At 36.3% G+C, this 57,196-nt stretch overlaps 2 protein-coding genes across 3 annotated transcripts; both read left to right on the top strand.

Annotated features, from left to right (window-relative positions):
• Nucleotides 1-35,993: 35,993 nt before the first annotated feature.
• Nucleotides 35,994-38,698, top strand: LOC115988735. Its single transcript, XM_031112353.1, has 3 exons — nt 35,994-36,360; nt 37,926-38,147; nt 38,291-38,698. The coding sequence occupies exons 1-3, from the start codon at nt 36,166-36,168 to the stop codon at nt 38,507-38,509; spliced, it is 636 nt and encodes a 211-aa protein (XP_030968213.1). The 5' UTR covers nt 35,994-36,165; the 3' UTR covers nt 38,510-38,698.
• Nucleotides 38,699-42,533: 3,835 nt separating this feature from the next.
• Nucleotides 42,534-46,062, top strand: LOC115992771 (rho GDP-dissociation inhibitor 1). Of its 2 annotated transcripts, none has more exons than XM_031116995.1 (5): nt 42,534-43,400; nt 43,522-43,588; nt 44,248-44,466; nt 44,589-44,713; nt 45,532-46,062. In XM_031116995.1, exons 1-5 carry the CDS (start codon nt 43,134-43,136, stop codon nt 45,607-45,609), a joined length of 756 nt encoding a protein of 251 aa, XP_030972855.1. In that variant the 5' UTR covers nt 42,534-43,133; the 3' UTR covers nt 45,610-46,062. The 2 variants fall into 2 exon arrangements, with proteins under 2 accessions (XP_030972855.1, XP_030972856.1); XM_031116996.1 differs by having other exon boundaries at nt 44,589-44,708.
• Nucleotides 46,063-57,196: the final 11,134 nt, after the last annotated feature.

A 57,196-nucleotide genomic window follows, 5' to 3' on the forward strand; every position in this document is an offset into this window, starting at 1 on the left:
GAGGTCAAGGACCCCCCCAAGCGAAACCTTTACCTACGAAAAGGAACCACGCCCTGTGCGGAAGTATGAGAGCACATCTAGTAAGGGTTCGGGAAACGACGCCATGAAGAAGGCGTTGGATCAGGTTTCAAGGTCCCCCTTCATGTATAGAATTGAAGGGGCTGAGCTGCCTCGACGGTTCAACCAACCAGCATTCGCCATCTATAGCGGTCGATCAGACTCGGTAGAGCATGTGAGTCAATTTAACCAAAAGATGGCGATATACTCGCAAAATGAGGCCCTTATATGTAAAATCTTCCCGTCTAGCTTGGGATCAATGGCGATGAGGTGGTTCAACGGCTTGAAGACAAATTCCATAAGCTCTTACAAGCAGCTCACTCGGGATTTCTGCTCTCGCTTTATCACCAACACCAGAGTCCCCAGGCCCCTCGGTTCGCTATTGTCCTTGTCCATGCACGAGGGAGAGACTCTGAAAGCATACTCCGATAGATACTGGGAAGTATATAATGACCTGGATGATAACCACGACGCTGTCGCTATCAGCACATTCAAAAGCGGCCTCCCCACCGACCATGGCTTAAGGAAATCCCTCACTGGTAAACCGGTTGCCAACGTTGATCAGTTGAGGGATAGGATAGACAAGTACAAAAGAGTGGAGGAAGATCAGCTGCAAGGGAGGGGGAAGGAGAAGGTTATCCACCCCAAAGCAAATGATTTCAGGTCGGAACGGCACAACCATGGTCAGCCGAGGAGAGATTTTTCGCGACAGGCTGGGCAGAGTAACCCGCAAACAGTGAATGCCGTATTCAGAGAGCCCGTACAACAGGTACTGGAGAAAGTAAGAGATGAGCCCTATTTCAGGTGGCCGGGAAAGATGGCTGGAGAACCTTCCAAACGTAACCAGAACCTGTACTGCCACTATCATCAAGACCATGGGCACACTACTGAGGACTGCAGGAATCTGTGGAATCATCTGGATCAGTTGGTCCGAGAAGGAAAGTTACGTCACCTGTTGCACCCGTCGAGTGGCCACACCAGCCAAGCAACACAAGAGCCTCGAAATGACGTGACCTTAAGACCACCCACCGGGACGATACATGTCCTCGCCGCACCAGGAAGAACGGGACCACCCATCCCCAGGGTGTTAGCTGTTGATCGGCTCCCCTCCGGGAGCAGGCAGAGGGAACACAAAAGGTCAAAAAAGGGAAGCTCTTTGATACTGGGGTTCTCGGATGAGGATAAAAGAGGAACTATTTAACCTCACGATGATGCCTTGGTGGTCACTCTGAGGATTGGGGGTTTTGACGTGAAAAGGGTGGTGGTGGATTCGGGAAGTTCAGTAAAGATAATGTACCCTGATCTATACAAGGGGCTGAACCTGAAGCCAGAAGATTTGGCAGTTTATGACTCCCCCCTACTTAGCTTCGAGGGAAGAATGGTTACGCCAAAAGGACAAATCCGACTACCCGTACAGACTGGGGCGGAGGTGGTGGAGGTGAATTTTATCGTTGTCGACGCTTACTCACCCTACACCGCGATAGTCGCCAGGCCATGGATCCACGCCCTGGAAGCCGTAACCTCCACACTTCATCAGAAGGTGAAATACCCATCCAAAGGACAAGTGGAAGAGATCCGAGGAGATCAGGCCGTATCCAGGCAGTGTATGGTGGTCGCCGTCTTACATCGGCCCCATGCCGAGTCCTCGGCCCCTGAAAGTTTATAGCAATCAGCCGCCTCGGCAGAGCAAGACGACGGACTGGCCGAGGAGATAGGGTGTGAAAGTTTAGATAAAATCGCTGTCAACGACGACCCGGAGAAGTTCTTTCTGGTCGGCTCGGAATTGCCCCCTCAAGAAAAGGAGGAACTGGTCAGATTTCTTAGAGGAAATGTCGACGTGTTCGCATGGGATGCCTACGACGCCCCGGGCGTCGATCCTAGCCTTATTTGTCACCACCTGAACGTCAACCCCTCTTCCACTCCGAAGAAGCAGCCACCCCGACGCCCTTCAAAGGAACATGCTAGTGCCGTAAAAGAGCGGGGGCTATCAAAGAGGTCTTCTACCCAGAGTGGCTGGCAAACACTGTGGTGGTAAAGAAGAAGACAGGAAAATGGAGGGTCTGCGTAGACTTCACGGACCTGAACAAGGCGTGCCCAAAGGACCCATTCCCCCTACCCCGAATTGATCGATTGGTGGATGCAACCGTGGGGCACCCTCGAATGAGCTTCCTGGACGTCTTCCAAGGCTATCATCAGATACCCCTTGCGCTAGAGGACCAAGAGAAAACGGCTTTCATGACGCCCATCGGAAACTATCATTACAAGGTGATGCCGTTTGGGCTAAAGAACGCAGGCTCAACCTACCAAAGAATGATGGCTCGGATGTTTGAACCACAACTGGGCAAGATCATTGAGGTTTATATAGACGATATGGTCGTCAAGAGTAGAAGGGCGTCCGAGCACGTGAAGGACCTCGGAACAATCTTCACCATATTAAGGGAGCACCGGTTGCGGCTGAATGCCTCCAAATGTTCCTTCGGGGTCGGGTCTGGGAAATTCCTAGGGTATATGGTCACCCACAGGGGAATAGAAGTAAGTCCCGATCAAATCAAAGCCATTAACAGCTTACAGGCTCCTCGGAATCCGAAGGAAGTACAGAAGCTCACTGGTATGATTGAGGCGTTGAACCAGTTCATATCGAGATCGGCGGATCGATGTCGGCCTTTCTACCTTCTGATAAACAAGTGAAAAGAGTTTGCATGGTCGGAGGATTGCGTTCAAGCTTTCCAGCAACTTAAAGACTACCTGTCCCGACCACCCATCATGTCCAGCCTTGAGGCAGATGAGGTGCTGTTTGCCTACATCGCCGTAGCTCCCCACGCTGTAAGCCTGGTACTGATACGGGATGATAATGGGGTGCAGCGACCGGTGTACTATGTGAGCAAATCACTACATGAGGCCGAGGTACGATACCTACCTTTAGAAAAGGCAATTCTGGCAATAGTGCATGCAACCCGAAAACTTCCTCATTACTTTCAGGCGCACATGGTCATCGTTCTGACTCAGCTTCCTCTCCGAGCAGTGCTTCGAAGCGCTGACTATACAGGAAGGATCGCCATGTGGAGTGCGCTCTTGGGAGCCTTTGATATAAAATATATGCCCAGATCCTCCATCAAAGGATAGGTCCTCGCAGACTTGGTAGCGGAGTTTGCTGAGCCCTCCATAGAAACAATAACCGAGAAGAGGGACATGGATGGAAAGTCGGTTGGTGCGATTTCAACAGGGAGGAACACGCATTGGAAGGTCTACGTAGATGGCGCAGCCAACCAGAGAGGGTCAGGAGTTGGAATAGTCTTAATATCCCCGGACGGTGCTGCCCTTGAAAAATCATTAAGGCTCGGATTCTCGGCTACGAACAATGAAGCCGAATACGAAGCCTTACTTCAAGGGATGACGATGGTTCAAAAGTTGGGCGGAAGAATAATAGAAGCGTTCTCGGACTCCAGACTGGTAGTCGGACAGGTGATGGGTGAGCTGGAAGCCCGAAATACTAGGATGCAAGAGTATCTGGGGCAAGTCAAGCGGCTGCAGACGAATTTTGAATCCTTTAATCTGACACACATTTCCAGGAGTGTCAACACCCATGCGGACTCGTTGGCCACTCTCGCCACGTCCTCGGCACATAATCTGCCACGAGTGATCCTGGTTAAAGATCTAGCCCAGGCAAGTCCCATCAGCAGAGGCCCTGCCAAAGTCCATCAGATCAGCAAGAGTCACAGCTGGATGGATCCCATAAAGAACTTCCTTCAAAACGACGTCTTGCCGGAAGAAAAATTGGAAGCCGAGAAGATACGAAGGAATGCTCCTCGGTTTTGGCTGTCAGAGGACCACAAACTATATCGGCGCTCCTATTCTGGACCGTACCTACTCTGCGTACACCCAGAAGAATCTGAATCTCTACTTGAGGAGTTACACGAGGGGATTTGTGGAAGTCATACCGGAGGGAGATCGTTGGCGCACAGGGCACTTACCCAAGGGTATTGGTGGCCGAACATGCAGAGAGAGGCCCAAGATTACGCTAAGAAGTGCGATCAGTGCCAAAGATTCGCCCCGAATATCCACCAACCCGGAAGAGTTCTCAACCCCCCTCTCGAGTCCATGGCCGTTCGCACAATGGGGCCTTGATCTAGTTGGACCCTTCCCCAAGGCCGCAGGGAACAAGCGATACATAATAGTCGGAACAGACTACTTCACTAAATGGGTGGAGGCTGAACCATTGGCCAACATTAGGGACGTGGACGCCTAAAAATTCATCTGGAAGAATATCATCACCCGCTTCGGGACTCCGCGTACACTCATTTCCGACAATGGTCTGCAGTTCGACAGTAAAAACTTTAGGGAGTATTGCCGCGAGTTTGGAATCATCAACCGATATTCCACCCCCGCCTACCCTCAAGGAAATGGACAGGTCGAGGCCGTGAACAAGGTCATAGTGAACGGACTGAAGAAGAGGTTGGACGAGGCGAAGGGGAGATGGGTAGAAGAACTCCCCCATGTCTTATGGACTTATCGGACGACGCCGCGACGATCGACCGGTGAAACCCCCTTCTCGATGACTTACGGGGCTGAGGCCGTGCTCCCGATAGAGAACAACTTTCCCACACTGAGGTCTAGATTGTTTACCCCAAGTGATAACGACGAGTTATTGGAACGGAGTCTGGACCTAGCCGAAGAAAGAAGGGAAAAAGCGATGATTCACGTGGCCTATTATTACCAGAAGCTGAGACAAGAGTATGATGCTAACGTCAAACCACAGCCTCTGGGGCCAGGTGATCTCGTAATGAGGAAGATTCTTGGCAGCGCAAAGAACCCCTCATGGGGCAAGTTGGGGCCCAATTGGGAGGGACCATACCATGTCACATCCGTGGCCGGAATAGGCGCCTACTACCTAGAAGATTTAGATGAAAAAGCTGTACCTCGACCATGGAATGTAAATAATCTCAGAAGATATTATTATTAATGAGAATGGCTTAGCATACGTTTTCTTTCATGATTATCCGCTGCTTGCTGGGCTACTGACAACTATTCATAGTTTTAAACAGAACCCAAGTCCTGCATGGCTCCTCGGACCACAGACTTGGGGGAAATTATTACTCATAAGTTTTAAACAGAACCTAGTCCTGCATGGCTCCACGGACCACAGACTAAGGGGAAATTAATACTTAAGGCAACTATTCATAGTTTTAAACAGAACCCAAGTCCTGCATGGCTTCTCGGACCACAGACTTGGGGGAAATTATTACTCATAAGTTTTAAACAGAACCTAGTCCTGCATGGCTCCACGGACCACAGACTAAGGGGAAATTAATACTTAAGGCAACTATTCATAGTTTTAAACAGAACCCAAGTCCTGCATGGCTCCTCGGACCACAGACTTGGGGGAAATTATTACTCATAAGTTTTAAACAGAACCTAGTCCTGCATGGCTCCACGGACCACAGACTAAGGGGAAATTAATACTTAAGGCAACTATTCATAGTTTTAAACAGAACCCGAGTCCTGCATGGCTCCTCGGACCACAGACTTGGGGGAAATTATTACTCATAAGTTTTAAACAGAACCTAGTCCTGCATGGCTCCACGGACCATAGACTAAGGGGAAATTAATACTTAAGGCAACTATTTATAGTTTTAAACAGAACACAAGTCCTGCATGGCTTCTCGGACCACAGACTTGGGGGAAATTATTACTCATAAGTTTTAAACAGAACCTAGTCCTGCATGGCTCCTCGGACCACAGACTTAGGGAAAATTATTACTTAAGACAACTATTCATAGCTTTAAACAGAACCCAAGTCCTGCATGGCTCCTCGGACCACAGACTTGGGGGAAATTATTACTCATATAAGTTTTAAACAGAACCTAACTCCTGCATGGCTCCTCGAACCACAGACTTAGGAGAAATTATTACTTAAGACAACTATTCATAGCTTTAAACAGAACCTAAGTCCTGCATGGCTCCTCGGACCACAGACTTGGGGGAAATTATTACTTATGATAGATTGGGAGATTATTACTTAAAGGAAATCATTTTAATACGTGCGCGCAGTCTGGCACCATCGCAACTCTCAGATGCGCAGCCCAAAAACCCATTTTATTTTGACCGTTTATCTGTATCTACATAGTTGCAAATGTTTAAAGAAGAGCGCTACTGACGTGCATCCATAGTGAGCAAAACGAACATTTTATATTAATATTCTGAGCACATTAGAAAGAGAGGTCCTTACAAAAGAACGGGAAAATAAGACGACTCTCGGTCAAAAAAAAAAAAAGGGGAAAGAGTACAAAGATCAAAAGCCTAGAAGGCTAAGCCTCAGCAGGAGGATCTTCTTTCTGCTCGGGCTGAGGAGGCGGAACCTCGATGGTAGAGTCTGCGACGGGATCCTTCGCCATATCGGGCACAAGGACAGTATCAGGCGTCGCCAGATCCTGCTCTGAAGCCATTTGGGCGTCATCAAGCTTCTCTCGGATCTCCTGAGGATAGAAGATGTTCTCGGGCAGTCTTAGCGCTGAATCCGCAGGAACTCCTGCAGCATCGAGAGCATGAGCCCATGAAATACTGCAGTAATCCCTGCACACCTCGGGGATCTCCTCGGATAGCCTAGCCTCCGTCTCTTCGGCCCCGAGCTGGCGAGCGGCACTCTTCTCAGCCTCTGTGGCCTCTCGGATCAGTTGGGCCTCCTCTTTGACCCGCAGCAACTCATCCTCGACCTTTTGCAGAGCAGTCTTGAGGTCCTGCACTGCCTGTTTCTCGGTGGCGAGGTTGATCTGGGTCGCAAACAGCTCCTTGTGCTGGTCCTCCGCCTGGACCTCAGCATTCTTCAAACCAGCATCTGCAGATTTGCGCCGGTTCTCCGACTCCTTGAACTTGTCCATGAGTTCAGCGTAATCGTGCTGGAGGGACCCCAAGGTTTTCTCCACCTCCGCCCGCGCCTGGGTCTCGACCTCAGCCCGACTACTGTTGCCGCGGCAAAATTCCTCAGCCACGAATACCTGCTGAGTAATCTACAAACGAAACAAGATTGCTTTAATCTAACAAGGTCAAATAGATCAATGAAACAGTAAAAGGATTACTTACCATTGCGAGATCCCTTTTAAGGGATAGGAAAATCTCAGGCTGAGAGAACCGCCTATAAGCCTCCATATCCCGAGGAAGGAGTAGGGGTTGCTCTAAGGCCTCGGCCACGTATCCTGCCCGGCCTCGGTTGTACTCTCGGATCGAAGCATTGTAGGGGATGGCCACCCCATCCAACTCCAACCTGGGGCCCCATACACGCGGGGTAGCACGTACCTCCGCAAGAATCTCCTCGTCCCGACTCTCCGAGGAGTTGCCCCTTCTGCTCCTTGGCGCGCGAGTGGTCTTTTGCTGCTTGGTCGGCTGGGCAACCACCTCGCCCTCCTCAGGAGAGTCGGCCAGCCTTTTCTTCTTTAGGTTGGGATTAACCTTAAGGCCAAGCTCCGAGGTGTCCGTAGGAGCCACAGGAGGGAAGGTCTTGCCCTGTGGTGGAGTTGGTGCCTTCGAGGACTGCCCTTTCGATGACTGTCCTTTCGACGACTGGCCTTTCCCTCGGGAGGCCATCAGTTCCTTCAGAGTTTTTCCTTTTCCTACCATAGGCTCTATCTCTTCACTCGAAGTATCGTCCGAACAGATAACGATGGAAGGAACACCAACTGCAGAATGTCGGTCCCGCTCTCCTTCGGGATCAGAAAGTTCCACCACGGGGGTCTGCTGAACTTCCTCCTCAAAATAAAACTCGTCTATCTCTGCCTCAAGGGAAAGACGAGATGATTCAGCTTCCTCTTCAACCTGAACGACAGCACTAGGCTTGTTTGGCGGAGGTAGCTGCTCTGCCAAGTAGGGATCTCTAACACCGGGCAGCACAACTGGTGGCAGATCGTGTTCAGCTAGGAACCCGTCCCTGGACACGTCAATCCTAGCCAACCTCGGACTACCAGCCCTTATGGCGTGACCAATAGCCTGGAAAGAGCTGCTCAGAGGTTGATAGCCCAGAACCAGATGGGCAGCACGCAACTGCCCGTCCTCGGAAATGTAGATCTCCGACTTAAGAAGGTAGTTCAACGCTGGCACGTTCACAAAGTTTAGCCGAGGGGCGACGTGAATTTTATCTGCAAACAATCAAGGAAAAGGGGATTAGTTCAAGAAATCTTCCAATTATAAGGAAAGCAAAAAATGTAACCCCTCAATGCTAAATTCTATCACAAAAGGGATCGATCTTAGAGACGCCGCACCTGGGTTTCCTGCCCGAGTTGGACAATGAATACCGTCGAACCACTCCCCAGAAGCAATAAGGAAATCATTCTTCACTGTCTTATTGGATATTGGGAGACAAGAGATCAACCTAACGTCCTCGTTCCGGGATTTAAGATAATACCCCTCATCCCCGAGGCGATGACATTCGTACAGATAAGCCACATCGTGCCAAGTAAGGCCCAGATTCATCCACTCGTTTAAGACATCTACACAGCCTAGAATCTTGAACATATTCGGGGCACACTGATATGGCGTCAACCTATGGTTGAACAAGTACTCCTTTGTAATCCTACGCATGGGAAGTGTCATCCCTCCCTCTATGAAAGCAATCATGGGGATAACGACTTCTCCCTCACGCCTATCTGTCAATACTCATTCAAGAGGACAGTACCGCAGCCCAACCCCCGGGGGAATGTGGTATTTTGCCCTAAAGGCTTCCATAGCGGCTGAAGTTTTTACTAATTTCTCAAATCTACCCATCAGAACTGAACTGGGGAAACGAAAGTAAAAACTAAGAAGAAAAGTAGAGTCCGAGGAGGGAATTGAAACGGCGAGATGAACAAAACGTACCGGTACTTCCGCAAAACGCTCAACGGGACGCCTAGAAATCTCTCGTGGACGAAACGCTTCTCAGAAAACGGCTACGGTGGCGTAACGGACGCAAGTGCTGGTATATCTCTGGGATTCGATGGGGTTCTCTGGAGTCCTCTGAGGTTTACGAAATGCAGATAAAAAGAAGAAACTGCACCCCTCTGACGTCTTATATAGCCAGGACGTGAGAGAAAAGATCGCTCCTGCCTAAAAACGCGAGAATAAACGATGGCCGTTCGATCTACGCCACACCGTTGGATGAGGGAACATAATGCCTCTAGAAGTTAATGGCCGCGCCTCGTAAATTATAGCGCGTCAAAAGTAACGGACTGCACGCGCACCACACGCTCTCCTTATTTCCGTCCTCTCCCAAACATCAAAACCCCGTTTTCTCCTCCTCAGAATGAGATAGAAACCGGAGTTTTGAGGGGCTATTGTGGGGCCCGGCCCAGAAATAATGGGCTACTCCAAAAGCAGGCCCGTCCGAGGAGCGTCCTGCCCGAAGAGAAACCACACATGAAGCACTATTCAATCCCAATAACGAGGAGGTAACCTTTCCGAGGAGCAACTCCTCCTCGGACGTCACAAAGTCCAGACGGGGAACTCTCCCCAGCCAACTCAGTTCACCCTCTCAACATATAAAATGAATAAAATCCAAAATATCCCAGGGAGAGCTACCACCACATTAATTGCGCCCCAACCACCCTCTTGGCCGCATTAATGAGGAAATGACCCCTGAACAGTACCGCCTTGGCCTCTGCAACTCACATGGGGAGAGATGAGGGCGTCTGATGGGACAGGCACTCAAGTAGATGCTTAGATGATCAACAGGTGTAAGGTTGAGATGAGAGGAAGGGAACTATATAATGTAGTGGAGTCCCTCAAAGAAGAGGACGAAAAATTCTGTATGAGGAACTGAAGAAATAAACTTATACGTGAGAGATCCATCCTGGTGTTTTTATTTTCTGCAACAATGCTATCCATATATCAGACCGAATAGACTCACTGAGACCAAGTTCTTTGACCCATCCTCTACAAATATTTATTGTGGGTTGCGCTTTGGGCCAGGGCCTGATCAATCGAATTTGGGCTGGGAAAATCGTGCAACCACACTAACTTTAACACACAAAAAAAAAAAAAAAAAAATCCTAGCCAGCCTAGTATTAAAAAAAAAACATTATTTTGTTTTTTTGTTTTTTTTTTTTGGTAAATGATTGCATCTTAATGTATTTAGAAATAACGATGTTGTGTATTTATTATTTTTTAATACTATATGGATGCCTATTTGAAGTTTTTTTAATTTTTTTTTATTTTCTTTTAATCCTGGGTCCGTTTTAATGGGGTTACCAAAGGTAAGTGAAGTCGCCACCAATCATTGAGTTTTGGGGCTTGAACGGAATTGGGGCTTTGAGGTTTGGTTTCGAAAAGGGTGTGGTCTTGATTGATGTTTCCCTAGTGTGTTTGAAATTGTTGCCAAATTTCCACAATGAAAATTTGGTAGCATTTTGCCTTATTTTCATGGTGGAAATCTGGCAATGCTTCACCTCAGGTGCATCATAGCACACAAAATACTATTCTCACCAAGCTTTCGCTGTGAGTATACAGCAACAGAGGTGCCCAATTTTCATAGCGAAAATCCAGCAGAGTTTCGCGTTTGATGTGCTATGGTGCATTGGCAAGATTTTATGCCTGTGTATACAGTGCGTGTCAACATGCTCGTGTTGGGATGAGCCAAAGGCCTTTAAAGTGCCAAGCATATTGATGTGTGTCGCATACACGAGGAAACCGACGTCACTTGGTGACATAGATTGAGACAATCACACCGCAATGATCGCGCACATAATATAGCGTGAATATGTGCCTACAACAATTGCCTTGGGCACTTACCCACACTACAAGGTCTAGAGCACTCATGATTATGAGACGACCGCTCTCGTAATCATGAGAGTCCATCATACAAAGTGCATGATCACCCACAAATAGGCATATATATATACACATACATCATGCACAATGCTAGCATACAGAGGGAGAAAGTAAATAGACATTGCCAACGTTCCAAGGGCATGGCCTAGCAAGGTACAGGAAATGTAAAACAGATATTGCCGTACCCAAGGAACGCAGCCCAAACAAAGTGCAGGAAAGATAAAGGGTACATGGAGAGAGAACCCTAATACATGATTCTAGGGAAAAGGCTAAGAGAGAAGGGAAGAGAGAAAACCGCTCTAAGAGGCTAGGCCACCTAATCTACTGAACATTGCCCTTTTGGGCCTACGCCTTCTTGCTTGTATCCTTGCCCTTTTTGCTTGCATCTTGGAAGTCGTGTCCTTGCTTCAAGCATTTACATGCAACAAACAAGGAAAGCAGCCAGCAAACATGCAAAAGAGAGAACCAAGAGGTAAAGAGAGCATGCAAAGAGACACACTATCAAATAGAGCCTTTTTTTTTTTTAACCTACCACTGAAATTACTTTCCTGCTCCACCAATAACAACCCGTAACAACCTGCCACATAAGATTTATTATGAAAATGTTGTGAACATAGCATTTCTCAAGAGAAAACTCGAACTAGAAGGAATTAACTTACTGCCTTCTTCCAATAAATGGTCAATCACCAAAGCAGAAACTTCACTTTTTGCTTGTCTTTACCAACCTTCATCCAATCAGAAGTCCACCAAGGAACAACAACACTATAACCTTCGCTACCACCAAGAAGTCATCCCCAATATGACTTCAAAATCAACCTAATGAAACCATAAAGAAATTCACTTTCCCAAACCAATTCCCAATTCCCAATTCCAAATTGTACTCCATCGTTGATTGATTTCTTTGTTAGACAAGTTGGACTTCCTAAGGTTTGTGAAGATCCTCTACCCTTTCCCCAAACAGGGAATCCTACTTCCCAGTTCCCACACCAAAATGCAGACTACTAGATATGTTTCGTGGGATTTCTTCATTGTATAATTTCTAAATGTATCCAAGGACACATTGCTTAACACTTTATTGAAGTATATTTTAAAAACTAGAACAGTTATTCAAAATTCATCCGGTATTTACAATTTATGATGGTAACAATAAATTCTTTGTTGTGCATTATTTGTTTTCCTTTATTATATTTCAATATGCCACAAGTATTTAGTTATTTCTGTAAATTGTGTTTGCATTCTTTAAAGCAAAAATACCATTTGAGTTATTGTCAATTTGATCCACACATTTTGATAATATTCAATTTGGTCCATGTTATCTTTTCTATTAGTAAATTAACGACAGAGACCAAATTAACTGTTATCAAAATGTAAGAATCAAATTGACAGTAATGCAAAATAATATTTTTGTCTATTCTTTATAAAAGATTGGATGTAATTTTTACAAAAAATTTTAGTAGAACTCATTATTATTTCTATTTAGAAATTTATAATTTTGACAAAAATTCAAAAATAAATAGTCAAGCAATAAGGAAATTATGGTTAACTTGTGTACACAATTTTTTTCTAAAGGTTAGTGAGGGAAGTCAAAAATTCAGTGTGAATAGAGAGGATTAAAGAAAGAAAAGAATGGAATCGATTGGTAAAGAAAAGAGGTTCAAGTGAAGCAGTCAATATTATATTGAGCTATGGTTCCACTATGTTGTTTGATTTAATTTCAATTCCCATCAATACAATTCGAGAAAATTTAGTAACAAAAATTATTGAATTGGAAATGTTGTTATTTTTTCTAGTTAGCATAGGATACGGTTATATTATTACTCTGCTTTCAATATTTTTTTTCCAAACATGGTGGAAGGTGTAAGGTATAAAATGATAATTTTCTTTTAAGAGTCATATATAGAACATTAGTTTTTTTTTTTTTTTTTCAAACTTTTACATATATTTTGCACTTTTGCTAATGACGTATCTTGTTCAATGTTATTTATTTATTTATTTTTTTAAATTTTTTTATCCATTCAAATTCAAAATGGTACTTTTGTTTTTTTGCATTTTTTGTTCAGTCTAAGCATTATAATAGTAGAAAATCTCTGTCTCAAGGTAGAAAAAAATACAAAAGAAGCTAACCAAGCCAACACTCATCACCCCAACTATCGAAAGAACAAACAGTAGACATCTTAAATTAAATTATGGTCTCTCAACCAAAACAAAGCTAAAATAATGATATGATAATCCATTTTGCTGAAAATTTGATAATCTAAGGGTCTAATTGGATACTGCTTATTACTGAAAACTGAAAACATTGAAACAAAATAATTTTTAAATGTGTGAATAATGCTATGGGACCCATATTTATATTGAAATCTGTGTTTGGATTGACTTTTGTGGGTCTATGAACAGTGTTGTAGGACCCACATTTTTTCAGCAAAACGCACAAACGCAAACGTGCTCTCTGTTTTAGCGCAATCCAAACACTCACTAAATGAGATTAATCCCAGTATTGAGAGAATTGCAAAGGAAATAATCATAATAAATATGACAAACTTCAAAGATTCTATGCAATTGGTGAGTAGTATAATTATAAAGAAAGAGAGATTTTTTTTTGAGAAGAAGAAAGAGAGGTTAAGTCTAGAAAATTATTGTATACTTTGAGACTTGGAGTATAAAGAAAGATAAGGAGTATACTCCCAATATACACAATAACATCCTGTTAAGTCTAGGACTATTGCCAGAACATAATCCCGACATCTTAGAGGTAAATCTATCAAATGAATGAAGTAAAATCTATACACATGAATATTCCCCTGATATTCTCAATAAATGAAAACAAATTATATTCTTAAACTTCCACTATAATGACAATGGGAATATCTATAATGACAATTCTGAAATTATGCAATCATTTAATTGATGGATCTGGGCCCTTAAACTTCCACTACAATAAATACATATATGTCTGTTTAAGGGCCCTTCCCCCTCTATTCCCTTAATCTATATATTATTTTCACTTTTTTTTTAATCTCTCTTTTTGTTTTTTTTTTTTTTTTTTTGAGAAACAACACTGTAATTTTTTTCAAAGAGAAGCCAAATCGGATTGAATTACAGAAAAAAGATGTGGAGGAATATCCTCCATCCACACCGAATACTCACTAACATGTCTTGCATGTCTAGCAATGTTATGGGCTGCACTATTCTTTTGTCTCAATACATGTCTGAATTCAATGTATGCAAAATCCTTAGCTAGCTCATTCGCTTCGTCAACCAAATGTCCATATTCTGCCAAAGACGAGTTCTCACCTGCTAGAGCATCCATAGTAATCTTGGAATCTCCTTCTAACACAACGGATGATAAACCAAGATCATTTGCGAGACAGAGAGCTTTAGAAGCCGCTATGACCTCCACTGCTGTCATCGAAAAAGGTAGTGGGAACGCTTCAGCCATAGAAGCAACCACTTGACCATTCCAATCTCGGATAATGACTCCCATGTCTGCGCAATTTTCGTCTCGAAAAACAAAGCCATCAAAGTTCACTTTAAGGTTTGGCCAAGGTGGTAGTGTCCATCTCAAAAAATCTCTTGATTGCATAATTTAAGAATTCAAATTTCATAAATTCAACATTGTATTTTTGTTATGAAGGAAACTAGAGATTAAACTAAAATGTAATACTAATATTTTGTCAATGTTTCCTAATGAAGTTGTGGGAACTTTAGCTGCATCCTTAGTCTAATATGAACTATGGTTTTTTTCATTCTTATCCAAGCACCATTGCCTATGTAGGTTACAAACACGAATGACTTTTTACAGATAAAATAATATTTCAAATCAATGGCGTTCATTCCATGATGATTGTTTTTTATTATCAGATCAAAACACGCACACACAAAAATGATTTTAAATTCAATGACATCCAAAAAACTTCCCTAGACTTGTAGGAATTATACTAAAAAAGTAATAATTCAAGAGCAACAAATATAATACATCTATCAATTAACAATTATATCATGTGCATACGTAATAAAAATCGACAATAAGATATGAGAAATTTATGTACTAAATTATATTATTCAAGGACCTCATAAGCAATTAGGATGCTCTCCCCAGCTGGTCAGGATTAATAAGAGCTTTCTTTTCTCTTCTCACACCCCTTGCAACTGTGGCCTTGACAATATTTATAATATTCAGAAAGGACATGACTAGCCATAAAATCCTTTCTATTGTAATAACAATTCATGTAAAAATATGTTACATTCATTAATAAACAACTTCATTAATTATATTCATTAATGAATAAGTTCATTAACATGTCATCACTTTTGTCACTCCATATTAATACATGGATTCATCTATCGTTCATATCCAGAATTACTATAATGACAACACCTCTTATAGGAGGCCAAGTTACTAGCAATGATGCGATAAGTTTATTAAGGCCAGCACTCAACGTGCATGAATCTCATTGTGGAAGGACTTCCGAGATTATTGTGCACTAACCATCGAAAGACTAGCCCTCATTGTCTTCCATAGTCTGAGCAATTTTAACTTACAGCTCCTTTCCACCATGGTCCAACAATGTACCTATCAGAATAGGCTACATCATAATGGATATGATCAAGTCAAGGACTATGACGAAATGATTCATAATCTTAGTCTACAATATCAAGTAGACATATTTCAATATTCCAATATTTTACATGATAAAAATATTGCAAAATTTCACAAGAAATTTTGAATAATTAATTATTGATAATAAAATATCATGTTGGGCCACATTATTCTAAAAGTCTCCCACTTGGCCTAACATGGCCTCATTCTCAATTCATGTGCTTTTAATAGCACAAAAGACAAGCCTTTGGAAAAAAGGGTCAGCTAAATTTTGTTTTGCTGAATATTTCCAAAAAAAAAAAAAAAGACTGAAAATTATGATAGGGAAACCTCCCACTTAAAAAGTCAACCATATAATATTTTTCGTGTTGATATATTTTTCTTGAGAAACTAAACTTTTTATTCATCTAGTCTCGTTTAATTTTAATGCCCAAAATATTTGATGCTTCATTGAGGTCCTTCATTTCCAAATTTGAATGGCCATTGTTTGACTACAACAAGCATCTCAATATCAATTACTATCGGAAGAATATATCCACATATGGTGTAGGAATATCAAGAATAGTAGAAACTTTCTTCACATAACACAAGATTCTTTCAACCCATATAATTTTTTGACGTGCATATCTAATTCTCATCTTGAGTATAACCCTTGGCCACTAATCTGGCTTTAAATCTTTCCACTTTTCCTAAAACATCTCTCTTTCTATTAAAATTCATATGCATCCAACAACTTTCATCCCTTTGTGTCTTTTTATGAGTGTCTAGGACACCTTTTTTTTTTTTTTTTTTTTTTTTTGAGATTAGTGTCTTCTAATAGTTTTCACTATTATAAAGATGATAATATTAGGCATATCAAATCCCACAGAAATTTGAGTACTTCCTTTCAAAGGCATTGGATATATAGCTTTTACCATTATCAACTCTATATCCCTTCGTTCTTCCTAAAATTCTTCCAAAAATTTCTCTTGAAAATCATTGATACCCTCAACTTCAAAATGATCCTCCAAGAATTTTACATTTCCAAAATAACTCGACTTTTGAGATCATATAAACCTATATCCTCTAGACCTTTGTGATTAACTTGCCATAACACTCCTTTTTATTTCATATAACAGTTTATCCTTATTAGAATAAAAAATGAAACATAAGCAATACATTCTTATGTGAAATAAGCCAGCTCTTACCAATAAGCAACTCATGAGGTGTTTTCCTTGAAGCTTTAGTGAGACTTCTATTTAGGATATGCATAACAACTGGAATATAGTCACCCCAAAATGAAATTGGCAAATATGTTGTTTCTATTATAGATCTAACCTTTTTAGGGAGTATTTGAGACAAATTTTATTAGCAAAATAACCTCAAAAGCACCTGAGACATACTCACCACCTCTATTTGAATTAATAGATTTATCAAAATTGTTTGTACATATTTCAACATCAAATATTTTAGTGATAAACTTCTCTATAGCCTCCCCATTTTTGTTTTATCAAATAAGCAATTTTCATATCTAGAGAAATGATCAATAAAATTAATAATGATATCCTCCTCTAACAATTATATTCATAGCTTTATAAACATCAGTATCAACCCTCTCCAAAACTTAAGAAGAGTGATCTCTTTTAGTCATTTTTCCTTCAATGCAACTTTCACATGTTGGATAATATTCTAATGTGTCATCGCTTAACAAAATCCAACTTAATTTTTCAACTTTTGTTTACTAATATATCCCAATTTTAAGTGCCAAAAATAAGATGTATTATCTTTCACAAAAACATAAACATTACACTCTATTGCCATATAAATGGACTTGAAATTATTTCGAAATTCATATAGTACTACTACATCATTTTTCTTCATAATAGCCATTCATTTCCTAAATAAAAATCATAACCAAGTTTTTCTAGTATATAAAACCTATAATAAATTTATCCTAAAACTCTAATCAACTAACTTAAAATTAGATTCACTATTTATATTTATTTCAAAAAAAACTTCAATACCTTCAATTTTGTTTCATCCTTTCCAATATAAATTTAACTTATACAATCTATTTTCGGTGGCTCCTTAAACCTCTGCAAGGTATATATTAGAAGTATGAGCAATAACTCTTGAATTGGCCCACCAAAATCCATGCTTAATAATAGTGGTATTAATTTCCTTGAAAATTAGATTGCGAAAAGCCTTTAGGTTGATTCTCACGGGATCTCAAAACTTAATTACATTTAGATCTTTTATGTTATGGTTTCTTGCAGTGATAGCAAAAGATTTGTTTTGTTTTGACCTTGACATTAGGCTTAACATAGGTACTCTTGTTACTTTTTCAATCCTTCTATGACTTTTGAATTTTCTTTTCTTCTTAAACCTTTTGCTTCCTTTAGGAACAAACTCCTTTTGTTCAACAATGTTAACTGAAAATTTGTTAACTCTCAATTTTGCATCCGCTTGAGTCATGACCTTAGATAAGAGGTGATCAAGTGTAGGAATTTTTGTTTTATCATCTATCGGTCTTTCTTGAAGGCCTAAGTCATTAGCTAAGGCAATCATATTAAACATATGTTGATGAGCATCTTCTCATTTTGATAATTTAGATGTAATGAAGTTTTCCTAAGCACTAGACTTCTTTCCAAACCTCACTTCCAGACTATCATCTATGGATTTAGCACTAGGGTAATACATATAGCTAACTATCAATGAATCGACCATATATCCCAACATCAAAATTTTCATTTTGTTATCTGCCTCAATCCATTTACTATGGGAGATTTTATCCGACTTAACAAATTCCTCATTGGGCTTAGGTGGACATTCTAATTTAAAAGAAGAACTATAATCATAAAATCACATGTACAAATCAAACCTATATTTCCACTCTGCATAACTAAGTCTCAAAAGTATATAGCTTTTCATGATATAATCCATATTCAAAGAACCAGTGGAGTTTACCATCTCTTTGTAAAACACAACACATATAATATGTGCATTAAAACCTGATTCTTTTGGCCATTAATTCTTTTAATAACATTCAAGAATTTATAAATGTAATTTATGACAAATCTTTCAATCAATTAAATTTATCTCGTATCCGTTGGGGCATAAGGAAGAATTTAATCAATTAGTATTTATCACTTTGATTTCTTTGTTTAAAAAAAAGGTGTCTATCCATGGGATGTGGACACGTAAAAAACATTTTCTTTCAAAGTCCCATCTCATCCATGTGATTAACCGAAGGGGTGTCATCATGTTTGAGCTTTGGAACATAATCCTTATTATTATTATTATTATTATTATTATTATTATTATTAACTTGCTTTCCAAATCCTAACTCATCCATGTGATTAACCGAAGGGGTGTCATAATGTTTGAGCTTCAAATTAATGAAAGCTATATTAACTTATAATTTTAGATATTGAGAAATCTAACACCCACTACAAAACTTAAAATAAAATCAAAAAGATAAATGATACTTATCTAATACTATTAGCAATGCTATGTTGCATTTGTTGCAATCATTTATCAATAACTATTATATTCTTAACATATAACACAACAATATTACATATGATAATGGCGAAATATTTAACCATATATATATAAAGATAAAGACAAGTCATCATAAATATAAGCAGAGTCTACATGCTTGAGACTGAAGGAATTATACTTAAAAAGTAATAATTCAAGAGCAACAAATATAATACATCTATCTATTAACAATTATATTATGTGCATACGTAATAAAAATCAACAATAAGATGTGAGAAATTTACGTACTAAATTATATTATTCAAGGACCTCACAAGCAATTAGGATGCTCTCCCCAACTGGTCAGGATTAATAAGAGCTCTCTTTCTCTTCTCACACCCCTTGCAAGTGTGGCCTTGACAATATATATAATATTTAGAAAGGACATGACTAGTCATAAAATCCTTTCTATTATAATAACAATTCATGTAACAGATATGTTACATTCATTAATAAACAACTTCATTAATTAGATTCATTAATGAATAAGTTCATTAACATGTCATTACTTTTGTAACTCCATACTAACACATAGATTCATCTATCGTTCATATCCAGAATCACTATAATGACAACACCTCTTATAGGAGGCCAAGTTACTGGCAATGACGTGATAAGTTTATTAAGGCCAACACTCAACGTGCATGAGTCTCATTGTGGAAGGACTTCCGAGATTATTATGCACTAACCATTGAAAGACTAGCCCTTATTGTCTTCCATAGTCTGAGCAATTTTAACTTGCACCTCCTTTCCACCATGGTCCAACAATGTACCTATCAGAATAGGCTATATCATGATGGATATGGTCAAGTCAAGGACTACGACGAAATGATTCATAATCTTAGTCTACAATATCAAGTAGACATATTTCAATATTCCAATATTTTACATGATAAAAATATTGCAAAATTTCACAAGAAATTTTGAATAATTAATTATTGATAATAAAATATCATGTTGGGCCACATTATTCTAACAGTCTCCCACTTGGCCTAACATGGCCTCATTCTCAATTCATGTGCTTTTAATAACACAAAAGACAAGCCTTTGGAAAAAAGGGGAAGCCAAATTTTGTTTTGCTGACTATTTCCAAAAAAAAAAAAAAAAAAGACTGAAAATTATGATAGGGAAACCTCCCACTTAAAAAGTCAACCATATAATATTTTTCATGTTGATATGTTTTTCTTGGGAGAAACTAAACTTTTTATTCATCTAGCCTCGTTTAATTTTAATGCCCAAAATATTTGATGCTTCATTGAGGTCCTTCGTTTCAAAATTTGAACGGCCATTGTTTGACTACAACAAGCATCTCGATATCAATTACCATTGGAAGAATATATCCACATATGGTGTAGGAATATCAAGAATAGTAGAAACTTTCTTCACATAACACAAGATTCTTTCAACCCATATAATTTTTTGTCGTGCATATCTAATTCTCATCTTGAGTATAACCCTTGGCCACTAATCTGGCTTTAAATCTTTCCACTTTTCTTGAAACATCTCTCTTTCTATTAAAATTCATTTGCATCCAACAACTTTCATCCCTTTGTGTCTTTTTATGAGTGTCTAGGACACCCCCCCACCCCCACCCCCCCCTTTTTTTTTTAAGGTTAGTGTCTTCTAATAGTTTTCACTATTATAAAGATGATAATATTAGGCATATCAAATCCCACAGAAATTTGAGTACTTCCTTTCAAAGGCGTTGGATCTATAGCTTTTACCATTATCAACTCTATATCCCTATGTTCTTCCAAAAATTCTTCCAAAAATTTCTCTTGAAAATCATTGGTACCCTCAATTTCAAAATGATCCTCCAAGAATTTTACATTTCCAAAATAACTCTACTTTTGAGATCATATAAACCTATATACTCTAGACCTTTGTGATTAACTTGCCATAACACTCCTTTTTATTTCATATAACAGTTTATCCTTATTAGAATAAAAAATGAAACATAAGCAATACATCCATATATGAAATAAGCTAGCTCTTACCAATAAGCAACTCATGAGGTGTTTTCCCTGAGGCTTTAGTGAGACTTCTATTTAGGATATGCATAGCAACTGGAATATAGTCACCCCAAAATGAAGTTGGCAAATATGTTGTTTCTATTATAGATCTAACCTTTTTAGCGAGTATTTGAGACAAATTTTATTAGCAAAATAACCTCAAAATCACCTGAGATATACTCACCACCCCTATTTGAATTAATAGATTATTAAAATTGTTTGTACATTTTTCAACATAAAATATTTTAGTTAATAACTTCTCTATAGCCTCCCCATTTTTGTTTTATCAAATAAGCAATTTTCATATCTAGAGAAATGATCAATAAAATTAATAATGATATCCTCCTCCAACAATTATATTCATAGCTTTATAAACATCAGTATCAACCCGCTCCAAAACTTAAGAAGAGTGATCTCTTTTAGTCATTTTTCCTTTAATGCAACTTTCACATGTTGGATAATATTCTAATGTGACATCACTTAACAAAATCCAACTAAATTTTTCAACTTTTGTTTACTAACATATCCCAATTTTAAGTGCCAAAAATAAGTTGTATTATCTTTCACAGAAACATAAACATTACACCCTATTGCCATATAAATGGACTTGAAATTATTTTGAAATTCATATAGTACTACTACATCATTTTTCTTCATAAGAGCCATTCATTTCCTAAATAAAAATCATAACCAAGTTTTTCTAATATATAAACCTATAATAAATTTATCCTAAAACTCTAATCAACTAACTTAAAATTAGATTCACTATTTATATTTATTTCAAAAAAAACTTCAATACCTTCAATCTTGTTTCATCCTTTCCAATATAAATTTAACTTATACAATCTATTTTCGGTGGCTCCTTGAACCTCTGCAAGGTATATATTAGAAGTATGAGCAATAACTCTTGAATTGGCCCACCAAAATCCAAGCTTAATAATAGTGGTATTAATTTCCTTGAAAATTAGATTGCGGAAAGCCTTTAGGTTGATTCTCATGGGATCTCGAAACAGAATTACATTTAGATCTTTTATGTTATGGTTTCTTGCAGTGATATCAAAAGATTTGTTTTGTTTTGACCTTGACATTAGGCTTAACATAGGTACTCTTGTTACTTTTTCAATCACTTCTATGACTTTTGAATTTTCTTTTCTTCTTAAACCTTTTGCTTCCTTTAGGAACAAACTCCTTTTGCAAAAAATAAGTCTTGCCTTATTAATAGTTTATTGTGAAATATAAGCTATGCTTAAGCACGCACTAGAAAACTACTAGTGAATTTTATACCGTAACAAGTCTTAGGCTCAAATAGTGTTTTGCGCTTGAGGTTTATAAATGATTAAAGTCACTAAACTCTTACTTGACAAGGATCTTATTCTATATAATGTAATATATGCTTAAAAAATAGATCAATATACACCCTCGATAATACCACATCAAATAAAACTATACAAGTCGACAACCAAGTATTTCTAACAGCATCAAACACAAGTGCAATCTCGACTAACTAAAGACTTTTGACAAGACTGGCAAGACTTTTGACAAATCCAATGAATGCAGAAAACACAAGGTGCTAAAGTTTTGAGCATCCAAAAGAACATGTGGAGTAAGCAGTGAAGTAATAACAAGCAGGTCATCCATAGAAGCAACATGATTGTTGACTTGAAAAATATAAAATTCCCTTACAATGTCCGTACACTATTATCCAATGATTTTTTTAAAAAAAATTTGGAAAGTTTGAGAGAAGGGGATTAAAACCTCGATTCACCTAATGGTGTATCATGTATGTCACATTTTTTAAGGCTAAATTATATTACACTCTGTAATTTTGATCAAAATTCATTCTACACCCCTAACTTCACTTTCATCCATTTGAGTCATTGAACTTTTAATTTTATTTAATTAAGGCCTTCATTTGTACTTTGTTAAAAAATAAATGCTCTATTAATAGCCCTTGCTTTGCATATTGGGTGATTTCCTTTTTCAGGTATGTTTTGTTGTCTATACTTGCCACTACTGGATTTAAGACTTCTCAATCCATCCCCACTATGAACATTATAAGAGCCTACTTCCACAAGAAAATAAGTTTTGTAGCATCCATTTTGCTAGTCCAAACAAATCAAGTGAGTTTTCTAAATTTATATTTGTGTTAATATTATAGAGCCTAGAGGTCGGATCTTGGTGCTGTAACAAGTGTCTTTTATATATATATATAATTCAGGTGACAGGTTACAAGTTCAAGTCAATACTCATAAATTTGAAACAACAATTTCACCTTATTGGCATTTCAAGAATTTTTTCAGCATTTGCAAGCAGCAAATTATCAAACACAATTTTTTTGTTTTTGTTTAATATTACTTCAAAATTGGATAATGAATGACAAAATTTATATATCTTTACCTTTTCATAAGCTAGAATTTCTCAAATATCAAGATTCACTAGGTTAAACTCAATTATATATCAATAATATTTTCATCATAACATTACATAACAATTCTCTTATACATATGTTTGTGTTTATCTTTCATACTTGAAAACAAAAGGCAGAGTTTGATTGGGAGACGGAATGCACAAAACAACAAAGAGTGATAGTATAACAATTTCTTTTTATCTAACTCTATATAACATTGAAGTATAGGCTGAAGAGAACAATTTCCTCAAACATAGCTAATATCTATCTCCCTCAATTCAAAATTTAAAAAAAAATAATAATTTTATATGTGAGGAATTGCTACAAGGTAGAATCACAAGTGCAAATAACCTCCAAATCTTAACAACCTCTAAAGAATTACATATGTTAAACTTTGAAACTTAACATAACTTTTCAAACAATGTTTTAATATATGAAGGTTCACAGTAACCCTTTTGACCTTAACAAAAAAAAAAAAAAAAATCAAAAAATAATAATCAAAATTTTCAACCACTAGCCAGGGCCCACTTTAAATATATATGAAGGTTCACAGTAACCCTTTTGACCTTAACCAAAAAAATAATCAAAAAATAATAATCAAAATTTTCAACCACTAGCCAGGGCCACACTAAATTGGTTAACTTAGGTTATGTTTGGATTGGGCTGAAAACTCACGTCTGCGTCTGCGTTTTTCCTTTTTTTTTTTTTTTTTACGCGTTTGTGAGACTTGCGGCTACTGTTCATACACTGTTCAATGAATAGTAGCCGCAAAATTTGACTTTTCTCACTTTTTCAGCCAATCAGTGCACATCGTGTACTGTTCACGGACCCACAAATTTCACTTTTCAACAACTTTTTCATTAAAAATGGGTCCCACGGTACTATTCACACATTTAAAAATTATTTTGCTACAGTGTTTTTCAGTTTTCAGTTTCAGTTTTCAGTTTTCAGCTGTATCCAAACGGACCCTTAGTGTTCAAGAAATATGTGTGTGGATTGTACACCCATGTATAGTTGTTACTCGTTAGAAACCATTTTATTTTTACTTTTTATTTATTTATCCATAAGTTACTAAATAATTTAACAAGATTTTACTCAAATATCATGATTACTTGTGGACTCATCTAAGTTCCTAGACTTTTTTTTTTTTTTTTTTCATTAAAAGCATAAGAGTAAATCAAAATAGACAAAACCAGTTGAATAAATTCAAAGATAACCAAAAATATGTTAACAACTATTTCACCTTATTGGCATTTTCAAGTACTTATTTCCGCATTTGAAAGCAGCAAATTATCAAACACAAATTTGCTTTGTTTAATATTACTTCAGAATTGCATAATCAATGATAAAATTTATATATCTCTACTTTCACCTTTCCCTAAATAAGCTAGCATTTCTCAAATATCAAAATTCACTAGGTAAACCCATATCATTTACTTGATTATATGTCAATAACTGAATATTTTCCATCATAACATTACATAAAAATTCTCTCATACATACGTGTATGTTTATTGTTATGAAGTTCCTCAAAGAATCCCCTTACTTGTGATTCCTTGTTCTTTATATAGGTTTTCTTTTCCTAATTTCTTATTTAGTTTTATTTACTTGTTAAGGTATTTAGACTAAAATCTACACCAACTTAATCACATCCCACAAGTAACTATTTAGTAATTTGGGTTCTATACTTCCTCTTGTTATGTCATAGTAAGTCTTAATAATTAAATTCATTGTAGGATCCACCATTCATATAAGAGAAGTGAACATTGCTCTCGTGGTATTGATTAATTTTCTTCATCTAATAACCTCACATCTAATTTATCCACACAAAAAACTACTAAGCAAGCTAAAATACTAGTGTTTTCATATTTATAAGGCATTGTGTTATAGTGATAAATGGACTAAAGTAGGCATTTTCAAATTAGAGTTTTTCATCAGAATTGATGTATTAATGTCTAGTAGTAACGTGTTTTCAATTCCGGTATCATTTATATTGGGTTTGAAAGAAGCCTATTAAACCACAATTCTTATGCTTAAAGTGTAAGGTCTTGAATATTTTGTTTGTCTGTCTTCGGAAATTATAAAGAAATGATAGGCTTCAAAGCAGTTGACAAATATTGGTACCATATTTTATCGTCCCTCATACTACTTGTAAATATCCCAATCTGATTTCAAAAATAATGTTTTTCACATTAATAATATTGGAATGACAAAAATAACTAAATTTGTTTCAATTGGATGTTGAAATAATTAACTGTATGAATTAATGTTCAAAATGACTAAAATGCATTGTGGACCAAATTTTAACATAGTTGGCCGATGGTTAAATGAATTCAAAATTTCACTAAACCACCAAATTTCATCTTTTTACATCAAAATCCATATTCCAAAACATTTTTCTCAAGTTTGACATTGGTCAAATTTGGGTTTGACCAAAAACTTGACCATTTTGATAAGGATAAATTCAAGCTTACATCTTGTTTAACTAAATTCCTTTTAAAATAATTGCTCACAAGCCTAGATCGAAGTCAAGACCAACAAGATATTGCAAAAAAAGTATATTAAAAAAGTCAAATATTTAGCATAGTTTGTAAACAAGTGTCATGTATTAGTAAAAATAATGAGTCATCGGAAACGTCTCAAAACACAAATTTTCTTTGATTCATCAAGGAACAACACAAACATAAACATAACATAAACATAAACAATAATATAAGAGAAATTTTGTAATGCTATGATGAAAATATACAATAATTGATATAGAATTGAGTAAATGCTATGGGTTAACCTAGTGAAGCATTATATTTGAGAAATTCTAGCTTTTTTTAAAAGAAACATACAAAGACATACACACAAGGGAGATGAAAAGTTGTTCTAATACAGAGGTACACCACAAAAGGTAAAAGCTATAGATATATAAATTTCATCATTCATTTAGCAATTATGAATAATATTAAACAAATCAAATTTATGTTTAATAATTTGTTACTTTTTGTTGATGCTCATTTTGGAAGCCCAGTAGTAGGAAGAAGCACAACAATATGGACAGAGAAGAGTTAGTGGATTGATAAAAGAACCATTAAACCCGAATGACAGGAATAATGGATTATAGGCCCATAAAGTAAATAAATGGGCCTTGAGGAAAGCAAATGGGCCTAAAGGAGCTTAGAGAGAGAAGTAATAAACCCATGAGCATTATGTGATGTAGAAAAGCAAGAATGGGCCACATCAAGCTGGAAGTAATGAAGTAATTAGGCCAGAAAAGCCCAAAAGAATTAGTAAAAGCCCATGGGAATGCAGAATTACAAAATGGGCCAAGGACGCCCAAGGAAAGCAAATGGGCCAAGGATGCCCAAAGAGGAAAGAAATGGGACAAAGAAGCTCACAAGCAATGCAACGGGTCAAGAAAGCCCAAAGTAGCATGAGTATGAATCCAATGACCATACTGGGTCATCATAGCCAGTTGAGAGAGGAATACGCAGCAGGCCTAGAAAAGGCCCAGCAAGCTGGGGTTAAGTAACACCACAACAAGAATAGCAGAGTAATATGGCAAGAATGGTAGCAAGACTACAGAAGGAGCAAAAGAGTAGGCTAAAGAAAGAAAAGCCCACAATCCAACAAGGCCCAGCCATTGAGAGAAGCAAGCTGTAAGGAATACAGTCCACACAGTAAGAGGTCAAGGATAAGCGGTAGAATGCACAAACGAGACTCTAGACCATGGCAAATGCATGAGCAATGGACAAGCTTTGGACATACGCAGAATTGGAGCACGTGTAAGGCCCAGACACCACCAGCTTGTACACAACCAATACAGGAGTGGTGAGTCATGGGTCAGAGGTAAGAGGGGGGTATAGTCTGGCGGTAAAGAGAAGGGAAAGCCTATTCTAGGGTTCCTACTCAGATTCTTTCGAGGGTAATGTCCTGTTGGGATGACCTACCACCCAAAAGAAGTAAGGATGAGTTAGAACCATTTGGTTCATGCCATGAGGGATAGAAAGAGAACACCCTTGCTATGGTGGATAAGAATGCCATGGTGAGCAAGCAAACAAAATAATCTTCTTTGTTTGGTGTAAGGTGGTGGGCTGTGCTAGTGGTGTTGGGCTGCGTCCTGCTGCACTAAGCCCAAGTTTTCTGGATAAGGGAGTTGGGACCGGTCCAGCTTCAACTTAAGTTGTTCCAGCTTGTGTGCAAATTAGGCCAGGTCTGTCAGGAACGTGTTCACGGCAGGCAAAACTGTTTCAGGCAAGTCGTGGCAGACAGACATAATAATAATAAAATAAACAAAAATATCTAGCCACTCAGTGGGAAATGACCAAATAGCCCTTGAACTCAATTACAATAGCAATATTAATCGTTTTCTTTGCGGAAGGGAAAGAACATAACAGAGTATATTAAATATTAATACGCATGGGTTAGTCAAAATATTAGGGAAATCAACCAAAATCCAATATGCGGGAGCAGAGCCACAAAGGAAAGAACGTTCCTTCTCAACGCAGTCAATCTCTCAGGAAAGGGTCCTGCCGTGGAGATTAACTGCCTTGAGGGAAACGGGCCTGAGTGGTTTTTTTGCACAGATGCTCTTGAGGTTTTCATAGAGAGCCGGATTTCATGAGAGAGAGAAGGGATCAATCTACTGGTGCATGCCAACTATTCTAATTCTCACTTTTTTCTTTCTTTCTTGTGGTTTTCTTTCTTTCTTTTCCCACTCGTTTCTTTGCTATTTCTTTTTAAGTTTTCTATCTCTTAGTCGAAGTTCTCGTCGTTCCCCCCCTTCTGTTCACGGCAAGACCCTCCTTTTATAGTGTCTACCATGACTAGATTTTATTGTTTTAGCCCTTAACTCCCTTTATCCTATTTGAGTGTACCAGTCGACCATCACTGTTCCGTCTGTGTGTCACCCTCCCATCACCAGACAAGGAAGAATATTTTGTTTGCTTGTCTGCCGTAGCACCCTTTCCTGCTATGGTCTGAGTTATTTCTCTCTCCCTATCTCTCATGGCATGCACCTAATGGTTCCAACTCAGCTTGCCTCTTTTGGGTAGTAAGCCATCCCAGCAGGACACCTCCCCGAAAGAGCCTGAGCCGGAACCTTCAAAATAGATTTTTCCCCTCTCCCCACCACCAAACCATGCCCTCTGAATCTCTGACCCCCCGACCTCACCATGCTATATATTGGCTAGGTACAGGCTAGTGGTGCCTGGGCCTTGCGTATGCCTTCATTCCATATGTGTCCAAAATTTGCCTGCTGCCCATTCGTCTGCCGTGGTCTGGAGACTTGCCCTCCGTGTTTTTTGACCTTTTATGTGGGTTGCTTTTTGTTTTCCCGCTCCTCTCAGGAGCTAGGCTTTATTTGATGATGGGCTTTACACTTCTTTGGCCCACTCCTTGGTTTCTCTTATTTCTTACCATATTGTTCTGTTATTCTTGCTGTAATGATTTAATCCTGTTAGGCCTCTTTAGGCCAGTTGTTTACTCTTTCTCCCAGTAGCTTGGTATGGTCACTGGTTTCCTCTTATTTATGGGCTCCTATGTCCCTTTTGTCTTTTCCTTGGGCATCCTTGGCTTGTTTGTTTTCTTTGGGCTTCCTCGGCCCTTTTGCTAATTCTGCATTCCCATGGGCTTTTACTAACTTCATTGGGCTTCCCTGGTCCAATAACCTTATTCTCATCCTTGGGGTTCATGGGCCTGCCATAAATCCCTTACTTTCTTCGTTTGCATTACTTTGGGCCTGCGGCGGCCCTTTCTCACTTTTCTACATCAAACACTGCCCATGGATGCTATTTCTCTCTTTCCAGGTTTCTTTAAACTCACTTGCCTCTTCAAGGCCCATTTGTTTATTTCTTGGGCCTGTGATCCATTATTCCTACCGCTTGGGCCTGATGGTTTTGATGGTTTTGCTGTCTGCTTTGCCAATTCTTTGCTGCCCTTGTTATTGGGCTTTCTTTCTTTCCACCTAGATTCTCACAAATGGCCCTCAACATTTGGTGATGGGGAATGGCGCAGCCAATACAGGTAAATGGTGGTGGTTGGACAGCTGACAAACCAGTGGTGGTCGGCAAGGACACCCAAACCAAACAAAAGTAGTTAAATGCTAAAATGGTAAAAGTCAGTCACGATAGGTAGTATATAAAGGATCCTTGTTGTGCACAGTAGGAGGGGGGATGGCAATAGTAACCACTAGGAGAGAATCACAACATCACTACATGGGCAAGCACTGAGAAAAGAAAGGAAGAGAGAAAGAATCAAAAAAATAACAAAAACAAAGGGGAAAGAGAGAACCAGGAAGAAACAATAGAAAATGTAGAATAGTAGGTATGCACCAATAGGCTAATCACTTCTCTCCTTCTAAAAGCCTACCCTCTGCTAAGGGTAAATGATTTATTTGGGTACAAGTCATTCAGGCCCGTTTCCTTAAAGTGGATAATTTCTATAGCAGACAAGGTTATTCATGTTAAGGGAGTGGTCCCGTCCTTGGCCTTAGTCCTATAACACAATTAAACATGGCAGACTAACATTTTCCTTTTGATTTTGCCATTTATCAAGATTGTTTCCTTTCTCACCTTTATAATCTCACTTATAACATGTCTCTTATATTGTCCTTTTTGCTACTTTGCTTAAGGATTCCTCATTTATTCTGTTTAACAGGAAGCATATTGCCTTTATTGTCATATTGTATGTGTCTACTGTAACCCTCTTGTAACAGCTTCACCTGCCATGGGTATGTGATCGAAGTTTCGGCAAATGGGTTATAGATTGTGAACAGGCTAGACCAAGGTGAATTGAAATTGGGCCTGTCCTAACTCTCTAATCCAAAACACTTGGGTCTCAGTACAGCAAGAGGCAGTCCAGCCCCAAAATCACAAAAAGGCCCACCACACTTTCAAATGTTGGAAAAGTACTTGAAACTACCAATAAGGTGAAGTAGTTGTTTGAAATGTATGATTTGACCTTGTAACCTGTCACTTTTTAGGTAAAATTTTTAGAATAAAATCTACACTAACTCAAACCCATCTCGCGAGTACTTATTTAGTATTCCGCTCTTCTTACGTAATAATAAGTCTTATTAATTAAATTTATATATGGTGGGATTCACTACTCTCTCACGTACGTGAAGAACTTGTTTAATAAAGGACATTTACTAGGGAGATATCTGATATTGCGAGGAGCAAATAATTTTTGGCTTTAAAAAAAAAAAAAAAAAAAATTAACGTTCAAATTGTTATCAAATTTGAATTGTTATTTCAGTTATAGCTTTTTGAGTCCATAGAATTAGAGAGTCTAATGGTTCACAAAGTTATCTGTTATGTTGTTATTTGTTATGCATAACCTTGTATAAAGTTAGTGATGCTCTTGGACTATAAGTAATGTGAAATATTATTCAAATTGAATTCTAAGGAAGCTCAAATTACCTCAAATTAATTAAGTATTAGTTTTTTCCCTAATTGATTTATCCAAAAGTATGAATCATAGGTAACGATAAGGAAGAATACAATCCACATTCACATGAGAGAAGTGAACATTACTCTTGTAGTATTGAATAATTTTCATCATCCCGCAACCTTGTATCCAATATATCCAAAAAATTTATCAAGCAAGCGCACCGTGTTTTCTATTTTCAGGGTACCGTATGAAAATGATAAAAGGCCCAAAGTAGGCATTTCCAAATTGCAATTCCTCATCATAGTTATTGTCTCATTGTTTGCTTACTTTGTGTTGCTCATTTTGGTCTCATTTGTGTATTGGATTTGGAAAGACTTAATCAAAGTACAACTTATTGGTTCATGTTCAAAGGGATTTGAAATTGAAAAAGATTTTGCTATCATTAATAAATAATGGCATGTCACGATGTATATATTGATATTATTTTGTCCATTATAGTTTTAAGTGTAAAAAAAAAAACCAAAAATTATGTTTTTCACGTTAGGGTTATAAAATGACAAAAATAAATTAATTTATTCCAATCAGATGTCGGAATAATCAATATTATAAATCAATGGTTAAAATGACTAGAATGCCCTTTGTGGACCAAACTTTAACTGAGTTGATCGATGGTTAAATGAACTCAAAATTTCACCAAAGTATCAAATTTCATCTTTTTAAATAAAAAAATCCATCTTTAAAAAAAAATTTCCCGAGTTTGATAGCAATCAACTCGGTTTGATGATAATTTGTCAAATCAAAGATAACTTAATCATCTTTAAAATTAGTCTCATCACATGTGCTTTGCACGTGCGATGAGGTTTATTTATTTATTTTTATTTTATTTTATTTTTTGTCTAGCGCCATAATTTTCCTTTTTAAAACAAAATTTGGATAAGTTTGTTTTGAAGACATGGATTAGTAGGAGAGTATCCTATTTTGTAGACATTTTAAGTGGAGTTGGAGATATATTTTTACCGGGTTGTCCTCAAGTTTTTTTCCTTATTAAATGTAAGGTTTAGAGGTATTTTTGAACCACATAAAAGTCTAGTTTAAAGAGGGGAATTTTCTTATATATAATATAGATAACTACTCATAGACTCACATTGGAGTCAAGACGAGCAAGATATTGTAGAAATGGTGGAAAAAAAAATTGTTAAACAATAAGCTAATTTCAAGAGCTAGTGTCCAAAAGCTTGATTATAGTTTTGTCTCAATTAACTTATGTACGTGCAAGTTAGACTAATAAGCTTGTAAAGGAAAATAAGCTATGAATCTAACAGTACAATTAAGTGCAAAAGCTCATGAACAATAAAAAAGAAAACTTTAACACTTCAATGTCTAGAGAAATCTAAAGCAAAGCAAGGAAAGTAAAGAGGGCACGGAAAGTAAAGAGTGCACAGAAAGTACATGGAAAACCCTTTGGAAGGGATGAAAAACAACAAGTGAGTGAAGGGGAGAATGTCCCTCACTCTTGATGTTCTCTATTACGTGAAAGTCAAAGTTTTTGTACAATGGTGATCTTCTTCCCAAAGAAAGCATTTTTTTACCTCACTTTTCTACCCAAACTTCTGCCTCTTTCTTTCTATCTTTTTTAGGTTCTTGCTCTAATTTCTCAGCAACATGTTCCTCTTATAGTATGAGGAATATTCCTAGATACATAAGGACAGGTGTCAAGCCATGATTCCCCATTTCAAACCCTAATACAGCTATTGCACTATACTACAGTTGGAGGAGAGAGAAGACACGCCAATGCCAGGGTAGTGGGATGGAGGGCGGTTCTGCTACAACGTGGGGAGCAAACCATAGACAAGGAAAGGGACATCAAGGAGGCTAAGATTGATACACATATCCTCAGTAGTGGCCTAGCAAAAGCTCAGCCAATAAGGGGTTATTTATAATATCTGAGCATAGGGGGTCGCTATCTCCCTTGTGTGCTAATGCTGGGTGTCAATGTCAAGTGCGTTTTCACCCTTTCCCAAGATAGTCACATTGTTGGCACGAGCCAAAGATGCGCTTCCTCAACCAACGTTCTCCTTCCTTTCCTCACAGCTAGCTCATGTGTAAGGTCCGGATCCAGGCACATTAGCACTCACACACAGAAGTACATTAGCTTTGGGAGAAAGAAATTAAAAAAATCAAAATCATCCTTTGTCTTATTTTGAAAGTGAAAAAGTGGAATTCGGATGTGAATATCTGAATTCGCTTTTGAAAAAGAAAATGATTTAAAAAAAGAGATTAAATTTTTTTTTAATTTTTTTATTTAAAAAAAAAAAAAAAAAAAAAACCTCACATATAAAATGTGTTCCCTTTTAACCATAAAAACTTGTTTTATTTTGTCATTAACAATAACTTATCGAATGCATCCCCGTACTTTCTATTTTCAGTAATGTCCATTTTATCTATTTCATAATATTGATTAAATTTTATAAATTGCAAGGTGCAGAGACTTCTACGTCATATATAAAATACAAAACACACTCCTAAAATTTTGGAGTGTTTGAATTTTACATTTTAAAGGTCTAAAATTTAAATTTTACGTCCTAATATTATATATTATTTGGATTGTTAGTCCCTCCATCTATTTTTTGCTGACTTCTCTATTAAGTGACACGTCAACATTCTGTTTGGCCCAATTAAATTATGACATGTATTTTATTATTACATGTAATTAAATAAACCTAAAAAATATTTAATAGCTTTATAATAAATTTTCTAAAATTAAAAAAATTCCATAAATTAAAAAAAATTTAAATTGATTGTTCTTCTAAAGAAAATTTTGGGAATTTACAATTTTCTCAAGAAAATCAAAGTTTTCTTTCGAAACAAACACTCCAAGAAAAAAAAATTCTTGAAATGAGAAGTTAGTCCCAAATCAAACCCATCACCAAATTGTTGAATAGATCTTAACCTAAATCACACAAAATTACCAGTTAAAACACACATATCCCTCTCCTTCTCCCATTTAGATTTAAATCTTGTAAGTTTTTATTTTTATTTTATTTTATTATTTTTTTTTTTTACAAGATAGAATTCTACTTTAGCCTAATCTAAGAGTATGTGTGTGAAGCTCTCTTCTGGAGACTTGAACCCCGGCCCTTACCCTCCACACCCTACAAGTACTTATACTTGTAGAGTGATAATCGCACCAAGGATGTGCGGTGGTGATTTAAATCTTGTAAGTTAAAACACGCTAATTGTTCTCCTTTCCCAAAAAAACATACAACCCTTCAAGAAGAGAAGTATTATGTTCACAATATTTTTACCACAAATCATAAGTAGTAAGTTGTTATTGGTTTTAATTTAAATTTACGACTCAAATCACTTTCTTACCTGCACTTAATAGCCAATAACAACCTGTCATTTAAGATTTATTGTGAAAATATTGTATACATTGCATTTCTCCTTCGAGAATCAAAGATAAAATCATTCAATAACGCAATGAACAACTCAAGCCAACCCACCTAATCTCAAAACCCATCAAAGAGAGAGAGAGAGAGAGAGAGAGAGAGAGAGAGAGAGACTCAAGAACTTTTGTTTGAGGTCGGTGATGGTGAATCAGAGCCTTAATTTGGTGAAAGCGGACTCGTAGCACCCGTTCTTTGATTTCTGAAGTTGAAGCACTAAGAACTTTTGTTTGGGTATTATGAATTTGCTCTGTAAAATGTATGGTTGTTGTTTGCAAGAGGGGTTCATTGTGTTTTACGATGATGGGTTCTACTATTGGGTTCTCATTTGGGTTTGTTCATAGTGAGAGTTTCAATGTAGTGATTGGTGAATATAAATGGAGGTAAGAGAAAGGCAGGATAGGAAAACTTTGGGTTTATGCTGAGAAGTTAAGGAACTTTGTTGAATTTTATTCGATTTTCTGAGATTTAAATTTTATGGGTTTGATATGATGCAGTTCAAATTTGCTGTGTTTGAATTTGTTGAGGAAATTTGGTTTGTGGCTGATTCAAATTTTATGTGTGATTTTTCTGCGTTTGAATTTGTTGGGATTGTTGATTATGTTCATGAGTTCATCCTAGACCATTTGGAATGAAAAATAAAAAATAAAATTAATTATTTTACTTTATTATATTTTTTGGATTTATTTTAAATATATTTTACGTATTTAAATACTTGGAATAATTTCAAATTGATTTGGCATGTTTTTATTTGACTAAGTGTCACATATGATAGTCATATCACATATGTGTCACCCAATGAACACATGGCGGGCTAACGTGTCACTTAACAGATACGTTAGCAAAAAAATAGATGGATTGGCTGACAATCCCAATAACATATAATGCTAGGAAGTGAAATTTAAATTCTGAAATTTTAGAATATAAAATCTAAACACCTCTTTAAGAGTGTATTTTAATTTGCATTTTACCAAATTTTAAATGATGTGATAATATGTTATCTTCTTCCAAAAAAGGAAAAAAAAAAAAAAAAAAAAAAAAAAAAAAAAAAAAAAAAAACTAGATAGAATTAATCAACATGATTGTTAGGTTCTAATAAATAAATTTAAAACGTTGAATGTTAGGTCGATTAAAATTGAGAAATGTTATGTTCATAACATTTTCACAATAATTTTACAACAAATTCTATATGATTAGGTTGTTATTGGCGGTTATTGGTAAGTAAAAAAATAATTTGAGTAGTGGGCTTACATCTATATATCTATATATATAATAATAGGTGAAACTAAGAGAAACTCAAATTAGAATTCTAAATTAGAGTTCTAATTTTGCGCCATGTGTCCTAAATTAATTATTCTTAAAGAGTTTGATTTCTTAATTTTAAAATCAAATATGGGATCACATCATAAATATTCATCCAAATGAGTTATTAAATACAAAAACTAAAGAGTGTAGAATAAATGAATCATAAAAAAAAAGTGATTCACAATAATTTAAAAAAAAAATGGACAATTTACATTTTGTACATAATAATATTCTTACAAAATTTTTTAAAGGTTTAACAAAATATAAAAATGACTATCAATAGTATATGAATTATATTATATATCTTATTGTATATCTTTAAGTGTATATATATATGCATTGGGTTATAAGTTAGTTATAATTAGTAACAATTTCCCATATATATCATATATGACTTCTTATAAAAATATGGTAGATGTAGCCAATCTTTTTAAAATTTCCATCCAAGTATTCAACACCCGATTCTCACCCCCAAAAAAAAAAAAAAGTATTCAACACCCATTGGCCAAAAAAGAGGAGAACCACCATCCAAGTTAGTCTAATTGGTACCTCCAATAAGAGCTTGATAATTTCTAACAATCAAATGAATAAATAAATAAAAAGAATAAAACAAAGTGAGAATTTCTTCAACATTCGGGGGTACCAACCATGGCGCAGGTTCTGAACCTAAGCGCACCAAATCCAACTCTTTGGAAATCGCCCTCTACTCGCCTCGAGTCATCTCGTTCCCAATACACCTCTTCGACTCTTCATGACAATGTAAACCAGACTTGGAGCTCTCTGCAGCAGAAACTCACCTGTAATGGACGATTTTATTGCCTTTTCTCTGACAACCGGAAAGAGGTACTAAAATTTTTGCTACTGAGATATTTTCTGGAACTTATTTATTGTTTTAGCGGAAGTTTGATAATGCAAAAGCTTGAAACTTTTTGATTTTTTTAATTTTTAATTTTTAATTTTTTTTTTTTTTTTTTTTAAGTTCAATGGGGTTACTTTATACTGTTTAGTAAAGTTGTCGATAACACTTGGAAATGAGAAACTTAGGTGAACCCTGATGAGATTTTACTTTATTTTTTTCCCAGCAAAGAAGTCAAAATTAAACTTTGGATGAGATTTTTAGACTTTATCTATGTAAACCCAATTGGGTATTTTTCTTTAAAAGTTTTTATTTGTTAAGCAAAGAAATCAAATTCAAACTTTGGATGAGTTTTTTTGGATTTTATCTGTAATATCTATACTGGGTCTTGTGTTGAACATGAAATGCTCTATGACGTATGTTATTTATTCATTCCAGCAATAATTCTGCTCAAATTTAGAAGGGTTTGATTAGCAATGAGTGTCAACCAAACAATAGATAATGTTCTTAACATGATCTATACATAGTGGCATCAACAAAAATAAGGATATCCATACAAACTGATATTGGAAGGAAACAATTCAATTTGCTTACTTAGACTCTCCTTTAATCTCTTTCTGTAAGTCCAAGGAATCATGAGTTTTAACATAAAAAACTGCTGTCTGTGAAGTGGTCAGTGGTCACTAACCCTCACCAACTGTAGAGCAATCTCCATTTGTAATCTTTTGATATCTCAAGATTTATCTTGGACCCTCGAACTATAATTTTTGTAACTTCCATGGTAATTGCCTAACTAGCCCCATTTATCCCTCCAACAATTTTAATGTGGCAGTCCTTAGTGCATAGTACATGAGGGAAAGTTATGAACCAATCTAGTTTGAAGGTAGCAGCAAGATTGGCCAAGAAAGGATATCACTCAGTTTCTTTTCAAGTGATGCACATGATTAGTATGATCTGCCCTTGCTATGTCTAGAGTGTTATGATTTGGATTGCCTTAGCATCTAGAAGAAGGTGGGTTGTGCTGAGTATAAAGCAGATTACCCAATGTTTAATCAAGTTAGTTCTATACCCTGAAATTTTTTTTACACTTGGGTTATTCATGGCAACAAGAAGTGATGTTGACACTCAGGCAGTGAGGGTTGTGCAACAGTGTTTGACATAATATATGGTTTAGATAGGATTGAATGGCCAACATGTAGCCCACTCAAAGTAGCTGGAAGAAGGTTTCTTTGGATTTCCAAAGGACCGTTACATGATGAGGAAGTGGTATTAGCCAAAAATTAAGAGACCTTGATTGAGAGCCTTTTATATTGTCATTTTGTAGATTTCATTGGAGCTTGTTCCTGTTGAATTTTGTATGCATTAAACTCGCAGGTGGCTCCTCTTTCCCCAATCTGATTTGTTTTTGATATAGTGACCTTGCCTGTCCCATCTGGTGGTTGAACAACAACAAAAATCTTGAGAAATTAAGATTAAGCAGTTGTACATTGTAAAGTTTAATTGTTTATATTGCAGGTTTATTATATTAGCTTTACTGTGTCTATGGTTGCAGGAACGAGCTAGGAAAGCTTTAGAAGGTGCGCTTGGTGGAAAGAAAAGTGAATTTGAGAAATGGAACAAGGAAATTAAGCATAGAGAGGAGGTAGGTGGAGGAGGTGATGCTGGTGGAGGTGGTTGGTTTGGATGGGGTGGAAGGTTTGGTTGGTCCAATGGCGATCATTTCTGGCCAGAAGCACAACAAGCAATTCTCACTGTATTAGGTATTATGATCATGGTAAGCAGTATCCTTCTACCACTAAAATTTCTTTTAAAATGCTGTCAGTGTCAAAAATAACACGATGACTATGAGTCGTAGTATGTACTATCTCTCTGTCTCTGTCTCTCTCTCTCTCTCATGTTTTATGTTGGCATATGCAGTATCTCATAGTTGCAAAAGGTGAATTGATGCTTGCTGTCATCTTCAACCCATTGCTATATGCTTTACGAGGAACAAGAGATGGACTAGCTTTCATAACATTAAGAATCTTGGGAAAAACATCTCCAGATGGTCATGCTGGTTTTGATATCTCGAAGAAGGATAACTATGGCCGTACCTCTGCTAAGGAGAGTGTTTTGAGAAAATGGGGAAGCAACTGATAATTTTGTTTCAGGTTTGACATCAGTTTGACTTCCATGCATTGTTAGTGTGGCAATTGTTATGTACACCATGCCTTTTGTTTGTCGAACACAATTTCTTACCCCTTTTATATATATTTTTGTAAGCCCCTTATTCAAAGTTGGTTAATGAGGATCCCGCAATGTGTTTTTGCGATCGGCTTCATTCAATTCTGATATGAAGCTCCTTTTTTATTTTTTATTTCGCATAATATTTGAATTAGATTAGTCCTCATTCCTCAACTCCTGCGACTTTCCCAATAAAAGGAAAGATAATCAAGATTAGGGAGGATGTTTTGACACAGTGTTGAAACCAAATCAATTCGTAGTTCTTTTCATGACATTTAGATGCACAAATTGGTTGTGCAAAATGGGCATACCATGATATCCTCTTAAAATCAACAGCAGCTGCAAATTGCAATAAAGCCTTAGTCCCAAATTTTTTTGGATCGGTTATGGATCTTTAACAATATTAATCAAGGTCGGCCACATAAGAACCTCAGAAAAAACAAATAATATTATTTGTTTAAATCTTAGATTGCAATTAAACAATTGTTAATCAATTCAATCTCTTTGGAAAATATGATAGAGTCACTATTTATGATCCAGATGCCCACTCAAATTAAGTTATACAGTAAGCTTAAGTCAATTCACTGGATATCGACACTCAACAGTCCAGTTATTTCAAATTGTTTTTATTCTCTTTTATCCTATTTCATGTGATCTGTATGGTGCATGACAAACATGTGTTTTATTTTATTTTATTTTTTTAGAAACTGAACATACATGTTTAATTGGAATTAGAGCTAAAAAATAAATTTATGGAAAAAAAAGATGTCTCTATAACTCTATATCCTTCCGCAAATTGTCACTAGCAATGACACAGCAGCGTCAGTTTACTATAGCAGTTCTTACCCGATCGCACATTGCCAATTATTTATTGGAATTTGGATTCATCTGCTGTTTCTTGATATGAACACTTAACAACACCTAGGTTTTGATGGTAAATGCTATATAGTATATACTCCCAAAAAGCATAGTATTTACACTATTTTGGTATTTATTTATCTAATGATAAAATTATTTTAAGGGTTTATCATTTATGCATATCTATGTTAGCATTATTTTGATATTTATTTAAATCATGGACAATTTATTTTCTAAACCAAAGAATTTCCTCCAATCTGTGTAGGAAGAATTTCCTCTAATTAATCCTTTTTCTTGATAGTTCAAATTATTGCCCACCGTATATTTTATTTAGATAATTTAATGAGTTATCTAAATAAGCCACATATATAATTAAGTTGTCACGCAATAAGTTGATAGAAATTTTTGTTTAAAGAAAAACTTTATCTTCAAAACCATTGATAATGTGACCATGAATCCAATTTTAATTCGTGGTAATCTAATGGGAGCAAAACTAGGAAATATGGAGTCGGAATTTTCCTATTTTTGGTCATAACCAAGTTATTGAGGAAGAAAAAAAAAGGGGAATCTCTCTCTCTTGTTTTACCTAATTCACATCTAGCCTTTGATACAATCTCATTATCCATAAGATCATGCTGAGCCTAATGACTTAGTCTCCTGTATAGAGGGAATGCAACAACAATAAAGGCACCATAGCTTGATGATTGATCTCTTTTTAGAAAGGAAAACAGTAAGTCAGTTACAATGATATTCATTACAGCGATAATCAAGGAGCACCATTGCTTGCTTTACAGCCCGTTTGGTAGAGTTGTTAAACAACTCATTTTCAGTTTTTAAACAACATTACACACATTTTCACACACTTTTCACTTACACGTATTTTAAAAAACTACAAACAATATTACTCAAACTCCTCTACAATAAAGACACACTTTTTCACTCACACTTTTTCACCATTGTGTTGTTTAAAAATTTTATCTCCTTTTGTGTCATTATCCAATGTGTGAATTTCATGTGATTGCTTTCAAAGCAATCCTTACCAGATATAATGATTTTTTTTTAAAATGAGGGCAAGTCAAATACAATGAATAGTTAATATGAAAAATAGTAAACTAAAAATTCTCATGACTCTTTTAGAATCTTCCAGTGCTTCCCCGCCTAAGAAAATTGGAGAAAATAATGTACAGTGGTCAATAATCACAACTTAGCTGTGGCACCATTATTAGTTCCTGAAATAGAATTTGTAAACCAATATTGGAGCAAATTCATCGGTATCAAACTTGATCATATTCTTCTCAAAAAAAAAAAAAAAAACTTGATCTATGGATCCCACTCTCAGGATATATACACACGATTATGAATGGACATGTCCATCATTTCAATCAGTAACTAATTCTTCACTAAAATGTCAATGCAATGTCCTCATTTATTCAACAACTACTCCTAATTGATGTAAAATAATTGAGTGTATCGATTATGCTCTTCTTTCAAAAGAGTGGATCTTACCTATTAATCTCATATACAAGAACCACCCATATTTGATACAAGGGTATAATATACTGAGTGCATATAATTAATTTTCGATCCGAATTATGACCCAACCCAAAATAATGTTGTTACAGTTTTTAATGAGAGATTTTTTGAGGCTTAATCCATGAAGTGAAGACTTGGAGATTAGGGTTTTGATGTCGTTTTCAAGAGAGGAAAGCTGTACTACTGCACTCTGTATTTTTCCCTGAGAATAGTGAAATCCCTGCAACTCTGTGGACGTAGGCAAATTGCCGAACCACATAAATACTGTCTTGTGTGTGATTATTTTTCTTTTGCGTATATTTTTTTTCTTTATTTTTGCATCTCATAGGTCTGGGAATTTCATACATATTCCCTTCAGATAAGGACTCGATCATAATGGAATCCTCTCATTCAATGACACAAACACACCATCAAATTAAGATTTTTTTTAAAGAACCAAGAAAAGTAGGGGTGTGAATGTGTCGGGTTGGAGAGTTTTTTTAACCTAACCGAACCTTATCGGGTTGAGAAATTCTCAACCCATTCTAACCCCTCACATGTATGCCAATTAACTCAACCCAACTCACTTGAGTCAAATTTGGTTGGTAGGCTGTGCTTATATAGTTTATGCCTTGTAAGAAATTATGCTTTCATCAAATTTTTAAGCACTTTTTTTTTCAATAAATTATTACATTCACATAATATGCTCAAAATTATTTTTCAAGATCCTAAATTCATTAAAACTAATTCTCAAAATACCAAAATAAATGAAACTAAACAAATAAAATAAAACTAATAACATAAACTTATATATACAATAGGTTGGGTTAAGTCCAGATGAGTTGAAAAAACTATCGACTTAAACCTGACTTAATTTGTGGCTCAAAGTGAAATTCCAATCCAACCTATGAAAATCAACTCAATATATCAAGTTAGGTTGAATTGAGCTAATTTTGTTGGGTTGATTGATTGGATGCACACTTTAAGAAAAAGTATAATTGAAATATGACATTCTAATTTTTTTTTTCATAATTATTTAATGTTAATAAATATTGGTATATATAATACTATTATATTCCCACCTATGGAGATTTCAAACTTCGTATTTGAAAGTTATTACTCTATAAGCAGGATCACCAACCATAAATCATAATTAGAACTAACTTTCTCTTACAAGAAAAGAAAAACAGGAATTAGTTTACGACTTACAAGTTACAACAAGGTGAAAGCTTTTTTCAAAATAACAAGTTGCCTTTTCTTTTTTTTTCTTTTTTTTTATTAATAGAGTTTAGTTAATGTGCGCCTTAAACCATTAATTTTTGAAAATATTTTCTCGAAAATTGGAAAAGATGTCAATATTTTTTCAATTGCCGAGAAATTTTTTTTCAAAAATGAAAATTATTTTGTACCCTTAGGACACATATTAGCAAAATCTTTATTAATATATATAATGAAATTACAATCATAAGTTTTTTTTTTTTTTTTTTTTTTTTTTTTGAGAAAACAATCATAAGTTGATGATAATATATATATATAGACACACACATTCCGAATGAGTTATGAGAAAGGGTCAAAGGGGCATCCTTAGATTAGTCTACTACTCCCAATCCCAAATCCTAGGCTAGGCTGTCTCATCTCGTGTATGTCTGTGTTGGAGTTTAACTAATTGAAAAGCTCTCCTCGAAGCTTGGTCTTCGTGGATGTTTGTGCAAGAGTGACCCTCACGATCTTGCCACCTCTCTCTCTCTCTCTCTCTCTCATATTTTGCATTGAGAGGTTCGGAATTTCGGATCACCACATGACCATTTCCTTCTTTGTTTGAACTTTCCCAAACAACCCATCTCTCTATCTCTACCTTCTTCCCTTGGTGCCTTTTCTTGCTACAAGGGTTACCCTTTGTGGGGGTTTTCCTGATTTTGTTTTCTATTTGCCTTTGCGGGATTCTTTGACCCAAACTCATCCTTTCAAACTCTTCATATTATTATTTTTTTCTATTGGGGTTCCCTCATTTTTTTGTTGTTTGCACTTGAGGATTCTTCTTAGTGGGATTTTTGGCTTCTCTTTGTGTTGTTCTTTTAGCTTTGTAAGCACTTTTTTTTTTTTTTTTTTTTGAGGGGTGAGTTTATTATCTGTGCCATTTGGTGCCGTTTTGTTTAATGGGCTGTTGATGTCTTTGGCCTTTGGAGTGGTTTCAAGTTCGAAAAGCATGGGTCATGAGAAAAACAATGAGGGTGAGGAACACTGTGAACCTTCAAAAACAAAGACAACTGCAAAAGATGTAGAAAATGCTCATGAACATGAACATGAACCTCAAAAAGGAGGGATGCTCCGGCAAATGAGTGAAAGTTCTATTTATGGAACTGAGGATGAAGAAGATGAGAAGATAGAGTTGGGTCCTCAATACACACTCAAAGAACAATTCGAAAAGGATAAGGTTTGTTTCTGCATATGTTTATGTCCTTCACTGATAAAGACATAAAGTTCTTGTTTTTAGGCCTTTTTGATTATGACTTGTGTGTAAGTTCTCCTGTTTTATGGTTTTATATGAGTATTAGGATGATGAGAGTTTAATGAGATGGAAGGAACAGCTTCTTGGGAGTGTGGACTTCAATTCTGTTGGAGGTAATCATTTTGTCTTTTCCTAATTGTTTATCTTTGAACTTTGTTTCGATGCGGAGAAAATGGAGGTAAAAAAAATACAAATTTGGAATCTTTCATTGTTTTGAATTCCAAATTCTCCCTCTCTTTTTCTTTTTCATGGAATCAGAAGTCATAGCTTATGTTATGCTCTAAGATAGCTAAGATCAGCTACAAAGAAGAGTGGAAAATAATTTTTCCAATATTAAATTTATGGCCATCGGATTAAAAAAAAGGTACTGACTCTCAACACAATTTTGCTAGCTTTTTACTTTAAATCTGTGGTTTGATGGTCTAACTTCAAGTTTTAAAAATAACGGGCATTAACTGTTTCCTCTCTTTTTTCCCAAGAGCCTTGTAGCTGTTTGCATTGCTTTTTTCTTTTATGAAAGAGAATTAGGGTTCAAATCCGTCTTCCTCTTGTTGTAACTATCAAATTATTAAAAGTAAATGAAAACAGAAACTGTTTCCTCTCTTCCTCAATGTTCATGAATTAGAGAATACTAATGGATGCATAATTGTTTTGGTTTCCATTAGGCAATTTATTTGTTTACTAAAGGGAAAAATTCTAATTTATTTGTGTTTCTAACATTTGGTTTCCAATAGGCAATTTTATAATTCTTTTCTCTGTATACTTAATGTAGAAACTCTAGATCCAGAAGTTAAGATCTTGAGCCTTGCAATTAAATCCCCTGGTAGAGCTGATATCTTTCTTCCAATTCCTGAGAATGGAAAGCCCAAGGGCTTGTGGTTTACCTTGAAAGAAGGAAGCCGTTACAGCTTGAACTTCACTTTCCAGGTCTGCAACAACATTGTTTCAGGTCTCAAATACACCAATACAGTGTGGAAAACTGGTGTGAAGGGTAATTTCTCTCTCTTTCTCAGAGTCTCTCATGCACACAAACACATTGGCTTTTATGATAGAAAATTATGTCTTTATAACCCTTATATTCAATATTTTCTGTCATTTGAATCCTTGTTCCAGTGGACAGCGTAAAAGAGATGATTGGAACCTTCAGTCCTCAGGCAGAGCCTTACTCACATGAGATGCCTGAAGAAACAACACCATCTGGCATTTTTGCTAGAGGAACATATTCAGCTAGAAGTAAGGTTGGTTCAATCAATCTTCTATGTTACTTTGACTATGGTTTAATTATTCCACAAAATTTGAGAGAAATTCTTCATGAGAAAAGGATATAAACTTTATAGTTTTGGCGTGTATGAAACCATTATGCATTTGTTTACACCAATTAGTGTGTAAGAAAATAATGAACGCCTAGATTGCATTTGCCTGATTTGATTATCACATGCCCCCCCCTGACAAAATTCATTTTATGAAGTTATATTCCTTTTTTCTAATATTTATAAATAACAATCTTTATTAATGAACAACAACATCAGCATCTCAAACTACAATGCTCAAATAAATCTAACAAAGAATAATATGAGAAAAATTGTAATGCTCTAGTCCAACCTAGCAGAGAATGAAAGAAAAATGATTTAAGCTCAATAATAAACCGTTCACATCTCTCAATACTTCTAGCATTTTTCTCTCGTCATATACACTGTATTAGGCAATGTGGCACTATCTTCCAAATTGCGACATTACAATGCCTGCCAAAACTGCCCTGTCAAGAAGCTATATTCTTTTCTGGGCAGTAGTAGTTTTGTTACTCATTTTAGACCATCAAGCTAGGCTGAGTATATGCCTCTCTTATACATGCATCAATTAGCTTAGGAACGAAAAATCCAATCAATTTGTTGCCGGGCCTCCTGTGCATCATCAATCATACATGTGAAATTCAAATTTGTGGGTCACCACTGCTCAGAAAGTATACATTGTTGATTATTTTTCTTGTCCTAAAAGACTGTCATTTTGAATTTGTCTCACTGATCTCCTTGCATATTATTATTTTTCCCTGTTTCAGTTTATTGATGACGACAACAAGTGCTACTTGGAGATCAATTACACATTTGATATCCGGAAAGATTGGCAGCCGGTTTGAACTGAGAGTTTCCCTTCAGTGTTATTATTTTGTTACCTGTTCATTGTTTTTCAAAGCTGAAATCTGCTACAATGTTAACACGTCTCATTTCCAGTGTGGTATTTGATTTTCAATCCTGTCTGAGACCAGCACCTAAACAATGAGGGGAGGTTTTTTAGGGAAAAAGAAAAAGAAATTGATATTAATTTGGTAGGTACTTGTTGATAAAGTTGAGCTTTTGAGGACAACCTCTCTTGTCTGTCTCTTTCTCACCCTCTTTTAATTGTTGTGCATGCACGTCAGCATGTTACTTCTTGGTGATTCATAATTTGGGTTGTGGTAACCTTTATTTCTTTTCTTTGTGGTTGTTAACCATTCCTGTAGGAGGCTTTAAGAAGTAATACATTAAAGGACTTATTCCATGGTTGTATCCTTTGTTCTTTATTCTCTGTGAATTGCAACTACTAAAGTTTTCCAAAGCATATTACTTTAACTTTCTTCTATGTCCTGTTCTTTTCACTTTGAGTGACCACCTTGTTCTGTTCTTTGCATGTTTTCTTTTTCTCTCCTATTTTCCTTATGCTATTTTTCCCCCTGCATTATTTCACATTTTAAAATGGATGTGTGAAACATAATCTTTTTAGTCTTGTGGGTATCTAAGGTATAACTAATGTTTGAAAGAAGACAGTTTAACAAAGGATAAGAAAGGCACTAATTTATTGTATGAGAGAAATATTTTGATACAAAAGAGCGCTGGCTTTAACTACTGATGGGTGAGTGGAATTGTGACGTAATTGAATTGGCCAAACTTTTTGTGTTCAAATTTCAAAAGATATAGCGAGTCTAATTGAGAGTGCATCACAGCTGGTAATATTTAATGGAAAGAGTAAATAGAGATAGAAATGCTCCAAAATGTTGGCAATTTGAAATTTAAGGTATTGTACAATAACAACAAAACTTGATCCGAAATGTTGACAATTTGAAATTTAAGGTATTGTACAATAACAACAAAACTTGATCCAATCTGTTTTTTGGATTCTATCCTGTGAGTTCTTGACTTGAGCTTAATGTGAATGTTCATCCACGGTCCTTTCCCTTCAAAATTTTCCTCCCCAGTTCATGTCAACACCATTGTACAGTAGATGCTCAAAGCACAACAATACCCTCAAAGCATAGGATCACCCCCACCGTGAGAAGATAAGAATAAGAAAACAAACCCAGTTTTAAGAAACACCAGTATTCAAAGGAAAACAGCAAACCTATCTCTACTGTTACTCTATTATAGACTTCTTCAAAATTCAGACAAAGCATTCAAAACTCTTTGCAAGAAAATTAAAACCCACAATAAAATTAAAAATAAAAATAAAAAAGAAATCAAAGAGAAGCAAATTGCAGAGAACCACCGTTTCTAATTCTATCACCACATCTCTCAAGTGTGGGTCTAGATTGTGGAAGATGGAGGAGAGAAAAGCTTAGAGAGAAAGAGAGATTGAAGGATTGGAGAGAGGTGATAAAGAGTTAGGAAGAGAGATAGAGAGAGAGTAGTGATTCTAGTCTAGATTAAACGTTTTAGTAACTTTTATATAATTTCAGAAACTCTAACAAGGATTATAAAACAAAGGCTATGTATTTAATTATTTATTCCTTGAAATTCAAGGAATTCGAGTTGGATTCGGATTCGGAATAGTTACAGCCACAAAAGCCTGAAACTATTTAACTTTAGAAGAAAGAGGAGTGTTTGATTTGTTTTGGGTTTTGTTTTTGATAAAAAATTGTGTTAGAGTAACGTCTGAAAGGGAGGTCGATTAGGGAGTAGTAATGGAAGGAAGCACGAGTGGATAAAGTGTCAAAAATGAAATCAAGGTAGGTAAGTTAAATTCGAGCTAAACCACATGTGTGTAATCTGTAATTATCCCTTTTTTGAATGAGGAAGTTTGAAACCCCCTTTTTGTCTCTTTATTTTATAAGATAATTGTTGTGAAAATGGTGTTTCCATAGTACTTGAAAAAAAAAAATTTTTTTGAGAAGTGGTACATTTACAACTAATCATAAATCACAGTTTTTTCTTCTTTTCTTTTGAGAAAGAATCATAAATCATAGTTGGTAAGTTGTTATTGATCCTAATTTGAATCCTCAATTTAAAAAAAATAAATAAATAAAATAACAATCTGGTACTTAAGATTTATTATAAAAATGCTGTGAATGCAGCATTTTTAAAAAAGAGCTTTTATTGTATTGATGTTCAGATAACTATTTGTGTTTTTTTTTTAATGAAAAGTTAGGAAGGAAGATAAATTTAATGGTGAGATTGGGGGGCGAAATCTTATATTGGGAGATTGGTTTTCATATATTTCAGATCTTAGGCGTATAAATGCATATATTCTAATTTTTTTGAAAAAATTTAGGGGGCCAAGGCCTCTTTCAGCCCCAATGTGGTTTTGTCACTGATGAGAGATCGCCATATCACCCACTAATTAAACATGCATAAAAATTAAAACCCAATACAAAACTAAAATCATCCCTTTTTAAAGTTTAAAACAACAACATTTAATTAATCTACCAAAAAAAAAATTTAATTAACGTAGAACTCAAACTCCTCTCAAAGATAAGGATAAGTCATCTATCCAAAAGAAGTCTTGATGTATTCAAATATCTTATCGTAACCCTTCCGTTACCAAAACATTGTCAGATTTTCGTTTGAACTTATTATTATTATTATCTCTTTTCTATATATTAAGAGGATTAAAAAAGTTATTTATGACTTTAAAAAATATCAAAAATACCCTTAATCTAATTAGATAATCCTTATTCTTAAAAAATAAAAAATGGGGTTAAAATTGTAATTTAACAAAATTAAAAAAAAAAACTATTAGAGAAAAAGATTAAATCATCTTATGCATTCTAAAAACAAATATATTTATTGTACTCTTTTAATAAGTGTAAGGACGCGATTTGTAACGAACCGTAACAGTGTTGGGTTCGCACGTAAAAAGGCCCAAACAATATTATTTGTAGAGTGTGGGTTTGAAAGGAGGCCTTGGTCACTAAACGGTGGGTTTTTCGTGGTGTTCATACGTGATCAAGTCATTTTCACCCTAGGAGTCTTTCTCCTAGAGGCGGGCTGGGAGGCTCTGGTTTTTGGCCATTTTTCCCAGCCCCCTTTCTGGATTGCTTACTTTTCCTTTTATACTAGCCTGTGTTCCTTATCCTTCGTCCACGTGTAGGATCGGCATTCCAAGACTGATACTTGTCCCATCAGCCCATACCTAGAGTGGTTGGGGGTGGTTGTAAAAGCTGGAGAGTATGGCTCTGTCAGGTGCAGAGTATTGAATGGCAATAAGGGCAGCTTTCCCTGGTCGTTATACTTTCCAGCGTACCCTTTTCTATTAACACAGATATTTTTAGATTTTTTCCCAAGCTGTTTTTTATACCATTTTTGCCCTCCCTTCCTGTGAGATCTCGGACATGCCGAGGACTGAATCGTCCTCGGCTGTGTCCCAAGGCTATTCTGTACTTGTATTACTGATCCTGGGCTATAACCCTTCTCGGCTCGGGCCTTTAGACCTTAATGACTAAATGGGCCAAGGCCACAAACTATTGGGCCCCACAATAAGAAATATATATAACGGTAAATATGTTTATATCATGAATAAGATTTTTTTCTTATATAAAATTTTGAAATTGTTTTTGTTAAATAATAAAAAAAATTAATTATCTTAACCCAACAAAAAAGTTACTAATTTTACCTCTTCAAGGTGGGCTTCAAATAGTTAACCAACATAGTTCTTCAATTTTACTATTTCTTTTATTCTAAAAAATTTAACTTTAATTTATATTCATGGAAGAATATATGTTACCAATTAAAACTCTTAAAATACATATTGATAATCACAATACATATTGATAATCACAGTGAAATATCATATCAAACCCTCAAAAAAACAAAATAGTTATCAAAAACTTTATCAAAAAAACACATGCAATAAAATCAACCCCTGACAAAAAATTAGAAAATTAAATACAAAAAGAAATGTTAATTCAAGAACTGGTTTCAAATTATTGGGGAGACATCCTCTAGCATGTGTACATCATTTTCATCTTTAGCAAATCTAGTTGGTTCGTTTGCTACTGTAAGAACATGGCAAATCCTATTACCAAATATACTAAACTTATCTCATGCGCTTTATGCGTGCAATAATGCTTTTATTTATTTATTTATTTATTTTTTGGTTTAGTGTTATAATGCTTAAAAGTGATATATAAATTGTTTTTTTTTTTTTTTTTTTTTTTAAGAAGGAGGTAAGATAACGTAGAATAATGTTTAAAAATGAGATAGAGAACTATAAGAATTGGAAATCCAATGGGATAATTGAATTTATTGATTGGGATAAAAATTGTGATAAGTAAAAAAATTTGAGATTTGAACAAAGGAAAGATGATATAAGTTAGTGTGGATGGATAGAGATTTGTGACAACTGTACAAAATTTGGATAACAAAAATTTTGGAATGTTTTAAAGAATTTTTTTTTAAAAAAAAACCATAGAAATTTCAGGATAAGAATGAGTAGTTTTTACTTTTTACATGAGGAAGGTTTTTTTTTTTTTTTGGGAAGAAGTAATTTTGTATTTTTTTTTATAAAGATAATTAATGTATTTCAATTCAAATAAATAAAAAATACAGATAGGAATCAGACATTTGAATATAAATGGGTTGTGAGAATAATGGTTTTTTTTTTCCTTTCTTTTCTACGTGAGATAGTATTATTGTTTTAACCTTTTTTGCTTTTTTGTAGAAAAAAAAATTAAATTAAAGGGTATGTTATTTCAGAATTTGTATGAGGATATTTTGGTTCACCAAAAATTAAAGAAGAAACAGGGAAATCCTCTTATTAATAATGTGTGTGTGTGTGTGTGTATATATATTAAAGCTATGCAGTTTTTCACATAAAGAAAAAAGAGATTGAAAGATTAAGTTTGCTTAATTACCCAAGAAGATCAAACAAACCAGATATGATAAAGACCAAATAAAAAGTAACTTAAGTGAAGTATTGAAAAGAAAGAAATATAAATCAAAATAGTAACTTAAATGAAGTATCAAAAAGAAAGAAATATAAATCAACACATAAACTCAAAGTTATAGAGAAGTTCCTATTAAAATAAAGTTACGGAGAAGAAATTGAGAGAATGAAGTCTAATATATGTGCAATGTTAGCAAAAGGAGTGAAGAAAAAAAAAAGATAACAACAACTAAGTTTTTGTATTTACCTAATGTGGGGCCCAATAGTTTGTGGCCCTGGCCCATTTAGTCATTAAGGTTTAAAGGCCCGAGCCGAGAAGGGTTATAGCCCAAGATCGGTAATACAAGTACAGAATAACCTTGGGACACAGCCGAGGACGATTCAGTCCTCGGCATGTCCGAGATCTCACAGGAAGGGAGGGCAAAAATGGTATAGAAAACAGCTTGGGAAAAAATCTAAAAATATCTGTGTTAATAGAAAAGGGTACGCTGGAAAGTATAACGACCAAGGAAAGCTGCCCTTACTGCCATTCAATACTCTGCACCTGACAGAGCCATACTCTCCAGCTTTTACAACCACCCCCAACCACTCTGGTATGGGCTGATGGGACAAGTATCAGTCTTGGAATGCCGATCTTACACATGGACGAAGGATAAGGAACACAGGCTAGTATAAAAGGAAAAGTAAGCAATCCAGAAAGGGGGCTGGGAAAAATGGCCAAAAACCAGAGCCTCCCAGCCCGCCTCCAGGAGAAAGACTCCTAGGGCGAAAATGACTTGATCATGTATGAACACCACGAAAAACCCACCGTTTAGTGACCAAGGCCTAGCCTTTCAAACCCACGCTCTACAAATGATATTGTTTGGGCCTTTTTACGTGCGAACCCAACACTGTTACGGTTCGTTACAAATCGCATCCTTACAATTGGCGCCGTCTGTGGGGAAGGCTTGTGTGCTGGCATAGGCGGTAGATCGAGAGAGTTCTCTTGTCATTTCTAACAGCTGGTTATAGAGCTCTAGTGTAAAGTTCCACTAGGGGCTATGATTCTTGACTAGGGGCTACGCTTTGTAACGTCAATCGCATGGATGGTCCTAGGGGCTTGGCCGAGGAGCTAATTCCCCTAAAGCCAAGGCCCCATGCCAAAAACTGAGTTTTGGACAGAACCAAGGTATTGTATGGTTCTCGGACTCAAACCTATGGGGAAACCAACTACTTGGAAGAAAAACTGAGTTTTGGATAGAACCAAGGTATTGTATGGTCCTCAAACCTATGGGGACTTAAAACTGAGTTTTGGACAGAACCAAGGTATTGTATGGTCCTCGGACTCAAACCTTTAGAGAAACCAACTACTTGGAAGAAAAACCGAGTTTTGGATAGAACCAAGGCATTGCATGGTCCTCGGACTCAAGCCTATGGAGAAACCAACTACTTATCAATATCTATCAAGTTTTGGACAGAACCAAGGTATTGTATAGTCCTCGGACTCAAACCTATGGGAAAACCAACTACTTGGAAGAAAAACTGAGTTTTGGATAGAACCAAGGTATTGTATGGTCCTCAGACTCAAACCTATGGGGAAACCAACTACTTGGAAGAAAAACTGAGTTTTGGATAGAACCAAGGTATTGTATGGTCCTCAGACTCAAACCTATGGGGAAACCAACTACTTGGAAGAAAAACTGAGTTTTGGATAGAACCAAGGTATTGTATGGTCCTCGGACTCAAACCTATGGGGAAACCAGCTACTTGGAAGAAAAACCGAGTTTTGGACAAAACCAAGGTATTGTATGGTCCTCGGACTCAAACCTATGGGGAAACCAACTACTTGGAAGAAAAACTGAGTTTTGGACAGAACCAAGGTATTGTATGGTCCTCGGACTCAAACCTATGGGGAAACCAACTACTTGGAAGAAAAACTGAGTTTTGGATAGAACCAAGGTATTGTATGGTCCTCGGACTCAAACCTATAGGGAAACCAACTACTTGGAAGAAAAACTGAGTTTTGGACAGAACCAAGGCATTGCATGGTCCTCGAACTCAAACCTATGGGGAAACCAACTACTTATCAAAATCAAGTTTTGGACAGAACCAAGGCATTGCATGGTCCTCGGACTCAAACCTATGGAAAGGTCGGCTACTTAATAAAAATTTTAAATTGCTCAATCCTCGGCTCAAATACCAGAAAAAGGTTAAGGCTATGAAAGTTGTTAGAAAGATGGTGAAACACCCTATTACTCAGCAACTTGGAGGGGCTGTTCACTTTTGGGTTATATGTCTTCGGATGATTACCTCCTACACCGTACCGAGCATTCAGTTGTCACCTCGGCTATTTCGGGGTAAGTGTTGTTTTCTTAGGTCGGCATTATTGTGCCAGACAACTCTATTAAATTCATGATAATATCTTTTCCTTAGTAAGAGTTTTGACCCTAAGTATCATTTGTTCAAGTCGGTATTATTGTGCCGAACAGCACTCGCAAGTTCATAATAATGCCTTTTTCCTTGATAAGGGATTTCGGCCCTAAGTATTGTGCTCTCAGGTCGGCGGTATTGTGCCAGGCCGCCCCAATAAGCTCATCATAATATCCTGTCTTTTTCTTCTTAATATGGGTTTCAGCCCTAAGTATCATTTGTTCGATTCAATATTATTAAGTCGGATAATTTCAATAAACACAGAGTAAGATCTTTTTATTAACTGAGATTTCGGTCCTAGACGTTGGTCAAAGTGTAAAAATAAAAAGAACTCACAAAATAGTATGTCTATTCACGGCGTAACCATTTCAGAAATAAAGAGATAGAACATGTGAAATAAAGTAATAACGACTTTTATTAATATAAAGAGGTATTACAACGTACAAAGAAGGGCTTAAACAAGCCTATACAGAAGGTGGATTACAAAAACAAAAACAAAAACAACAGCAATATGACAAATAAACAGTCAGATGTCTTTTTAAACTCATCTCCGAAGTCCTTCCAAACTCTGCCTCAGTAGCGCTCATATTGAGAGGAGGACCTTCTTCAGAAGAAGAAGGAGGAGATAAAGAGAAAGAAGGAGGAGAAGAAGAGAAAGGAGGAGGAGAAGAAGAGGAAGAAGAAAAAATGCCAGGATGGATCTGACGGTGGAAAGAAGAAGAAAGAGATGCAAAATGAGGCACCAGTGAAAGAAGAGAGGAAGAAGCCGGGATACTTTGTCCCTGCGTCAGTCCTGACTCCTAACACGCTGGTGCCATGTTAGTTATGCTCGTAAGAGAGCGGTTGGTACTGATAATGGGTGATCCCAGCTCAGTCGCGCCAAAAGTTTGACGCGACGAGCCTCTGCTTTGGATTTTGGCTGAAAGGAGGGTAAGAAGGATCTTGAGTCTCTGCCATCCCTGCCCTGACCGAGCCATTTTGAGCTTCACAAGAACATGGTATTTCTGGGAAGGGTATGGTTCTTTCATTACTTACCCCTATCTCGAATGTATCACAAGTTAAGAAGCAACTAGCAGATAAAGTAAACTCTGGAGGAAGCTAAGGGTTTCAAATTTCAAAAGGATTAAAAGGGTCTCTGTACAAGAGAAATAACCTCTTGCCTTCCTTCTTATATGAAGGGTAGAACGGAAGGTATTTAATCTGTACAGATTTCCAAGAAAATCTGTAAACGAGAATGTACCCGTTCCACTTCTCCACATCGTCAACAAACCGTCGAATTTAAATAGTCTCTAAATGGAAGTCATTAAAGGCGCGTTTCGGATAATCAAATGGCGGGGACGCATTGTGAATGAATTCATAGGAATGTCTCGTAGTCCGGTATGTTTCCTGGGTAGATGAAGAGACACCAGCATTAATGAAAGACAGAGTTAAACGAGCCATGATGAAGGCTTGGCGTTACCAAAATCCTCCTCTCTCAACCGAGAGGTCGGACAGCAGGATTTTGAGGGGTTATTGTGGGGCCCAATAGTTTGTGGCCCTGGCCCATTTAGTTATTAAGGTCTAAAGGCCCGATCCGAGAAGGGTTATAGCTCAGGATCGGTAATATAAGTACAGAATAGCCTTGGGACACAGCCGAGGACGATTCAGTCCTCGGCATGTCCGAGATCTCACAGGAAGGGAGGGCAAAAATGGTATAGAAAACAGCTTGGGAAAAAATCTAAAAATATCTGTGTTAATAGAAAAAGGTACACTGGAAAGTATAACGACCAGGGAAAGCTGCTCTTACTGCCATTCAATACTCTGCACCTGACAGAGCCATACTCTCCAGCTTTTACAACCACCCCCAACCACTCTAGGTATGGGCTGATGGGACAAGTATCAGTCTTAGAATGCCGATCCTACACGTGGACGAAGGATAAGGAACACAGGCTAGTATAAAAGGAAAAGTAAGCAATCCAGAAATGGGGCTAGGAAAAATGGCCAAAAACCAGAGTTTCCCAGCCCGCCTCCAGGAGAAAGACTCCTAGGGCGAAAATGACTTGATCACGTATGAACACTACGAAAAACCCACCGTTTAGTGACTTGATCACGTATGAACACCACGAAAAACCCACCTTTCAAACCCACGCTCTACAAATGATATTGTTTGGGCTTTTTTACGTGCAAACCCAACACTGTTACGGTTCGTTACAAATCACGTCCTTACACCTAAAGAGAAATTATATGTCCACAACATTTTCACAACATTTTTACAACAAATCTTAAGTAGTAGGTTGTTACTGATTGTTATTATTGGGGCAAAAATGTAATTTTAGTGTTAGGTTCAAATTTGAACCAATAACAACTAACCACTTATAATTTATTGTGAAAATGTTGTAGATATGTTGTGGACATAGTATCTCTCTTATCTAAAATATTGATAAAGATGTATAGAGAAAAGTCAATAAGAATAATTATAATTTTGTCTATCCATGAAATTGTTTTTTTTTTTTAATTAAACATTTTTTATAAGAAACTAAACGTAGATATTAGACTATTAGCAGCTGTATATATGTACTATGATTGTGTGTGTGTGTGTGTGTTTTTTTTTTTAATTTTTTTTATTTATAATTTAACTTTTATATGAACAATCAATGTGAAACCAAAATTTAAAATAAATTAATAATAAAAGAATTAGATAAAGAATTTGAATTGTAATATTAAAATTTTTAGTAACTTAGAAATTATAGACAAATTAATAATAAAAGGATTAGATTTTATCCACAAAAAAGGATTAGATGAATAATTTGAATTGTAATCATATTAAAATTTTTATCAAATTAGAAATTGTAGGAGAAGAAGAAAAGGACTATACATATATATATATATATATATATATTTATTTATTTAAAAAATCTAACAAAATTTTTGCAATTTGGTGAAGTCACGTGAAACCAAAATTTAAAATAAATTAATAATAAAAGGATTAGATGAAGAATTTGAATTATAATCAAATTAAAATTTAATCAACTTAGAAATTATAGGAGAAGAAGATAAGGATAAAAAAAAAAATATTTGTTCATTTAAAAAAAAAAAGAAATCTAACAAAATTTTTGTAATTTGATGAAGCCACTTGGCATAACGACAGTTTCTAAACCCAACTTTTATTACATGGTATATGATGTTGTGGGGGACAAAAACTAGCCCGCAGTGAAGTCCATGGATTAAAGTTGAAATGTCTGACATAATCTATTTGTAATTGAGCAATAGGGAATAAACACTCCACAATGGGAAACTCAAATAGTTGATTTCATTAACTACATACATTTTAGATGGAGCTAAAGTATTACAATAAGAAATTTTCTTGTTCTTGTGGTGTTACACACTCTCTCTTTCTTTCAGATAGCTAACTTTTCTTCTTTCTCTCCCCCTTTTTTTTTTCTATTTTTTCCTTTCTCTAGCTATCCCTCTTGTTTGCCTACCTCCACCTTTTTATAGGTACATCTCTTGTTCTTATCTCTATAGTTGTCCTATTACTAGCAAAACTCTTAGGGACATCTTCCTTTACTTTATCAATTTCCACCCTTCCCTTATCTTGGAATTCTAACTTTTGAGGGGTGTTTGTACTGTTTAGGTTGTCTCACATGCATTTAATGCGGCAAAGGTTAGGTGAGAACCCCCTCATTAATGTGGAGGTGAAAGTCTTCAATCTTCTTGTGTGTTCTGGAAGTTTCCCGTGATTCCAAACATCTTTTGGAAACCATACGTGGATCATCCGTGTAACTTGCTTCGGGTAAGGTTAGCTTCTTACCTTTTCCACGAGAACTATTCTCCCACGTTGCTCCCCCCCCCCCCTTTTTAGGTACTCGAGATAATCCTGTTTCCTCTCTTCCATATCCCATCACCCCTTAGGCCTTCTTTCAAGTATACATGCTAGGCCCAATTCATCCCTCGTGGCCCAATTATCTCTTGGACTTAAAGGCTGGATAGGGACTCTTCCACTCCCCACAATAGCCCCCCACGATCTTCAAGTCATTACCGTTGAATTAGGGATCGTGGTTTGAGAAAAATGGAGCAATCATTAACTGGCATTTTTGAACAGTGGCGGTGTTAGACAATAAATGTCACGGACACACCTAGGCTCCCCGCCCCACGATTATCAATGCATGTGACAAGATGGACGATCATATGGGCTTCTTAGA

The sequence above is a fragment of the Quercus lobata genome, chromosome 5 (genome assembly GCF_001633185.2).
Source record: "Quercus lobata isolate SW786 chromosome 5, ValleyOak3.0 Primary Assembly, whole genome shotgun sequence".
Lineage (NCBI taxonomy): Eukaryota > Viridiplantae > Streptophyta > Magnoliopsida > Fagales > Fagaceae > Quercus > Quercus lobata.

What these genes read in the sequence shown, in the direction of transcription:
- LOC115988735 (XM_031112353.1), top strand. Translation starts at nt 36,166, where the DNA reads ATGGCGCAGGTTCTGAACCTAAGCGCACCAAATCCAACTCTTTGGAAA. An exon ending in TCTCTGACAACCGGAAAGAG is followed by an intron (nt 36,361 to 37,925) that starts GTACTAAAATTT and finishes CTATGGTTGCAG; the next exon opens with GAACGAGCTAGGAAAGCTTT. An exon ending in TATTAGGTATTATGATCATG is followed by an intron (nt 38,148 to 38,290) that starts GTAAGCAGTATC and finishes TGGCATATGCAG; the next exon opens with TATCTCATAGTTGCAAAAGG.
- LOC115992771 (XM_031116995.1), top strand. Translation starts at nt 43,134, where the DNA reads ATGTCTTTGGCCTTTGGAGTGGTTTCAAGTTCGAAAAGCATGGGTCAT. An exon ending in GTGGAAAACTGGTGTGAAGG is followed by an intron (nt 44,467 to 44,588) that starts GTAATTTCTCTC and finishes TCCTTGTTCCAG; the next exon opens with TGGACAGCGTAAAAGAGATG. An exon ending in CATATTCAGCTAGAAGTAAG is followed by an intron (nt 44,714 to 45,531) that starts GTTGGTTCAATC and finishes TCCCTGTTTCAG; the next exon opens with TTTATTGATGACGACAACAA.